General features: G+C 39.3%; 1 protein-coding gene across 7 annotated transcripts; it reads right to left on the bottom strand.

Moving 5' to 3' along the window:
• Positions 1 to 13,615: 13,615 nt before the first annotated feature.
• PXYLP1 (2-phosphoxylose phosphatase 1) lies at positions 13,616 to 70,034 on the bottom strand. Of its 7 annotated transcripts, XM_090147211.1 has the most exons (8): positions 63,716 to 63,824; positions 58,030 to 58,193; positions 51,602 to 51,795; positions 49,248 to 49,379; positions 29,563 to 29,724; positions 28,849 to 28,975; positions 18,615 to 18,754; positions 13,618 to 17,786 (listed from the first exon to the last, which is right to left on the bottom strand). In XM_090147211.1, the coding sequence occupies exons 4-8, from the start codon at positions 49,324 to 49,326 to the stop codon at positions 16,855 to 16,857; spliced, it is 1,440 nt and encodes a 479-aa protein (XP_090003337.1). In that variant the 5' UTR covers positions 49,327 to 49,379; positions 51,602 to 51,795; positions 58,030 to 58,193; positions 63,716 to 63,824; the 3' UTR covers positions 13,618 to 16,854. The 7 variants fall into 7 exon arrangements, with proteins under 7 accessions (XP_031452258.1, XP_090003342.1, XP_090003337.1 ...); XM_090147213.1 differs by lacking the exons at positions 51,602 to 51,795; positions 63,716 to 63,824 and adding an exon at positions 69,931 to 70,034; XM_031596399.2 differs by lacking the exon at positions 51,602 to 51,795.
• Positions 70,035 to 72,089: the final 2,055 nt, after the last annotated feature.

Raw genomic sequence — 72,089 nt, 5'->3', positions numbered from 1 at the left:
CCAAAGAGTACAGCCATAGCTGGGGGGGCCTTGATGAGTAGGCAGGCACTAATGAACCCCTGGAAGAGACAGCATTATGATTCTCATTACAAGTCGGCTGATGATCCTTCAGTTCCACCAATCAAAAACATTAAAATGAGTCCAAGTACAGAAGCTGTGATCCACATCCAAAGAGTCAAGCAAGGCAGAGGGAATGTAGAATTTTCTTAAGATGTAACATTATAATTGATGGACCTGTTTTTAGCTGTGAACGAAAATCTGAATCACTGTAATAACACATAGCATTTCAAAGTTAAAGTTGTTCTCAGCAAACTGGTACTAAACCTCATTAGGAAACTTCAGTGAGCATAAGCCAAACATTTGTTTCCTTGATGTCATCTTTTCCATTGGGCATGCACAACCGTACGGATGGGTTCAGTACCACAGTGAAGCAAACCATTTGGTCAGGCATTTTATCATGTAGTAAACTCCAAATGTAATGACTCCATTTATTTCCATGGAAACTACAACAGATACAAATTGCACGACAACGTTGTATGATAGATCAAATTCTCAGCTACAAAACACTATTTTGCAACACAGACACCATCATTAGCTATGAATTTTTGCCAGCAATGAAGAAGAGTCTGCATGTCACACTTGTAACAGTCTGCACCAGCAGAGATGACCCACTGTCATCACTGCTAAGATGCACCACCCACCACCTTACTGTGCTCACATCCACTGTTTGGTTTCCAGAAACATTCATAATGTCAGTGGGTACCATTTTTTCCATATGGAGGAATTCAATAACACACCTTTGCTTCATACACACTTCTGTGTCAGATGCTGTTTTGTCAGACTGTCCCTCTGCTGCCATTTGTCACAGCAGAATGTAACAGTGTTGGTGGGAAGGTCCAACCTCTGCTGCCATCCCACCAGCATCAGCCTCTGCTGCTAAGAAAAAATCCACAAGGGGCTACATTCAAGCTCACATATGACTTAAGGTGTTTTGGCTATTCCAGGAGAAAGGGAGAGCAAAGATCAGCTCTAGCAAATGGAACTAGAATTAGCTGGAGAAAAACTCCAATGCTACATACAACACTTGGAGATACAACTGAAAAAAATTGCCAAGTACACTAATGCAGAAATAGTACATGATACACATATGGTGCCATCAGCTACCCCTTCAAATCAAGAGGTTTGGGACTGGGTTTGATGGCAGCTAAAATTCACGACCAAGTCAAGGTTAGTGCTTTGATTCACATCTAATAATACCAACTTCAGTTACTTCCATGACATTCCAGCACAAAAGAACAGAATTACTGAGATTATCTGTTCTTTTGAAGTGACTCAATCCAGCACAGAATACTTCTTTGACTTTGAACTAGTGTGGATTCTTCTAAAATTAACACTTACTACCATAAAAAATAATTTTAAATTCATTTCTGACATAAATTGATTACATTAAGGCTTCTATGACTCAAACAGTGTTCATACAAAAAATATATATACATTCTATATACGGATGAAAAAAATCAGAAGAAATCAGATTATGGTTTCCACTCTTTGCTGCATTTGCAATTCGTGCCAAATATGTTCACTGTCAAACTGTCATTTTGTATTAGAATTTAATTTCCCTGGTATTGATTCTCTCTCTGGCTTTTCTTTTTCTCTATCTCCAGCCAGCAGGATTAGGAATAGCAATAACAACAAACTATAACAAAGGAATTGAGGACCCACGTAAATTTTGCACATATTTGTTCAACTGTCATCAGTTAGACTGACTTCTACAACCTCATGCAAATTGTCATTAGAGCTGCCATGCATTTGAATAATGAATCACTGTTTAAAAAGAAGAGTAGATAAAATTAAATAAAGGTACTTTGTGACACATGCCTATGCAACATATTAGTTGCCATGAAGATCACACTTTGCTTACGAAAGTAAAAATAGAAAAGGACAGAAATAGAAAAGCTCACAAATCAGGTGTTTTATTTGAGAAATGAATTAATAAATGTATCAGATGGGACTGTTTGTTACGTAAGTGCAGTGCATTAAAGCTAGATCCTGTTTTCATTAACAGGCCTTGTAAGCATAGATAGTCTCAAAAGGTAAGGGAAGGAGTTATACTTGTAGCATTTTCACCAACCTTTTCAAACTCATCCTTTCACTACAATTTGTTGCCTTTGCATTTCTCAAAGCTGTTTTCTGCTTAGTGGTAGCATAAGGAAAAGCAGCCTAAAGTATGTGCTAGTCCTGAGAGCATAAGATCTTTCTGGCTAGCAGTGATGGGACACCCTCTCCTGGAGAAACAGACACATTTTCCCTGCTCCTCCAGTTTGAGAACAGGAAATCATTGATATTCCTGGGATCTGGAGCCAGACAGCTGCAACAAATCTTGTTACAATGAAAATAACAAATAACTCAGCATTTTCCCCCTTGCTACACACCATTCTTCCCACCATCCAGCAAAGACAAAGTTAGAACCAGCAGCCTTCAGAAATAATATTCAAACGCATTAAAAAAAAAAAAAAAAAAAAAAAAAAAAAGTATAAAAGAATAATATCTAAGATGCGACCAATCAAAAAATGAATTGACTCGAATTCAGATTTTTCCTGGTTGACCTCACTGGTTGATCAAGTCCCTGCATTTTACACTATGTCACTTTGAACCTTACAGCATCACTTTTCAGCTGGTTAGCTTCTAAAGCTATAATTATCAAATAATTATCAAAGAAATAATAATCAAAATAGCTCAGACTGAAAGACAGGGTCACTTTATTTAGCTAGAACTCTTCTCATTTCTTTAAGATTACATAGGCACACATCTTTATGAATTATGATAATTCTTATTTATACATTCATATTTCCTTGGAATGTTATATGCAAAATTTACAAAAGTTAAAGTTGCAAAATTTCTCAAGGGAAGGGCTTGAAAATAATAATCAACATGCAACTCCCTTGTGGGTGAATCACCTTTTAAGAGAAGGCACAGAGAGCAGGGATTTCTAGTGCCAGTAAGCAGGACTGTGTGCCACAATGTAAGTGCCTCAGTGATTGTAGCATTCAAAAATGTAAGAAATCAACAGGGCTGGGAAGGGAAGAAAAAAGAAAAGTCACAGCTCAGTGTGGTCATCAGTGTGAATTTCTTTTGAAACTGGCAATACAGCCCCCTCATTTGGACAGCTTCTAACCAGTCTTTCTGTGCTATCACATGTTTATAATAAAACACAAATGATTTAACTCCAAATACTTCCATTTGCAGCCCAGTTTAGAAACAGCAGAGGCACAGAGCTGTAGCACACTGCTCAGACTACTTCTGATCAAAGAGAGATGATTCCTCTTGGCTTAAGCAGTCACTGTTTACCTGAAGGCAGGAAGGAATAGCAAGAGCATGGTACTGCAGCTCCCAGAGAGTTCTTGAAGCCTGTATGAAGTCTGTAGAGAAAACTTCTAACTTGCATTAAGTGCAGAGGTTCTCACTGTCCAAGGCAAACCAGAAAATATTCCCTCCCTCAAGTTACTTGAATAGAAAATAGCCACATGCAGGTTGAACCTGTCTTTTTGAACTGCTCAGCATCTTGCAGCATAACTCTACTTAAACCATTTTAAACTAAACTCTCCACCACCACTGCACACACAGAGGGTTCTTGCCCCCCTTTCTTACAGAGGGTTAATAGGAAGGAGAGAAAGTTATTTGAATATATAGCATGTATTAAATGTCTGATTAAATACAGCAGTTGCCTTCCAGTCAGTTAGAACACTTCTATATTCAGTTATAGTTTGGTGTTTATAAAAAAACTCCCAGCGTTTCCTTGTATGAGTGTTAAGCTAAGTATATGTGGTTTGGCGTATAAACAGTAAGAATGGAGCTTAACAGTCAGATTCTGCTGGTGCAGAAACCACAGAGGCAAAAAGCAAGCTAAATACAACCACCTCAAAGACAATCCTGTACTGTAGAGCTGACAGCCTCAGATGGGCGCTAGGGAAGTAAGACTTTTTTTCTGTGACTGACCACTTAAAGCATTTTGACTGCCTACTTCTGGTGACAGGCTCATTCTCACGGAGCACATGCACTGACATGATGCCTGTAGAACTAAGCTCACTTGGCCGCCTCATGACCAAAACCACAGATACTTACTTTGAAAGATGACAATGTGTAGAGTACCCAAATTATCATTCAGATTGTCACGTGAGCTGAATTAATAAAGAAGAATCAACAGAATAAACCACTATCAGTCTAGAACAATGGCAAAATTTTTAAGTTAGACACAGAAGTTATTGTAACATTATCTATTCAGTATAAAGCCCCAAACCAGGCTAGAGATACCAGAAACCCTGTGCACTGCTGTAGTATTCAATTTATAAATCATTATCCACAAAACAGTGAAAACTTATTTTAAAAGAAAATAATCCAAAGTAAACTGAACTCAGAAATTGCTCCTAAATAAGTAGAAATGAGATTTAAAGTTCACTAAATATGTGGTTGAATCATTGTTGATCTTTGTAAGAATAACTGACCTAAGTTTCAGGATGCTGCATATGCATTCAGCATTTATGTTCTAAGCTTAACCAAAACGTACAAGTAACCACAAAAATCAATCAGGCTGATAAAAAGTAACCTTTCAAATAGGATCTCATTTCTGTTGATTATTTCTCCTGATTATTTTATGCTGAACAATCCTGAAAAGGCTTTGAAAAATGTAACAAACCACTGTGTAAAACTGGATACATCATTTAATCATTTAACTCTCAGATGAACTCCAGCACCTGTTTGAAGCTGAGCAGCATAACCACGTTGCAGTTCACAGCCCAAAGCAGCAGAGCTTTTATACTGAAACTGCAAGTGGACCTCAGAGCCAATGTAATTACAGAGCCTGGAATTTCAGCAGAACACGAGGGTTAAAATTCCTTTCACTATTTCTTGTAAACATCTGTAGAACATGAATTAATAAAGAACTTTCCCTTTAGTCACTCTTACCTTGAGTTGACATTTCTTCACTCATCTGGCAATGCCTTTGATCAGCAAGATCACAGAGAAATTCCATTCCCAGTTCGAGCTTTCCAACAGACACTGCACCTTGGAATGTGTTCAGGGTTTGAACAGAGGTGCAGGTGAACCTTTTCAGAGCTTGGATCACAGCAGTGAAGGGGCCATGCTCCTTCACCTACATTGTTAGCTTCCACCATGCAGATAGCACGTTGCACTTTTTAATGCAAGTACTGTGCTAGTGCTTCCATGAATCTTTCTGGAAGCTGCTTCTTTATTTGATGCCAGCGAAGGACAGTCTCATGTCAAAAAGTCACTTGGAATTTACCCACCTGCTCTTCCTACAGCCACCCTTCAGAGAAGGTCAGCCAGCTGACACTATGGGCACAAATTGTTAAGAGCTCAGCTGCACTACCCTTAGGGGAAAATATCTACTGATGGAGATCAAGAAACAAGTAGCTGTAAGATTTTAGAAGCCTGATATCTGTGCATTTTTATCCCATCTCTGACCAATTGCAGTGCCCCTCAAAGCACACTCTAACATTCCCTGCAGAGGAGGCAATTGGAGGTTCTCCTTACACCTTGGTCACATATTTTCAGAAAATTTCTGAAACTTAGAGACTTTATTTTCTGCCAAACGTTGCTGAAATCAGTCCAGGTTCCAACGCTACCACAGGCAGACCTCTCCCCAAACCATTGCAGAGCGTGATTCCAAAAACCTCACTTAACATATTAAAATATTACCAACAGACTAGACTCAGCCAATAACCAGAGGAAAGTAAAAAAAAAAAAAAAATGTTTTTTTTCTTGCACGCATCCAATAAAGAGGCAGTGTGCAGAGCTGGCCTGCCAGGGTAAGAACAGCACGTCGGCAATGCATCAGACTGAGAAAAACCCTCCCAATAGCAAAGAGAGCTGTTAAAGTGTTTGATAAAAGACACCCAACTCAACTTTGCAAAAGTCATTCTCTGTTCCCAGCATCTCAAGAAGGCAAAGAGCATTATCTTCGTCTAGCTTTGTGCAGATAAACAACAAGCTTTCCGGTGATTTTGATGGCAACTGAACTAATGAATGCTGGAACAGTTTGAAATTTTAGATCAACATTTAACAGGGCAGACTCATCTCTGGTAGGCAAGTGTTTTCATTACAAAACTGGTTTTCCTACAGGTTACACAGGGGAAAAAAATGCATCCAGAAATCTTTGGAATTCACAGACAGGAGGGCTTGAGCAAAGAGGACAGTGCCATTCAAACATGAATCTACTTTAACAGATTTGAGAACCAGACGTACTGTTATACTCCACTATATAAGAAACCCTTGCAAAAAGCTCTATTTATATTCAGAAACATAGAAGTGTGCACAAACTCACAGGTAGCCTTTGGATTCTGGGAAAGCCACATTTGCAACCAATTTAAATAAGAAATTTAAAATATAAATACCAATGTCTGAAAATGGCAGAGCAGATATGCAGCAAGCCCTACTAAATTCTGTGTCAGTAAAAGAAGGCCCCATACACAGGCAAGCATATTGATGTTGCCTGAGCTGTTGCTGATTTAACTGAAAAAATATTTCAATTTCTTTAGAAAGAGAGAAAATAAGGAGGGGGGGGGGGGGGGGGGGGAGGGAAGTAATGAAAGGTAGCAGGTTGAGACAGTATAGATTTTTTCCCCAAGGAGGCTTCTGGCAGAAACCCAGGAAAGAAATCTATATTTGCACACTCCTGAGGGAACAGAGAAAACCCCAGCCCTGCCAAATCCTGTGGCTTCTTTCTGATGGATGAGAAGTCATCATATAGCCAGCTGTACATGACTTGAAAACTCTGAAGGAGCATACAACTTCCGAATTCCCAAGTAGTTTGTCAGGCAAATATCACTAATATATTCCAGCAGTATTTTATGCAATGCATATTAGGAACATATTTTCATAGAATCAAGGAAAAATAAAAGGATGGAGTAAAAAGGATGAAAGTGATTCAAATCACCTATTTATCTCCTAGTTGTCAAACAAGATCACAGACCCTGTACCACCAGCCCATTCCACCATGTTCCTTCCTCCTGCCTTTTTTTTAACTAAATCCTACACCCCTACACCAGTTTTCTGTTCAGGAGTCTATTTTGCTCCAGGTTGCTCAATCACATTTCTGAGCATTCCCATTGCCCAATGGAACATGCAACTTGAGGCAATATCTCAGCAATGCTGGGAGAAGTGAAAGGATTGCTCCACGCATTTTACAGGCCATAACAACTCTTCAGTGTGCCACCTTTATCTCCCTCTGGCTCCCTCCTGCAGCCCACAGACAGTAACACCACTGCAGTTCTATTTCCCTTTGTTTTTTCTCCCTCCTTTGCTCTTACCCACCTCTACCAGGAGTCAGCCAATCATCCTAACCCAACAATTTGGAAAGCCAGCATCAGAAGTTACCCTGTGCTATCACACCCTAAAAAGGAATGCTTTTCAGCCAGAAAATCTCAAGAGGAGAGATAGAAGAGAGTTTCTAGAGTTGCCCATATTTACTGAATTCACAAAAGACCACTGATCTACGTTGTTTATTTAAAACTGTATCTTGGGGTCACATTCTGTTTCACCTACTTTATTTCATCAGACAGTCTGAAAACATTTCCCTTGGCATAGGAAGTGGAATAATCACATAGAAATGTGTTTATTCGTTGGCTGCTTATTTAATCCTTAGTAGAGTTACTGGGGACTGTTTGTTAGTTAATATCATCCACATAGCACTCTGAGTCATCCTTAAAGTCATTTCTAATAAATACAGATAGGAGAGAAATCTTCAAAGATTACATCAGTTATTTTGATTTCCTCATTTAACACCATTTCATATTGATAAACATGTTTAAAATGTTTAAAAGTGCTCAAGAGCTGTAAAAGTGAAATTTTCACTGTTTCCATGGCAAATAGAAAGCAAAAGAGTAAAATTATGGCCACGTCTCATCATAAGTACATTCATTATTTAAAAGCGCAGAGGACTGAAAAAATATGACGTGGATTCTGCACTGGTAAAACAGATTGTAACTTTGAAAAGAAATTAAAGAAACACCACGTCTCCCATTCCAGAGTAACATGTAAATTACTCATATTATAGAGCTACAAGTATTCATAATGAACCAGTTATTCATAAAGCCCATTTTTCCATCCACAAATTAACCACAAAATGAACTTCAGCTTTAAAATTTTTAAGTGCAACATCCAAAAGTATTGAAACGGATTTCGTGACACACTTCAGTTTTGAGCTTTCATGCAAACTGTTCCCCAACCCTGCTATTTCCAGCTCTCAATATTTGACATTTTGTAGCTGTCTCATCTCATTCACATGCTATCGGTAATATTTTAGTTCCCTGATCAGACAGTTTTCAAAGGCCTCCATACATCTACCGAAGTACCTTTATGATAGCCAAAACCAGAAGAAATATATATATTTATTTATAATGAAATACACATTTGTACAATAGCTGATGTCTTCCTGTCACAGTGTGCCAGTGCTGCTTTACTCACTATACAGGCACAGAACTAAAACTCTCCTCTACTCTGCCCTTGTGAGTCCCCATCTGGAGTACAGCATCCAGGCCTGGGACTCCCAGCACAAGGAAGATGTGGGGCTTTTGGAGCAGGTGCAAAAGAGGGCCACGAGGATGATCAAAAGGCCAGAGCTCCTCTGCTAGGAAGACAGTTGTGAGAATCCTTCTTTGGTTGTTTTTCTTTGGCTCAAAGCTTCCTTCCTGAGGTGTTTCTTGTGATAAGACTGACTTGTCTAGGAGATGAGTGATGGGTGTTGCCGTGTAGCAATCAACATCACTGTGTGCACAATTTTAGCTGTTTGCCTTTGGGAGAGAGTGCTCAGGACTGGCAGAAGACTTAGCCTGTGACCAAATAACTCCAGCTTGCTATGGGAGATCGGGGGATGACACCTTTGTATCCTGTGAAGGCAAGATACAAGTGGACGCCTCCCTGCTCCCTCGTATCTGCTGACAAGGCCCGGAAGATGGGAACAAAAGGAGTTCCTGCAGAGATCCAAAAGCCGGTAGCTGTCGTTCCAAAAGAGCTGACTCAGCCACTCTGGATTTATTTATAAGTTCGCGCTACCATTGGAAAGTAGTCGCCATCATCGCCGTGGTCACCGTAGTCCTCAATGGAACAACACCTGATGACCCACCGCTACTGAAGATCACTGACTGAACTACAAACCACGCTGGATCCATGGTGGTGACCATCTCCCTCTTGCTTCCCACAAAGACTCCTTGCATCTTCTTTCCTATCTGTTCTATCACCCTCCTTCTCTTCCCCATTACCCTAATTCATAATAGTGTCCATCCTCCCCTTCCCCATCTCCCTTGTTAACATTTGTAATAAACTGGTCAATAAACTGGTCAGACCAACATTTGAACCGTTGTTTCTTAATCTCACGCCGGGTATGCAGGTATCAAAGAACCTCCTCTCCCTCCTATTAATTGGAGCAAAACAGCAGTTTGAGGGAGCTGGGCATGTTCAGCCTGGAGAAAAGAAGGCTAAGGAGAGACCTGATAGTGCACTTCTAACACAGATAAACAGGAGGAAAATGAACTTTTAAAACTGTTGGATAGCGATAGAATGAGAGGGAACAGTTTTAAAATAAAGAGGGGAGATTTGAAAGGAGATTTAGGTTAGACATTACGATGAAACTTTTCACTGACAGGGTGATGAAGTACCAGCAAATACAGCCCAGAGAGACTGTGGATGCCCCATTCCTGGAGGTGTTCCCGACCAGTTTGGATGGGGAGTTGGGCAACCTGATTTTTGCTGCCTGATTCAGCAGTTGGCAACCCTGCCCACAACAGAATTGTGGGAACTAGATGGTCTTTGGGACCCCTTCCAACCCAAGCCAATCTATGGTTTTACCATAGTGCTTGACTCTCCACCCAAGTCATGTTAAAAGTCAGTCACCACTGAGAGAGGAACAAGTAAGGTTAGGAGAAGGGAAAGTAAGCACTGTCCCCTTACTTCTCAGTGAGTAATACTTAGAATAGCGTTGATTTCATACCCTGTACCAGAGCTATTCCAGCTGGTGCATTTATCAACAGCAACCCAAAATCTGTTACACCTGATACTTCAAACAATCATTTAATGTTCAAGATTTGTGAAACAGCCCCTGTGAAAGCCTGTGGATGGACTCTGGCAAACAAACAGCAAAACATCATCCACAGCCTCTCCTGGCAGTGGGAGCTGAACGGGCGCGGCCGGACACCGAGTTCGCCGGACGGCTGAGAGAGGTCTGAGAGCAGCAGTGCGGCTCCGGGGACCGCGCGCGGCACCGCGTGCCAGGCCCCGCGAACAGCAGCCAAGCTCTTGGGAGGACAGAAGCATCTCTGCTACGAGAGAGAGCTGGGACTGCTCCTCACACACCGGTGCTGATACAGGGGCAGGATCACTTCCCTAGTCCTGCTCACCACGCCGTTCCCGATACAAGCCAGGATGCCGTTGGCCTTCTTGGCCTCCTGGGCACACTGCTGGCTCGTGTTCAGCCAACGGTTCATCAATACACCAAGATCCCTTACTATCAGGCAGAAATTAAAAAAACAAAAACAAAAAAAACCCTGGCCATATTTGATTGCATTCTGAGTATCTCTTTACTCTTTCTTCTCCTTTTGGATTTTGAAAGAAGGAGGCTGGCTACAGTCTAGAATAAATATCTTTCCCTAGCTTTTTCTCCATTGCTATGAACCTATTGAAAATCTTACTGAAGTTAAGAGCTTCCTATTCACCAACAAGACAAGAGTCTTGTTCATGTCAACATGAACAGAATTTCATGGACTGATTTCTGGCAGGGTAACAGTTGTCAGTGACAGGTATCAACTCAGGCAAGCTGCAAGTAATCCCAGTGACTGCTGAGTGGCTCACGGGTTGGCCACCCCGCCCTCAGTACAGGGATGGGAGGTTGACATCTCCTTTGCACACAGGCAGTGCGTGATGCTGCCTGCGATGCAATCCACAATCACTGCTGCTCAGATGCTGCTCACACCAGCAGTGAGTGAGCAGAAGCACACAGGACTGAAGTGCTGACAGGATCGCACATCTTACTGCACCCCTCACAAATTCTCAGCTTCAGCATCGTGAAATTATCAAATGTATGACCAGTTTGAAAAGAAGACTGAAATTAGAAACCAGGGGACCAGCATCAGCTCATCAGAAACCAGGCTTGGCTTCCTCTCTGTTGCTCATCACTTTTGAGGCAGTCAGGTTTCCTCAAGGAAGAAATAACTTTATATATATAATTGTCAGTGCCAACTTTCCCAGCTTTTCAATCTGCAGATCCCCTTCTCACACCACTCTGATTACAAAAGTGTGTGGAGTTGCCAAGTCCAGCAGCCCTGTAGAAGTGGGACAAATCCGGCAGCTGGCCTGGAACCTTTAACGTTTCAGTGACCTCCCACCCATGCATGCAGACGTGCACCCACACATATGCATCATGTTACCTCCTTAACAGGCCTTGGATGTTGTCTGTCCCATAGCTGGTCCTGGATCCTTGGGCTGTGACTATACCAACCTGGATTTATGATACACACTGCCATATATACGTACAGGATACATCCCTCCAACCGATGACATCTGAGGCATGCAGGCCCCTGTGACTCTGGATCATAGGGAGCTCCACATACGCACACAGAACAATCCCATCCATCCAGGAAAATGGTTAGAAATGCAGTTTAATATGTTTACAGGACAGACTGTGGTGATCAGGCACAGAGGACAACCAAATAAGTGTAACGCTTAGCAACCTCTTCTCAGGCAGCTAACCCTTTTTTTCCATTAACACCCCATTTTCTTATGCTTGTTCTTCCTCAAACAACCTTGATTCCTCCTTTTTGGTGCATCCCACAAGCCTTGTACAATCCAAAGGCGCTCCTCCCCTGCACCCTATAATGAATCCCATAACTCAAGTAGACAATAACACCCCTTAGGGAGCAAGGTAACCCAGAGAGCCTCTTCCATTGACTTACAGTTTCCCACCTGGACAACTGGGCTGGTCCTTCTCCTGTGTCACTCCTTATGAGTAACTGGAGCTCTGCTTCTCCAAGATGGGGTTCCTCATCCATCATTGTTGCTCTGTGATCTTTTGTGTTCATGGAAATGAGCCCTTTATTACATAACCTAACAAAGATCCTGACTACAGTGAGAAAGGGGTTGCATTCAGAGACCTTGGCACAACATGCAACTGGAATCTGTAACTTGAATCACACCTGCTGTCTTCTCTTTCACATTCCTTCCCTTTCTCTTTTCACTGGCAGACCCTGCTTCTTTGCCAACACAGATGTGAACACTACAGAATGAAGGCAATATCTACATAGCCTTGTACCAAGACAAGGTTTTGGTATACTTAAAGCAGCCTCCTGTTCTACCTGCTGCAGGGCAGATTCATGAGAGAATAAGCAAAAGAGATGGAGGACATATTTTCTATATCAACTATTCCTTTTTTTGTCCTGTTTGTCCCATTTTGCAAGGGACTTCCACAGCAACACCTTCAGCACTTCAACTCCCTCCCCATCCCCCTCACCCCACAGGTTCCCCAGCGACCACTTTTGAATGCCATCTTACAGACTGAAACATATACATATTATTTTTTCCCTCTACAAAAATAACTGTCTTCAAATGAAGTGGAATGCTTTACATTTCAAATGACGTGACTTTTTTTCCCCCTTTTTTTCTGAATTTTAGTAAAATTTTCAGTGCTTTTAACAATGATTTTTTGTCAGGGCAATCCAAATGTATAGCTTAAAAGTAGAGCAAAGTCACTTTTGAATATGGCTGTCCAGGATTTTGGAAACAAAGGCCTCACCCATTTCTGTTTTCAGTTTGAAGGAACAACAGCATAAGCAAACCTCAGTTCCTGTGCTGTGAGTGGAGCTCTGGGTAAACCAGCAGCCCTTGCAAGGGGCTGTGCCAGCCTTCAAGGGAGAAAAATCACAGTAGCACACACAGCCATTAATTGGCCATATGCAGAACAGACTGCATTTCAGTTGTATGATGTCTTCAAGCTTATCAGAGAAACACAGACTACTTCATTTTGATTTGTTCTCATTCATTATTAAACATTAATAAACTTTAATGTGTTTACAGGACAGACTGTGGTGATCAGGCACAGAGGACAACCAAGTAAGTGTAATGCTTAACTTATCATTATAATGTTCGCTGTGATGGTGAGAAATGAGAGGGGAAATTGAGGTATTTGCATGCTTGCTTCTTGAACTACACGGAAGGAATTGAAAAGTTCTGTCACTCAGTAAAGTCATTAAGCAGTTTATCACCTTGGAAATTTAAAAGAATGCAAAATTAATTTACCTGGGATATTTTCTGATTTGCTGCATCCCATCACATGTTTACAAGATGTTAGCTGCTGTTGCTTGCTGTTGTTGTTGTTGCCTTTTAACAGAAATTGCCACAGTAATTTCTAGTGTTCAGCAGCAATACTCGTTACTGAGCCTAAATCCACAATACTGTTTCATTCAAGAAGATCAGAGAAAATCTAACTGCTCTTTGCAAGGTTTTTCTTTTTTTTCTTTTTTTTAAATGGTTTTAAATTTTAGTTCTCTACAGGAAGAGTCCAAATACTGTCAAGATCAGTTGTGCTTCCAAGGCAATAGCTGAACTGATATTGACTGTGCGATTCAAAGCCTGTCACATCTCAGCTACTTGAAAAACTGACAGTATACACACATAGCATGGCTCCTTTCATGTGGAAAAGGGGAAGAAATCAAACCACAAGGCCAGCAAACCCCTAGAGACAGAGCCAGCAAACTGTCAATTCTGCTTTATAATTCCATATACTATCAGCTTTATTAACTTCAAAACTTGCTCTGCTGAAAAGAGTAGGGCTGAACTTGATACATAGGACAGCAAAGCTGCAGTGACCTGGAGAATACACTTATGCTCAGCAACATGAACTCCTTCAAAACAGGTTTCACAGTTATCATTATCCCCACTTCACCTCACAAGATTTTGAGCACCTGTTATAAATTAACAGTAATTCACTTACACTGTGGAAAATGAGGTCTCCTTTTCAGTCTGCAGGATGGAAGTTATTAACGGGATACTTGTTAACATTGCTTTTCCACAATGCTGCAATTCCAAAGCAAAGGCATGATTTTTTTTCCCCAGTTAATTCACACTAAATCATTTGTGTGTCACCACGAGAGGGCACCGATTTCTTTATCTTTCCTAGCTGTCATAATGCGTTTTTCAAAGAGAATCTTCTTTCTGTGCTATTTTACATGCAAATGTTTTGCATTTAACTGCCTTCTTGGGCACTCCTAAATACAAACATAAAATAAACAGCTCAAACAAAACTATATGACATTCCCAATGTTCAAAGAGCATTTGAAACTAAGGCTGTTATACCTACCAGAACTGAAACAAGTAGAGGGCAAAAAACGAGACTTCACTTCAGCACTCACTGAGATATATGTAAGCTGAATTTTATAAGGAAAAACATGACACATTTCAACCCAGCCACAAGTACTCAACATGTTTAAACACTAGTTTCTAAATACTGCACACAATGCACAAAATGTCCCAGTCCTACACCAATTTTAAGGCAACAACAGGATCTCGAACAGCACTCCTTGAAGCAACGGCATTTATTTCTGTTCTGTTTGATAAAACCCTGCAATTGCTCAGATCAAGGTTTCCTGTTTAAAAGGTCTAATTCATCCATCCATCCCAGAAGTGTATTCATGAGACCTAGGATATGCCTTTCTCCATTGCCCAGGTAGATCTAAGACTCAAATTCAAATTCACTCTCAGGTACCAATTTAATCATAAACTAAGTCAAATTTTAAAACCTTGCCATTGAGTTTGATAATGCAGTTGGCTCACCATTCTGTTTCCATAACTAACTCAGGAAGTTGCATACAGGACCTCAGCCTCGCAGCTCTTTCTCTTAGATCTTCCAGTAGCATTAGAGCTGTACCAAGTGTTTCAGAAGAGCTTATAGTCAGAAACTGTGCAGATACAGAAGACTAATTAGCTTGCTTTCCTTTTTCTTCCCACACACATGAATAAAAAAACCAGACAGATATAAAACACCAATAATAGGCACACAGTAATGTTTTCTGCACTTCTGCATGATTCCTGTAAATGGTCACCAAAGATCATTAAAACTCCAACAGATATCACTCTGCAGAGCAAACTATTGAAGAACTGCTTGGACTATTTGGCACTTATTTTAGAGAAATGGTCCAGTTCACATAATTTATAAAATTGAGCTCAGCTTTCACATTTTGTCTTCCTGATTGCCCTCCAGCAGGCAAACGCATATGATGACTAATAGAGTGCATCCATTTGGGCTTAGGAAAGAAAACTTTTTCAGCAGTTACACACTCTAATCTGATATTGATGAAGTGTTTACCTGCCCCCTCTCAGATCTGGAACAGGAACACATGAAGTGAGCCAATGCAGAAGTTATTAAAGCAACAAGCAGCTTAACAAAATACACTTAGGCTTGTTACTGCTAACAACTAAGGAAGTAAAAATAAATGTAACACACAAATTCACAAAGAGTCCCTACATTTTTATTTAAAGAAATACATTCAAATGCAGCACTGAAAACAGAGTGAAATATCATCAGTTAGAGACCTATGCTTAATTATGTGGTGGTTTTTTTTTTTAATAAACTAGCACCAAGTCACGAGTCACAGACTACGTAATTTCTAGATGTGTAAAAAACCCACCCTCCAGAATTATAAAATTTCTACAGCTTCTATTAAAAACTATTTCTCAATTTACTATTCCTAAAGAGATGAAAACAGTTTGGATACAAGTTCTCATACCTACACATTGCTCAAGTTACCAATAAAAGACAGTTTATTCTTAAGTCTGTACATCCTGATCAAGGGAAAAAATGTCCGAAAGTCAGCCTTTCACAACTCTTTACAAACTGAAGTATGAAAGATCTACTGTGTCAGAAATTTACACAGTGCAGTAGGTACACAAGTCTGATCATACAAAATAAGAGCTTCCTAGCCCATAAAAATACTAAAATCAGCTACAAAATTCTTAGTGTTTAGTCAAGCTGTCTCAAGCAGCCACTATATCAAATTCCAAAAACACTGACTTGTTTATAGCATGGCAGCTTGAGCATGTTCACAATGGGAAAAAGCCCACACCTCACTGTAAAACTGATTTATAATCCTAATTTCCCATTCAGATTTAGTGGTAATATTAGTGTTTGTTACCTATTTTTATATAACAAGACCATTACATTTTTGTAGATTGTGTTTGTATTGTTCAAAGTGCTAAAAGTGCAGTCAGAGAACAGAGTTTTACACACATTTTCCAGTACACCCTTCTCTGGCACAGGCAACATAAGTAAGTATCTGTAGGTCTGTGAGGTCAGAAAGGCACACACTCATTTGTACATGCTCAGGTATAATGAAGCACTTCGCTTTAAAGTCCTGTTCCTAAACATTAAAATGCTTTCTGAGTAGGGAACACCCAGAATATCCTACAAACAGACGTCCGACCTTTTATAAATATCCTGATACAGCTGCTTACGTGATTACAAGATGATGGTGAAAAAAGAATGCTTTGTTTTTAAACTCGTGGTGTGCAAGTATTGCTCTGGAATATAGGGAAATGAAATCTGTGCTCTCTCACTCTATCAAGCAAAGTCCAGCATTACAGTAGCTCATGTGGTTTATCAATTCATGATAGTTAACACAGACAAAACACTTTCTCAGATCTGTTCTTCTACTGGACACCATCTACAGTTTGAATGAAAATGAAACTGAAGAATGTTCCAAGCAATATCATTTGTCAAGAAACAACAGAACTGAAATGTGCCTCAACCAGAATACAGACTTTCACCTACACAGAAGTTAACAGTTTCACTTTCCTTCCCTACAGTGGTCTTCTACGACATGCATCATAATAACTAGTGCTGTTAAAAACTAAGAACATATCCCTCTTAACAAAGCTAACAAATTTTTCTAGCGGGCACATTGGCTTGCTGGAACGTTTATAGTAATCCTTGCAGAATGAGGTCTGGAATGTGACATCAGCACCATTATACAGGATGCGGATAAAGTGTTCTTTGGGTCTCTTCCCATCCTGCCACAGCTCAAAAACTAATCTGGCAGCAAATCGTGGAAATCTGGCCTCTGTAATGCCCAAGGCACTAAGAACAGGTGACAGTGTGACATCATGTGCAGAGTGAAGAACGAATATTTCTTCTTTCTTGCCTTCTGCAATTCGCTGAAGCCGATTAACAGTCTGGTTGAGGAGAGGGTGAGTAGCCAACAGGGCATACAGGAAATAAAGTTTCTTTTCCTGTCTTTCTCTCTCATCCTCCAACTGATGTCTTTTGATTACTTTGAAGTGTTCCATACCGATGCAGCCAGTTTTGGTACAGGGGAAACTGACATTGTGGCAAAAATAGCACAAGAGAGAATCTATTGGGTTAGAGGCTCTCAACTGCCTGGTAGGAATGCCAACAATCTTTGCCATATCCACATATATTTTCTCCAAATCACCGTTCTTCACCCGTAAGCTGTACTGCCTGCGCTGTTCCTCTTCCAGGTAGTGGTTCCGCATAGGACAGTCGCAGCTTCCAGAACAAAAAATGGTGCTCCACTGATGCCTCATGTTAATTTTTTTCCAGTCAAAATCTGGCAAAAAGGTGTAAAGCAGCGCCAGTGCACTCTGCAGGGTTCGGCTTTTTCCTGTTGTCTCCAAGTAGAGCTGCTTTGCCGTCCAGTCATTCAGAAGCAGTTTATGTTTGTTTATATAAATTTCTCGCAATAGTTGTCCATTTCGCAAGTGCTGTACAACACCTGAAAGAGATTTTTTGCTTTTTAGTTTTTTAAGAAGGTACAACACATGATTATAATCTTCTTAGTTTTGAAGGAAAAAAAATACAGCTAGCAGTTTAAAGCTCTGTTAAAAACTATGAACAGCAAAATTGAGCCTCACCTATTCTTGAAGACGAGAATCACAGAATGGCCTGGGCTGAAAAGGACCACAATGATCACCTAGTTTCAACTCCCCTGCTTTCTGCAGGGTCAGCAACCACCAGACCAGGCTGCCCAGAGCCACAACCAGGGGACAAAGAAAAACTTTAAAAAACATCAGATATTTCAAAGATGTTCTATTTTGATAATACAAACAAATTTGTTACATCTGAATCTTCTTGAAGTAGACTCAGCAGTTCCTTCACAGGTGAAAACTGGCAACTGATTGCTCTTCAGTTCCAGGACCTTTCTGAATCACAAACTAACCAATTAGAGAGTACCAAACCTTCCTCTGAAAGACTGTAATTTTCCACCATGTCATTTTTCATAAGGGTGACAAAGCAATTTTGTGGTTTGGAACAACATCAAAGTTGTTCTAAATTCTTAAAAATAAAGTTGAAAGAGATGCCAAGGGTGACTGACCTCTAACAGAACGCAAGCAGGCTATAGAAAAATGCTCAGTTTCTTGGATGGATACCACTTTTGTGGCAGAGAGTTCAATACTTGACTCCTATCCTAGCAAAACCAACCTATGACCAATATTATGATTTTCCCAAAGAAAAGCACTTATTAAGAAAAATAGAGCATATGTTTTCAAGCAGATTGCGTTAAGAGAGTAGAAGAAAATGTAAAGCTGCCATGGAAACTTACCAGTCTGTGTAAGCTCTCCCATTTCACAAAGAGAATGACTAGGGTAACGAGGCAGGCTGCTTAGGGTACCATCCATTTGGGCTGCAGACCCTTTGGACATGTGTTTAATGAAAGCTTCCAGCTGAGGATGAGAAGGTTTCCTAGAGAGGCAAAACAAAATGTGAAAGCTTCCCAAGAAAATCAAATAATCTGTCAGCTCAAAATTTCATGGTGACGTTACTTCCCACTGACATCTGTTCTCATTCAAGATTTCTGCAGGCACGCAAAAGAAATCCTACTTATTTAATACCAGAAAGCTAGAGGAGACTGATGTCTAGGCGTGATAAAATTATGATATCTTTCATAAAATAATTTCCAAGGTTTTTTTTGTTTGTTTGCTTGCTTTGTTTTTGTTTGTTTTTGTTTTTTAATGCTGGTACTGGTGCGATTTTTTTTTTTAAATTAAATCCTTTCAAAAAAGAACAAATCTCTCTAACTTCTGCAGTCCTACTGCACTTAAACAACACTGTCAAAGGCACTAAGAATCTAAAAGAGATCAGCTAACCGCTATGTTAGATACCATGCTGTCTACAGTCTTGGACTTAACTTTAAATTTCTTCAGGCTGCAAATCAAATAACACAGGTAGCTGATGGCATCTGCAAGGCAGTACTCAATGATCCCACTGAAATCAGAGCCCATTGTTTTGGATATTGTACAATTACTCAGGTAAAAAGAGTCCAATGCTGCCAGACACCTTACCTGGATAAAACTAAGCAAACTGCATTGTGTCCTACTTAAGGAAAAAAATATTTAAACAATACTTAACATATCTAATTCTTGCAGGCTCTACAGCTGAGAAAACATTGGAAAAAAAGAGATTATACACAGAAATTAATCTGAGGAACTATCAATACAAAATTGTCCATTTTATTCCACCTTGCTGAATGTATACTTGTACCAAAAGCAATAACTAAAACGGCCCGCATGATCAGACTGCATTATACAGATGTAAGTCCTGAGTTACAGATGTGAATATCATTACACGAATGGCGATACATTTTAAAATCAAAATACACTGCAAATTATTGTACAAGCACTGTTACATCTAGCTCCTTTCTTCTGCTGTCAAAGTTGTCTGTGAGCAAAGCACAGCTTAGGCAGAACCACCGCTCCGCACAGACTTCTCACACGGCACAAGTAATCTCTGCATTGTCCCACAAATACAGTATTTGCTAGAAGAACGTTAGGAGAAAAACAAATATTTGCCTCTTTGAAAATGCTTCCTTCACACTATACAAGATGCATACCTCTAATTCTAGAATCTCTGGGGTCTTCGCTAATTTGACACTTCAGCAATGACCCGAGGAACCTGGGAACACAAAGAGCCCAGAAACCTCTGTGCCTTTGCAAGTGCCCCAGAGGAGCACGGCATGTAATCACAACACTTCTGGCAGTGCATTACAGCAATGTGACCACTTTGCCTTTTTCGTGCACATACAGAGACTCAAGACAAAAAGCTGGCCAGCCCAACTCAAGTTAATAGAGATTTGGAGGAATGGACTATTGCAGAGTTTCATAGTCATCCCCTGAGAAGACTGGATTTTTTTCCTCCCTATTTGAGTTTACTGATTTTAATGTGTAAGTAATAACAACTGACTGTAAAAATCCCCACGATGCAAGGAAAGAATATAAATGGAAAAAAAATATAAGCAAAAAAGTTGAAGTTAACTTAGTGAAACAGAATTCAAGTCAATGAACGTTTAGACTCAGTTCACTGTTGTATGGATGTGCTGAAAAGAACATATACTAAAAAAGACCCAAAACAATGCAACTGAAAGACATTTAAATTTTTAAAACAAACAGCAACAAAAAACTGACCAAATTTTCGCAACAGAACTTTACATAAGTACTATTTCCCTTCTTAAACATCAACACTTAATGTGATAAATAATTTGAAAACCCATGGCTTAAGTTCCCAGGCAGCATTACATAAACTGCACTTCAAGGCTACCTTTTAAACATCATTTTATTTTTCACCTCCATAAAATGTTTGTGCAATTATCAACGTACAAGCAATGATTCACAGTCACCTCTTTATTTTTGTGCAGAACTAAATCAGAAACTGTTCAGCAACCCATTTCTGCCCCAGATGGTTGTTATTCTAATGGGACTTCCAGCCTAAGCAGCCTATTTTGTGGATGTTCCTCACACAATAAAACTATTTAAAAATAAAACTGAAAAAGATACATTTCATCAGAGAACTCTTACAATAAATATTAAGCTCAGACTTCTGTAAGTGTTCAAACTTTGCCAGATGAATATATTGTTTTGATTGAAAACCCTCAGGATCTAGAAAAACTTCCTTAATTACAGGCAGAAACCACAAGAGGGAGCAACAGAACTGCTAAAGTATCAATAAGTGCCTGGAATCAAAATTTACCAGGACAAACATTTTCATGCTTACAAGGAAAAGGCAGAAGAGAAACTCTCTTAAATGAGAAAGCACTTACTGCAGAGCTATGCTCACAGCATGTATGCACAGGATGTCTCGTATGAAACAGCCCTTCATCCAATATAAAAGTAGGTCTTGGAAATTACATTGCCAAATCACTTTATAAAACAGCACAAGTATTTGATTTAACTTCAGAGTAAAGAAAAAGGAAAAAAAAAAGATGACAAATGAATGTGCAAACTTCTTGGGAAGAAAACATTATATAAATTACAGTACAACTGCCAATCAGAAAAGCATTAAACAAGCAAAATGAGAGAAAAAAAAAAGTTTTTTTTTTTCATTTTTAACTTCAAATGAAAAGAAAAAGCAGTCAACTTATATTTTAAACCCACAACTACTTCTGTATATTATAATTTTAGTATCTCAACAATTAACATTTGAGCAAAAGCAGAGGAACATAAAAGGTTTTCTTCCTTAGTAAATCAGTTGAGATTTTCTGTTGCACCATTACACACTATGGAGCTTAATCCAGCTCCAGATGTGAGTTCCAAAACAACTTCTTGCACATTTTGCTATTTTCACAACCCAGTAGCACTAAATGGAAAAACTGAGAAAATTAAATGAAGGTCATTAGGCAATAGCTTTTTAAGCTTATTACAGACGTAGCAGGCAAATTCTACACTTTGCATTCAAAAAGCTCTAGACATGAAGAAACCATCAGCCACAATTTTCCTTAAATCTTTTTTACTTAATTAGTAAGTCCTGCAAACACATGTATCAGAAAGCTAAAGAAAAAAAAACCAAAAACTTGCACAACCCTTCTGTTTCTTTTGCTGCATTCTATTGGAACCAAACCAGAGAAGGAGTCAACAATCACTCGACAAGGTGCATTTTTCAGTGTATTCATTTATCTTTTCATCTATGTATGTAAATGTAAGTTTCTTAACTTCAGATTTATTTATTTTCAAGTAAGCACAAGTTAAGCATCTCCTCGAAGAAGCACACAATGAAACATGACTGCAGACGTATTTTGAACATAAAATACGAGCTTGCTACTTGTTAAATGTATCTCAAGGGGAGGGGATCAGACAACAGAAAAGCCATTCTGCCTGAAGGGGACAGACATGTCGGGATATAACACACTTCTGTACCTAATGTAGTCCTCACACATATAACACAATTGTGAAAATACCAGCAGTTCTCCCAATTAATCCCACACAAATGAGAAAACAAATTTTGCTGTTAAGTAAAGTAAGTTTTTGGTTTTTATATGCTTGTTTGCTTTACAGCACTACTCCAGCTACTAGCTAACAAATGATTCCCTTCCCCACCCCAAGATTTCTCTTATTTAGAATATGAATCCTCCTGTAGAATTGGCCAATTTACAGATGCCGCAGGAGATGGAGTATCTAGGCAACACAGCTAAGACTGCTGGGACTGCTGGAGCTGGAAGCAAAGAAAATTACACATTTGTATAGTTGAGAAGACCAAAATATCCTTAAAATTGCATTTCCATTGAAGCCAGCAGAAAATAAAAGTGGAATAAAAAGACATCTACTGTAATTTGCTGGACATAATGACAGTGACGTATATCGTATTTAGGAATGTATTAACATAATAAATATTTCCAAATTGTTAGAAGGGGAAAATATTATTTAACATCACTAGCAATAGCCATACCTTTCTCTAATTTTGAACATTTCTTTCCTATGTTTCAAAACTATTAAATTAGCTTCTAATTATTTTATTGTTGCAAAATACTTTTTATTTTTTTTTACCTAACAAAAATGCGATGCTTCTTTTTGCTTGAATAATACACTCAACATACCTTTTTGTTATTTTCAAATAAGCACTGGGATAATAGATCTCAGAATTAATAGTGTAGTTTTTATCCATTAATATGGACCAACATTTAGATTGCTTGTTCAATATTTAAATATTTTACAAAGGTCTTAACAAGCTTTAAAGAGATATATTCCAGCATTACTGCTACACTGTTATTAGTGTACAATGAAAGAAAACCATACCTCACAGCAACTTGAAGCATACGTTTATTTCTGCCAGCAACAGAGCTGACATCTCTCAATAAGAAACTTCCTTTCAAGGTTTAGATACCAAAGCAGAAATAATTTCTTTTTCTGCTGAGAAGCAAACATTAATTTGTTGGCTGTTCTGAATTAGCACAGCAAAGTCAGAGATAGAGTACCACAGTGAGCATGTGCATGTAACACCTTAGAAAGTCTGCTAAGGGATTACGGGTGACTGCCATTATGGCACAACATTGTCTTAGAAACATAGATGTAATATATCTACTTTCACGTGTTATATATACGCAGAGGTATGAAAACTGAACTCAAGCAGCTCAACATTAGGTTCCCAGTCAGTACACAGCAAAGCCTAATTTCTTGTATAGCAGCAGAGAAACTTTGTTACAAGATATTTTTGCCAACCTATCCCCATTCAAGACTTCAGTGTTATGGAAGATGGTGAGAATTTCCACTCCTAGATAAAGAGGAGCTCAGACTGAGTGCACGGAAGCCTCTTTTAGTAGAAAATTAGCTCTCTGAGCTCAGTACCTTTGCTTAATAAATAAATATTTTAAAATATAAGTCACAGCATGAAGACAAATGTCTAATATTCCATCATCCCTGCCAGACTGGACAGTTATTCACCAAGTAAGAAGAAAACAGTCCATGTTTCTCAGGGCTATTTGTCTCGGGACCACTAAGAAAAATAGTGCTGTTCATTTGTATTATCTATTTGTGAAAGATTTTCTTTTCCTGTGATTAGTTTAACATTCTTTCCTACCAAAGCTATTAGAGCACTAAACCAATTGTAGTCTTATTTCTACTACGTATACTGTAAAATGAAGTACCTTTTTTTGTTTTTGTTTTTTAAGAGTGATGTTCAACAAACCACAGCATTCAATCTGTCCTTACTCAAGAAACTGAACATGCTGTTAAATCAGCTACAAATTTGAGACAACAGATTTGTGAAAATTACAAGGTTAATCTCATTAAAATGAAGTATATTTAAGAAACAGATGTGGAAAGGCACTACACTGACAGGACTATCTGCAGCTACTGTTTATTTATTTTTAATAATTTCCAGACTCATAAGAATTCAAGAGAAGCATAAATAACATAGCTTCACCACCACGAGATGCTACAGAGAGACAAAATACATTGGTCAAGGATTATGATTACAAGAGAAATTGAAAAGAAAAAAAAACTAAGTATTGAGACCAATTAATAAGCATCCATTTATTTAAAAGTTAAAACTTGATTGTTAACGGAAAACAACTAATTGGCAGGTACTGATGCTTAGCAGAACTGAGGAGAGGTGAACTTCTCATTCTTCTCACCTCTGTTATGCACTGTGCTGCCCTCTCACAGCAGTGCACTTTGAAGTCTGCAGGAGACCTATATGCCTCAGCAAAGAACCCGTAGAAGAATACGACTGAGATGGATTCCCCCCCAACCACATTTAACTATGCAAATGTAACTTCTGTTAGCAATAGAGAATTTGCAGGAGCCAAGAAGACCTTCTGACAAGGAGCTCCAGAAACCCGTGTGTCACTGGCTAAGCAAATGCAGCCATGCCAGGCACGTGCCGAGCATCAGATAAATGAACATCTTGCAATCCTATCACATCAGATACTGTCTCCTAACCACACTAAAGGCAAATTATTTATTGTTCCCAACACAATTTTTCTGCAAAGTTCAAGTCGCCAAAATAAGTGTTAGGTGAAAGGCCTATACTGTTTCCTTTTCAGAATGCAAGCAAACAGAAGAGCCGCAAAAACAACAATGGATTACAGTAGTCTTACAAAAGAGATCCTTGAGACAGTATTAGTACTTCTAGAGTGTATTTGTTCATAGAAGTCTTGCAGTCTGTACATTCTTAAACTCTACACTGACCCAGTCAGCTTCTCTTCTGAGTCTTCAGTGAAATCAGAAGAGACTCAGATCTTTCTTCACCTAATTGTGGTCTGGCTTATGCTGTAACCTCACTACAAGGAAAATCCACACCCCTCCTTTAGCTCACAATATAGTACTTGCCTCTACCCCACTTTTTCATTTTTCTGGCAACCAAACCTAAAATTCTTCATATCAAACCTAAAATTCAGGCACTCGTTGCAAAGCTTTTTATAATTAACACCAACAGCTCTCAGAGTGCCTTGAAACATATGGCAATTAACCAAGAGTGCTATTAACTTATAACAGTCTTCTGAAATCATTTTAAGGATTTTCTAAAAAAGCGTTTCTTCTCCCTCTCAGATAAAAATGCAAAGACGACACATTGCATACGTGTTGCTTTTGACACCTGACATATAAGGCACAAAGGGAAGAGAAGTGGGTGGTTAATTTATTCTCCCCAAAATCAAACACTACAACAAACAGATTTTTACTAGCACCATACAGTTAATTTTCTCGGGGACAAAAGTATACGTATTATTCAGTTCCCCTTGGAATTTTGCATCCAGAACAATGAAAATAATAATAATATTAATTTAAGGCTTGGATGAAAGAAATCTCCAAAGCATTTAATCCATTTGCTTACATTCATTCCACGCTTAGATGTCACAATCCATAATTCCTAAAACCCAAGTGCAACTTCGAGGCTATTCTGCATATCCATTAGAAGTCCAAGGGGCTGCAGCATAATCTGCTTAATTAATGAATTCCATCAGCTGAATGCCAAGTCGAATAAAGAACAGATTGAGTATGAGCAGCATACTTATCTAAAACTAATGTCCAGAAAGCTTAAACAAGCCAGACTTTTAATCAGACATCTCAACTTAATTACACAGCATAAAGAAACCTTCAGTTCAAAGGTAGCAATTATATACCTTGTAATACTCTCTAAATAGGTACATTTGCAATCAAGTAGAAAATTTACATCATAAAGGAGTATAAGCCTGAAAGCCAAACACAGCAAATAGATTCCTGATGTTAAAATAATAAATATTCCATTTGAAACAATGATAGAAACATTAACAATTCTAGCTTTATCCAGAAATGTCAGCTGTAACATATTGGGTCACAACAGTACGGAGCCAACTCCTTTAATCTGCTGCCCTTCTGAAGTCAGCCAGAAGATCCATAAGCTTTGTACTCAAGAAACCAATTGTTGTTACTCTTCATTCATGCGGTGATGAATGGTGGTGGATATATCACTTGTAAACTGATGTTCTAATGCTTCATAAATTGGTAACAGCCAGGGGTATCTAAACTATTGGCCTCACATCCTGAATTTATGCCCTCTTAACTACATGACTTGGTCACTCTGTTGGCAGTGTCAGAAGATGCACTGCTTCCTTGCTTTTTATGGGTAGTTATCCCGATTTCACAGCCTTCGCATTGTATTCTTTGCCTGAAACTGTAGAAATAGATACAAAAGCTTTTCTAACAAATACAGAATTAAGGTATCACGCGGCACTGTAATACTGAGAAATACAGCAACTCATCCAATATTGTCACTTGCACTTAACATCTTTGCAACAGAGATTTCTCACGTTCTAACGTGATATATTGAGTAAGCTCAGAGTATCAGATCTGGAAGGACTCCAGCAGGAATCTGTATCACATTCCTTTACTTGGTATATTATTCTGAATATAATCTCACCTCTTCAAGGGTGGTTAAAAATGTTATCACAGTTATCAGCAAAATGTTCCTCTTTCCATCTTGTTAAAGAAATTAAATGGCTACACTAAGGCAGAGATATCTCAAGTTCGGTGTCTTGTCTTCAGTCTATTTTGCATACCAAATATAAGACAAATAGTTAGCTTGCAGCGGGTGCAGAACACTGTTAGGATTGGATACCTCTCAAATAATTGAAACTTCTCTTGAGAAATGTTAGAGAACACCAGGGAATGCCATTACATAACAGAACACCTTTGTGGAAACTGCAGTATGAATACAGAAGAAATCAACATGAAAGCAGATGAAAGGCTTTTTTCAAAAAAAAAATTGCACTGTGTAAAATGTCCCATGCCAGTGGAACATTTATAAGTTTTTCAATAGAGTTCAAGAAGTTTGGGCCCTGGGCAGCCTGGTCTAGTATTAAACGGGGAGGTTGGAGGCCCTGCATGTGGCAGGGGGGTTGGAGATTCAGGATCCTTGAGGTCCCTTCCAAACCTGGCCATTCTGTGTGTGTGTGATTGTGTGTGTGAAGATATTTAGGTTTGCGTTCACTATAGGCACTGCAAAATAAATGCAGTACCCTTTCAAATATTGAGTATTTGGTTTTTCTCAATTTTTTATTTTGATACATGCATCTAGCAGCTAAGAAAAGGATACATACATACAATCTAAGCATAGTGAAATTAGAAACTACTTGTCTTCTAAATTCCAGTGCCACGTTCCCTACAAAAAAAGCAGGTTCATCTATTTTTCCATCTCATTCTACTCTTTTAAATAAAAGTATCCTTATGCATATATATATATATGCAAATATATATATGGAATATTGTATATGATTAAAAATGAACAAAGCCTATTAACATTTTTTTTTTCTTAAAACAAGCCCAGATCTTCAAAAGACTTAAATTATTATACTTTCATGTATGTGCACAGATGGGCTAAAACTGCTCATGCTTTCAAACTTTTGTAGGGTCACCCACTGTAATAACTACAGTTTGGACAAAGATACAGTTATTTTGCAATTACTTGTGCCAGCATAACATTAGCACACAGGCTGCAATTGAAGACAACACTGCAAGTCTTGCAAATTTCAGGACATTGATCACAAGGGCAATTTTTTTTTTTTTATCTTTACCTTTATAAAGATAAAAATCATAAATACTCCTGATCACAGCAAGCTACTAAAATTCTAAGGAACTTGGCTCATGAATCTATCAAAATAAGAAACATACATTTGGTGTATTTGATACTCAGAAATGCATTTTCAGCATGCCATTATATTTCCAGTATGACAAATAGAGCCACTCCTGAATAATCCTACACCAGAAAAGCAAGAATGTTATTTCTTTATGGAAACACATTGCAGACTATTCTGGAAAAAAGGTATTTCGGTATATCAGCACCACTTTGTAGACTGGTGGATCAAGAAGCCTGTTAAGCCTTTTCCCTTTGTAAAGCATACACGTACACAAAGCAGATGCAACTCCCAGGTCACTGAAATCACCCACATTTAAATGACAGACAAATATCTGACAGTTTGCAACAGTGAGTGGTAACTACAGTACATGTTGTTTTCAAATAGCAAATAGCATTCTTTCTTTAGCTTGTATTTTAATAATTTAATGTATAACACTCCTCCACCACCCCGAGAAGTTTGAGGCAGATCATTAATTTCAGGGAAATCTCTGATAAATTGTATCATTTCACTTTTCAGAAAACACAATCATCAGTTTTCCTGCGGTAGTGACAGAGACTTATTTGTGCTCACACAAAGAAAACATGGCTAACTGAAAGAGAATTGATTCTCAAACATTGCACCTACATTTTGAACTTACCAAGAAGTTTACCTAAAGAAACATAACTGAGTAATTAAATAGCTTTTGCTTTTCTTTCTTTCTTTCTTTCTTTTTTTTTTAATAGAAACATACAGAATTTATTCTGGTCTGAATACATAACAGTTAACAGCTCCTGTTTCACAGGATATGCTGTACACCATTCAAATAGCTTTTTTTCTCCCATCTCCTTCAATCATCATAATTCAACAACATCAGGAGCTACACCATACTTTAAGCTGCATAAATTGTTTCCTGAAGAGGAACAAAATAATTAGAAAGCAAAACATGCATGTAGTAACAGCAAAAGCAGAAAAATTTTACCTGTTAGGCAGCAACGTACAGTCAATATCAGGTCTTTTTGTTTTGGGAATGGCATATAGTGGATATCTGTCTCCATGCCGAATCAACACCTGAACTGACACTAGCTTAAAATAATGGGGTGCATAGCCTATAATGAAAAAAAGAAAACATAAAAAGTGAATGTTAAGAAAAAAGTGCAATGGAAAAAGTACATCCAAAGTTCAACAGCCATATACGACATTGTTCAAGCACTGGTCTCTGCCAACACAGAAACATAACTCCACCTACATCATGCCTCTTCCAGACCCCTATTTTAACAAGCATCATGCAGCATGCTTAATTCAGAGTTTATTGATATATTAGCTTGTGATTTTACATTTGTTAATGGGATACGTACATCGGAGAGTTAATTCAAACTAACTGCTGCAGCTGCTACAAGGTACACGTGTCTTCCAGTTCACTTGTAATAAACAGCATAAAATATTAATTATCTCTAAAGACTCCCACTCTTTTAATTAAGGAATTCCAATTGAGCACTGAGTGATATCAGAACCACTTCCAAAAGTGAAGAAATCAAAGAAAATACAAAAGAGAGAAGAACAGTGCATTTTGAACAGTTTAACAGAATTCAGCAACCAGTTGACATTTGCTGTACCTTGCTCCAAGCAATAAAGAACCAGCAATGCACAAAGTCATTATTTCCACTAAATCACCATTTGCAAGCATCAAGGTTACCTTCCATGCTGCGTTCAGCAATGGTAGGAATATTGCAGTAAACCTGAGCTTCGTAAACAGGATCTATTGCAGGAGGTTCTGTCAGCAAATCAGGCATTATTCTCTTTCGGCTCTTAGGATTCAACCCATCTTCCTTGATAGGGTTCACTGGGATTAAATGCACTGAAAGACACAAAACATGCACAGTATACCTTTAGGAGAATTTAATGACATACCTAACTAAGCCTTAAAAAATATATAAAGAGAAAGCTGATTTTCGTTGTAAATTTTTCACATTTTTCCAGAGTCAAGAAGACAAGTCCAGAATTTAGCGACTTCAGTGGTTGGCTAAGACCACAGAAATCCATCTCAATGAAGAACAACTTTGCTTTTTGCACTCTTGAAGCTGGCTTATTTTGTCAGTCTTCCAAGAAGCACTACGAGCATGAACTGGAAAGAAAAGATCCATTACAGGTCCAGCCGTCCCTCATCACTCTGACATAAAAACTTATGCTGAAGGACATCAGGCAAAAGACAGCGCATTTCTGATGATATGACAAACCATTTGGTAAACAGAGAAATGGAGATTCTATGACTGAGACTGAAGAAACTGGACTGTTCATCATTTTCCTCACAATTTCTTCCCCCCTACCTGGCTACATTGCCAGTCTTAAATAATCTGATTTACTTAAAGAAAATATATACAAAATACATTTAGTAAAATGCAACTGTGATAGTTATGACAAAAAAAAGAATTAGAAAGAAATGCAGATTATGCACTTCAGACATGTAGAAGCACGCCTCTATAAGGTTTGAATTTCAGGCCAGAGTTTCACTGACAAAGCCTTTTTGGGTTGTTCTGATGTGAAAGCACTAGAGAATTTACAAGCTTTTCAAGACTACACTTGTAATAACAAATGTTCTTCCCCTCCACTCCCTCCCACCAGCTTTTTCTAGTATTTGAAGAGGATCAGATTTGGAGGTGAAAACCAGGAAGAAAACTGCTAGTATTTTTGCTACAATTTATCTTTGTGGGAAAGGGGAAAATGGGAAGGGAGAAGTAGAAGAAAACATAAGAAACAATTCAGAGCACCTTGACTGCCAGACCTAATTTTACAGGTGAATTTATTCTACAATATAGAGTTGTTTACATAAAAAAAACATTGAAACACACACAAATTCTAAGAACACACAGCTGTTAATGTAGCACAGACTCCTCATTCTTACGCTACGTGCTACTTTAGACGTTTTATTGTAATCTCTCCTTGCACATCAAAACCAGAATTCAAGCATTTTCCACGGCCTAGCTAGTGTTGTTGACAAAGCTAATATCCACAAGGCACAGTGACGTCAATCCTTTCCTTCAGCTGTTTCACATTCTGCATAATTGCCCACAGGACTGGTCTTGGTGAGAACATTAAACTATAATTTTGACTTTGGCCCTTTAAGCTGCAGGGCTCAGCTGCAATTCCAACATTCATTTTTTAATTTATCTTCGGAAAAAAAAAAAAAAATTAGCTCTTTCTATGCTAGGACTGTTGTATGTTAATGGAAGACATTGCAAACCACTGATGAAATAAACTATTAGTAACTCAGAGCCTTGGTGGTATTTGTTAGAGGTTGATGACTGTGTTTTAAAGGGTACTTGCAGCAAATTTGTGTTTGGAATATAAATCCCAAACATATGAAAGCATTACAGGAGCTGCTGCCCTCTGCAAATAAACAGCATTACAATAGATGGCCTAAAGAGTATAAATGGGAAATTACAGTAGTTATGTTATATTGATCAAGTTTTCTATGTAGAAAACATTAGGAGCAAGAGCTTTCTGCTTTGTGTTAACAATTTTCTCTATAGCAACCCACAACACTGCTACTGCTTGTTTAACATCATGAAAATGTAGAGCTGGCTTTAGTATTCATGGATTTATTACAGCTGAGCATCAGTGTTTTGGATGACAGGAAAAAAACATACACCAATAGCAAGAGCTCAGAACTCTTATGTTAAAATTTGGTTAGGAGATTCAAAAGCAAAATAAGGAGCCTAATTTTTGATCCAACGCAAACACAACAGATCACATCTTTGCATTGATGTTACTAGCTATGACACAGACGTCCATATTTTCTCCTTGAGATCAACTGCCCAGTGTTCATGAGATTAAACATTTAATTTACAGACAGCAAAGTCTCATTTCTCATCTACCTAGTCAAAGTACTTTCACACTACCAAAAAATTTAAGAACAGGAAGCACTTAATCTTGCAGAAAAGAAACTACTAAAAATATTACAAGTTAAATTACAAGTAAAAATTGCACATCCAGGAATATGACAATATGTTCAGTTTACAAAACCCACTGACAACACACTGTAAAAGGACTCTATTAAGTCACCGCAGCAGTTATGGGTGCAAAATAATACTTGTGGACCAGAAACTGAATCACAGATTAGGAAGAATAATACTTAACATAGTTCAAAAAGTTGATAAAAACTGCCCTAAATTTCTAAATGCTGCTGCTAACAATAATTATTGATTACTTCATAATAGCTGGTAAGTATTACCCTCATAGTTTAGTGAATAAGCTTGGATTATACCAGGGAGAAAGAAAGGAAAGAAATTCTAACCGAAACTGCGACCAGCTTGTCCTCTTCCAAGCACATCAGAGAGGGCTGGAGTTCAAGCTTCTAAATTTGAATTTAACTGTGGCACAACCATATTATCTTCATTTCTGAAGGTATTCGTCTTAAATGACTCAAATTGTTTACAGGTTTCATCATCAAGAAGATCAAAAAGTTCTAGACACCTAAACTGCATACAGTATTTACTTTCAACACAGGGGGAATAATGCATATCAGAAGAAATTAACAAAACCATCTATAGATATCTGGGTCTTCTATTTAACTATGTTAAACCGCAACAATATATATATTGTTATATATATATATTCTTATATATGTATATCTTATATATATATATATATATATATATATATATCTTTTATATATATATATATATATATATATATATATATATATATATATAAGATCTGGATACCAGTTCATCCAGTCCACTGGAAATCTCAAAAGAAAAAAATATATATATATATAATTATTTCAGAAGGCAGGAAAAACTAGACTATAGACAGATGAATTCCAGCCGGAAAGACGCTTTGTATCTGCTCAGCTTCAACACTGTGATTCAAGGAGCCCACCCAGTAAGACTTGTTCCTCCTGTTGCACTGGAAGCTCAGTTTGTGCTTTCATTCTGGTAGCACTTGCATCACATAGAGCAGCTACTCAAAGGTCTCTGAAGATCAGATGGTCTCCCTGTACTTTTCTGCTGCATCAATCTCACCTCTGTCTCCCAACAGGGGTTTTTGGTCCATATGTAACAACACGTCTACGCATCCATAAGTAATATTGGACTGACACAGCTCAGAGTAGAAAAAAATACCACTCGTATGGAATTGAATATTATCTTGTTCCAAGCTCTGTTCTTCCAGCTGTGAATCATTATAAGATCAGAATTCGATTATGCCTTTTTCATATGGCTTTGTATAGCTTAGTGCTATTTTATGTGACTTGTTCTATTGGTTCAATATGTACTTCCTCAAAGCAGAAGTCTGACAACGCAAATATAATCATACTTAAGTCTTCGATTAAAACAGCTTTTGAACAAGATCTCTACACTGCTGTACCTTTCAAAAGTCATGCTTTACAACAGGAATATAACAATGTAAAACAGACTAAACACATGCGGTTTGATCTACATGCTTCTCCCACACCTCCAGCAGTTCCTGAAATAGATTTGAAAGACATTTAATTATCTATCTGGAAACTTCACCAACACTGAAGCTATAAAGAATATGTACATATTATGGAGATAGTTTGACCAAAAAAAGGGGGAAAAAAACAAGAAGAAAAAAAGGAAAACATAGTTTATTTCCCTACCTTTATGATCTTATTTTTAACAAAACCTAAAGACTCTACATAAAAAAGAGTTGGAAATATTCATTTTGAAAAAGCTATATCTAAGAGAGAAATTAAAAGGCTTGCAGAAACAATAAAATGGAAGCAACCTCAATGCAACTCTGGTGTGCCAAATTAAAATTGTTTAAAGCATGAAATAAACTGAACACACAGACTGGTATCAGACAGAAGTAAGCCTTGATAGGACAAAATGCAGTCCTGTGAGAGACAGACACGCACTACTCGTGTGGTAGGACAGCCAGCTACTGCTGTACACTCACTCCTTCAGGAATTTTTACAACCCCAAATTCAAACAGCATTTCCTTTTTCAAAGTCAAAAACAAGAGGAAATAAACACAAAGTCAGTGGTGCTATCAAGCTTTTATATAAATTGCTCTTTTCCACTCTATTAATCAATTAAAAATGGGCAGTTGAATTAAAGAGAATATGTTGAGTTATTTATTTCAAAACAAACAACTTACCCCATAGAACGTGAAAACACAATTTTAAAGATAAATGCTTGACTAAGAAATGTCTTTGTGAACCAAGCCAGTGGTGTCTCAACTATTACAACATAGAAACTGTAAGCACAACTTCTTTAAAGAGTAAGCAGCTCATTAGTCTGATAACCACCCAATTCCTGCACACTAGAAAATACACCAAAATAAGATCAATATTAGAAAAGTTGTTTCTAAGTAAGAAGGAGAATCACTCAAAGGTAATTTCAGTGTAATGATCGTAACTCCTACATAGCAATCAGTCCTTCTGAAAAACGTCAAGTTTATCAAATCAACTATTGTATTCACACTTCCAAGCAGGAAGCCAGTCTGACACAAATTAGACTAGCAAGCTGACATCAATTTAACAGAATTTAGTACAGCAGAAAACTAAACACAAAGAGCAGTTCATGTAGAAGAAACACTAAATTAAATTCATTACCAATTTCTCTCCCTCCTGCAGTACTAGTTAAACCATGGAAGAAACAAGGTATCACCACTGTTTATCCAAAAGAAACTTATCCATGAGAAGGAAAAAAACTCTAACATTTACCAAAATACAGCAAGATAGGCAATAAAATCATTCTCCGCTTCTGTTCCCCTTTGTAACTCCAGCCTGTCTGAGAAGCAGCACAAGTAGCCATGTTAGCTTCAAGTAAGCAACTAACCAGGAACCTGAGGTTTTCATCTGTCGTAAGACAGAAGGTTCTTTCAGGTCCATGCAAGCAGGCTATTTAAAACAGTCACATGAAAATGAAGCCACACAGCAGAAATGCAAAAACAACCCACTGTAGTAAACCTTATGCTAAGGGATAAGGAAAAGTAAACACGCATGTCAGAGAACACAAAAAGTTACTTATTCATCTTATAACTTTTTTTCTTCCCCTTCTTTTGGCTCCTAAAAGGGCACTAAGAAGGCTGCAAGGCAGAGAGGAGAACACCAGCTTCTGGAACTCTGATGATGAATGCAAAGTTGGCCCTCCACCCCATCCTCCCCCCCCAGAAATAAAAAGAAGATATGAAAAGATTGTTGTAAAGATCAGTCAGGAATTCTTCAGAACAAATTAGGCGGAGAAAAGAAGAAAATACGTACAGCAATACAAACAAGCTGGAAAAACAGATGAGACACACACGGGCTGAATGAAGTAAGACAAGACTGAAGGCATACAGCCATCGGTTTAGAAATGCCTGGGAACAGCACTGCAGGAGCTCTGACATTCTGCCACCCCAGGGCTGACTCCTGCCATCCAGCTCACACCTGAGGATGCACCCCTAGGGTCACTTTTACAGCCTGTGACTACAAACATGTCTGAACATCAGTGAAGTTTGAACACACTTGTGTGACACAATCCCCAATTGTATTAAGTATTTAACTGTACAGAAGAATAAAAAGAGATTTGCACCTCTGATGTAACACTGTACTAACAATCAGTGTCATTTTATTCACAATATACAAAGGCACAAACACAAATATATCATACTTAAATGCTGAGTGAATGCACCAAGGCATATTACCTTCACAGCAGATGAAGACATCATTAAGAATCAGATATCATTAAGATATCAGATATCATTAAGAAAAACAGACAAAGATCTTCAAAAAGCTTCCTAATCTTGTGAACACACAGCTGAGAAGCAGAAAACAATATATATGCCTACACTGAACCTCTGAAGAGGTGACAGTCCCATCATTGTCTGTCCCTTAACCGCCCACATCTCAACCTACTTCTTTCTTCATGTGTCTGGTTCCTTTAGCAATAATCCTTCTATTTTCTCCATTTCTGCAGTCTTCTGCCTGTTCAGGAACAAGTGGAGCAAAAGGCCCCAGAAGCACAGATGTTTCTCTGCAGAAAGCCCTCTATGCAATTGCTGCCCTTTCTACTACAGTGTGGGCACTGAGCTTCAAGGCTTTCTTCCCACAGTGCTGCTAACGGCTCTGTGTGCTACTGAAAGGACAAAAATGAAGGAAGCTATGGGGGAGGTGGGCAGCAGAAAGAAGAACAGCAGGGAGGTGGAGAGTCTAAAATTCTAACCCAGGAATAACAAAAAGCTCTTCTGTAGCAAACCCTTGAAGATTCCTTGGAGTGTATTTTCTTCACAGTAATTCCACCTAGTAACAGTATGGATCTCACTGTCCCATATGCACAACTTTCAGATTGCAACGGCAGCTGGGCAACAGAGGTAAGCACTTCTCTTTTAACATGCTTAAAAAGACTACGAAAATCTGAAACCAGAGAACCCAAAGTACAAACTCATCAACCTCATCACAGATGCAGGCAGTAATTCCTAACCTCGTGGTATACGCAGAAGAATCAGATGGGAGCAAACAGATGACAGATTTGTCTCTCCAAGATCCCAAAAATTTGCAAGCATTCAGTGCTAGTGGTGCTGAGTTAATTTTGGACTGGGATGTGCACATACACACACACCTACTTAATGTACAGTCAGCTTCTGACTTTCTGCTGTTCTTCCTTCTATACGAGAGATCACAGTAATTCTGGCAATTTTCATGGAGTCTGCTGATCTACAGCACAATCTTATTTGCAGTCAACAACCTACATTTCATCTTCAAAGGAAGACGGTGCCAAAAATATTCAGGACAAATATTTGAAAGTGTAGCAACCAATCAGTAGGAATCTAGGTTTTACTGAACATTCTTATCAAGTCGTTGCTTCCAATCAGAAGTGCTGAAAAAAAACATTTGGTGCAGCAATTTTGAATACACGCAGTTCATACTGCAGAAACACGGACTTCTGCAATGGCCCTTCCTCTACCATATGCTAATACCAGAAGTTAAAACCTACAGTGACGTAAACACATGCATATCCCTTCCTAGAGCAAAAATACCCTTTTCAGCTTTTGAAGGCAATGAGGAATGCTAGAGCAAACTTGCGGAACAGAAAATCATATTCTGAATTCTTACATATAGAAATTCGTCTCAAGCTTCCCCATTTCAACGGGCTGATCCTTGTAGGGTAAATTCCTACATTATATGAGAGAATATTAGAAATACATTCCTTTCCTCGTGTTCCTCAAACTGCATCTTTTGTTTCAATGTAACAACAGAGGTTTCCTTTGTTCTTCCAAAATTACTTCCTGTGATTTAATGAAGATGAGGTGGGTGCCCCTTACTTTCACTCTTGCAGGACCAGCCACCAGAGCTGAAAATCCCAGTTCCCCCCAGTTCTCGCCCCTGGAGAGCTTAGACTTCAACTCAATACACAGTGGGGATGGGAGCAGAGAGGTATGCACGAGTGAGTCATTCTCTTTCAACTGGAAAAAAATATTAATGGAAAATTAGAATTAATATATAGGATAAGCAGATTAATTTTTTGCATTTTTTTTTTCTCCATAGCCAGTGAGAAAAGTTCAGCACTGCTTCAACTGATCTTTAGCAAACAAAGCACTGAGCAGTGCCTGACAGAGATCAGCCACTGACACACACTGCACAACACAGCTTTAACAGCTGTCACATATTGGTACACCAAGCACTTATCTGAGAAAGGAGCAGTGACATTCAAATTAAGGTGCTTGACTGTTTCCCACAGCTTCAACTGAATTCAATTACCCAGAAGACAAGAAGCTGCCAAGCAGCACCCCTTGGGTAGAGACCCACAGAAATCACAAAGTACACACCCCAAGAACAGCAAAAACCCTGATGGCAGCTTGCACAGCTCTGTGCTGCCCATCAGAGCTACCACACCACTGCACTTCCATTACTCAGTTTCAACATTAAATTATCATCAAGTTGACTGCTAGAAAGCATGAACTAAAGACACATTTGCTGGCAATAAATACTAAAAAGTAAAGATGTTTCAGCTATCTTTTAAAGAAGGTCAAAGAAATCAGAAGAAAAATTACAAAAAAAACAACGTACGCAATGAAGAGGTATAGCAACTATTTTTCAGCTCACAGTAAAAGTAAAACAAATGTATTTGGGTTTCTCTGATGCATTTTCTCTGACATTCTACGCAACTTCAAAACTATCACCTGCCAAAGGCTGAGATGAACACATCTACTGCAAAGATGAGATTTAACAAAAAGCTACTTCAAGTTTTACTTGTTTTTCTTCGTTATTTTTAAGAAGTAGGATAGTTCCTTAATCTTTGGTTATTTTTATTTTGTTCTGCAGTAACTTGTCTGTACCACACAGCAATTTTCTCCCTAGAAGCCGGAACCACTTGTCATTGTGCAAGTAAGTAAAAACACTGCTTTCTCTTAAAGTTAGGAGGAAAAATCAGTTTTCAGAAGCACCCTGTATGTCACATGCTTACTGACAGGAAATGGAAACTTAACGGTGTTAGACGGCTGCAGGGGCACCCTGGCTAGCCTGGTGGAAGTCAGAACTGATTGAAGGGGGAAAAAAACGTGAGATGTTAAGTGGTTTGGTTGGTTTGTTTTAATGCATTCATTTTTAAGGGGAGAAAAAAAAAGAACCAGAAGAGTTCACAATGATCTCCCACCTTACACAAGCTCAAATACAAGACAAGGTAAACTTCAGTTGAACAAAATGGACATCTACACATAGGCACATATGTATGAGCTTTACAACACAGTTCTTTCTCTCTCCCTTGTAACAGCAATAATATTGTTGTAGCTACAACTTTTAAGTGCATCTCAACTTTACTAATCAATATTGATTAGTATGTATGCCATGTAACTGTATGTTTATTCATCAGATGAGTTGTCAGCCTGTTTGGTTGTCAGATCCCTGAAGTTTTCCACTGAGACGCAAAATCTCCCTATGGACAATACAAACTACTGTAAATTGGCTGCTTTTCTTTGATGCTTTTCACAGACCTGCTCAGCACAGCAACCACCCAAACTGATCCTGGATCAAAATTTAGAAGTTTCCTTAAAGCTTTTTTCCTCTCTTAGGAAAATTGCCAAAATCAGGTTCCTGCCCAGGGAGCGAGGCAGGTACTGACTCAGGTTCTTGTCCCTTTTAGACCCAGTGCAAAAGCCCAGCTTGCCTTGTCCACGTATTCCAGTTCAAAGCTACACAACTATGCACAGCCACCATGTATAACAGCTCTGCCAGCTCTAAAGAACTCACTCCAGTATTCTTGAGGAAAAGTTTCTTATTTCCAGCTGCATTAGATTGCATGTTTTGCTGGCTTTTTGTGTGTGTGTGTGGTTTTTTTGTGTGTTTTTTGTTTGTTTGTTTTCTACAGAGTCCCTATCTGACCTACACAAGGAAAATAAATATGCTAAGAAACTCGTTCTTGCTTTGAAACACAGCCCGGTTGTGTTTCAACAATGGTAGGCCTACCATTATGTTTTTTGAGAGCAAATTCAAACAGACATTAAATTATACAATGGCTGCTTGCATTTATTCAATCCAGATGTGGTTCTGAAAAGAGCTTTAGAGTTTTGGGTCTCCCACCTCCCATTTGTTTTTCCACTGACAATTCAGGAGGGCATATGGCATTACTTAAATAGCATCCAGGATTTTCAGCTTGACAGCAATAAAACAGCAGTGCTGACTGCAAGCTCTAGCCTTTTCAAATTCAAGAGACGACAGTCATTTTCCATTTCTCCTACCAAAGTAAAAAACTCCTCCGAACATTTTATTTTCCTACTATACTGAACTGCTGAAGTTTTTAACATGGAAAAGATCTACATCAGCATCAATTATATATTTAAGAAAGGAGTGCAGATATATGTGTGTATATATACACACAGATCATAAAGCTTCTCACTAATTACCTCACTGCTTGCCTGCCCAGTCCAGTCCAAGGGCTGGGAGGAGGTTCCTACCAGACATCTAGACAAGCTAGACACATTTCCTGCCCTTTAAGCACATTACACTGGCCAGATATTTCCCATGCTCCAGGTTACTTAGTAGCAAGATTAAAAAAAAGCCCCACTGCTGCTTACAATTAAAGACTTCTGTGAGTCCCTAACCCACCACAGGCTCATTTAGGATTCACACATGGGAAGTGTTACATAAACACAGTGCTGCAAATGAAGTCGTTGCCACAACACATCTGCACAGTTGCCATGCCTCATCAGCCTGAGAGATGTCTCTATGAAATCAGTGTTCTGAAGACTACTGATTTAAGTAAACAGAGGCTAAGGAGGTTTAATGACCTGAAAGCGTGATTTTATAAATACAGCTGATCCAGCCATTGTTACTTATCTAAAAAGATTCGTGAGCACAATAGGATTTTAAAGCTCTGCCCTGCTTCTGTCTACAGAATTCAGGAACTGGTACACAAACTAATCTAGTTGAATTATCCTGGAACGGATTTTCAGAACAGCTTTTATCAGCTGTATTCAGATTCAGAGAATGTTGTCAGCTGTTCCCATTTTTGTATTATTGTCTCAGAATAAAGGTCAGCACGAAAAGGTAGCTCCAGGGCATAAAACACTGAACATGGTTACCATAATTTGCCTGTGGGTGGTGACCTTTGTTTTAAGTGAAAGACACTTCTTTTTGTCCTGTACATCTTACGGATCTCAAAAATACTACAGTGGGAAGCTGTGCAGTACTGACTACCTCAGACTGAATAGAAGATGCTTAGCAGACTTTGCATGTAAACTGAACAGAGAGGCTAATCACAAAGTACTAAGGGTAGCGGAATAAAGTACGTATTGTCCTCAAGAACATAAATTGAAAATCAGTCTTAAGCATTCTTTTCAATCACAGCAGCTGAATGCAATATAAAAATATGGCACATGCAGAAGAGTTCAGGACACTTCAGTGGCTGCTCCTGTTCTGATACCTGGCATTAATAACACTGGTAATGCTTCAGCACTGTGACAGTGTCCCTCTGCTATTCGTACACACTTACACCTCTGTTTATTCCTTAAGGGACTCACTAACTCTTGCTACTAAGCTTTTACTTTTGTAACGGGTATGAAGAGAAAGTGTGCAGTATTGCTTTCTATCACCCCAGATAAAATGTCATTTCCTCCCTTTGGAAGACCTGAAACAATAGGAGCACAGTCATCCAGAGCTCTGAGTGCACCCGGGCTGCCACTTCTCTTTAGTGCCTTCCTTAAACGACATCCCAAAATACCCAGAATGGCTTCTGAAACTTGAAATAACATTTATTAAAGTATATTTATTAAAGCAATATCCAGATATTAAAACAGAAAACAAAAACCACACAGATTAAAAAGAACAACGAAATGAAAGGACATGTCTTTGCCCTGCACTCTACATCTCTGCACACATTGCTTTCTTGGTTTCATAGCAGCAAGTCAGCGAGTCCTTTACACCAGCTTACAAGTAAATGAATCTTTGTCACCTCTCAACAAAGCTGCTCACTGCAGTTCTCAGCATTATTTATATCCTTTACTTCACACCTTGGTCAGGATACAACAGAAAGCCTATAGAGTTCAGCCATTAGCCATTGCAGAGGATGCAAACTGTTTAATACATTAGTGTCAAACACAATCCACAGACATCTGGCACTTCCCTACATCAGTGTCCTTCAAAGACACAAACCCTTAGAAATGCAAATCAATATTTTAACTACTGCACTAAATTAGCACCTTTCTGTTTCACATCTAATCTCAACTGTTTTCTGTCCACAACCTGATCTGATCAAGAAACTGATCTCAACACCATATGCCACTGCATATCCACACCAGCTCACTTGTTTGTCCTTGTAAAGGCCAACATAGCAGCCACAGATCTGCCAGCAGCAAGCACAGAAATGCACAATTAACACAGTAGTGCTTTATAGATGTTTGTGCTGGTGACGTTTGTACCAGAAGATATAGTTATAGTGTCAAGAACTCCAAACTTCTCTGGAATAGCATTATAGATGCCTTGCAAACTATGAGGGCTGCTCCAAAAATAACGCCTCCTATTTTCTTACATTGGCTCACAGTGTCAGAGACTGATGCTGCAGTAGAGGTTAAACCTTCCCACCAATATTCCATTATATTTTGTTGCTCTGTGACAGATGGCAGCAGAGGGGTGGTCTGACAAAACGGCATCTAACATGGAAGTGCATATGAAGCAAAGATGTGGAATTAACTTTCTCCATGCAGAAAAAATGCATTAATGAATGCTTGTTGAACATTTCTGGAGACCAAACCGCAGATGTGGTGAGCACAGAGTGGCAGTGACTGGTGCGTTTCAGCCATGGCAAGGCAGACCTTGAGACACCTCCACTGGCAAAGATTATTATGAACCCTCTCTATCAAACAGTGTTACTGTGCTCTCCATATCTGTTGTAGTTTCCATGGAAATAAATAGAAGGCATTACTTTCCAAGCAACTTACAGAACTTAGAGGAAGCTAATGAATCATATTTCTTGTCTTCATCCAGTACTAATGTGCATAGTTGGTAAGCCCAAATAACACCATGGACCAAGGGCTTCCATCTTTTTTAATCCAGCCAGCTCTCAAAAATCATAAAGGGAGATCACTTACATTTTCCAGGAGTTAATATTTCACTGCAGGAAGTCCACAAAAGCCTCTGCCTTTTAAATATCCCACCTCATTAACAACCAACCACAATGCCATTTAGTATGCGTAAGCACTGCTTTCCCCTCAGTGAGTAAGCTTTAAAACGTTGCATAGGAAGTAACTTCAGGACAGAGATTACATGGTTTTCTAAAATCTTCATAGTCAAATGATGAGATGCTTTTGATCGAGTAAGCCATTACATCATTTCAAAAATGAAAGCCTAGCAAAAGCACAAATGAGCAAAAACAGCTGAAGGATAAGTTGCAAGAGAAAAATTAAGATGAGTAAGAAGAAAAACAAACTATCTAAAAACATTATGTTTATCTGAAACAGATACATTCAGTGAAAACTAGCATATTCATAAAATACAACTAAAAATAGTTTTTAATTCTGTTTGCAGAAGCATAGTGGGAATTAACGCAGGCTCCAAGCACTGCTCAGTAAAATAGACCTGTTGTCAATTCTGCAGTTTAAAAAGTTGCTCATGCTTTCCTAAAAGTGGGAAGGCTGAATGTAAGAGACTGCATTATTGCCAATGACATTAAGTTTTGCCAATTGAGGCTCCATGTCTGCACTCTAAACAAAGAAGGAAGGGCCATTTGGGTCAGAATATTCCTCTAATAAAGATGCAAAAGGCAAATCTCCAACAAAGGGCAGTGAGCAATTACTGCATGAGAAATCCATCTGCAATTAATAGGCACTGCTGTATTAAAAGCTCTGATGAAAGTAAGTAGGAGGGATAATGCTAATGCACTCTGAATTGATTGTGAATTCTCAGAAAACTGCTCTCACATCACAGTGGTCAGCAAAAATTAGCAAAGGGCTTGTATACTAAAACAAAGTGGCATGACAAAGCTGTCATTACCTTCTTAGCTTAAGACATTCAGGTTTTGTTTTGATCATATTATTCCTGCAAAACACTGAGGAGAGAAGTACAAAGGAAGGCAGCATATAGCAAGGGAATGAACTGCACCTGCAAAAGAAAATGCCTTCAGGGATGAGAATCACTTACCATTGCCCAGCCAGCAAGAACAAAAAAGCTCACCAGGGAGAGAAGCAGAGAGCAGCAGAATCAAGCACGACAATCTCTGTATTTCCCAGTATGCCCAGAGGTGAGCAAAGACCAAAAATGTGTACAAAGCACTTCTCCCAGACAGTGTGGAACAGGCAGCAGCTGTGGGAACTGCATCCACACTGTGTCCCCTACAATACTGACATATCTAACTGTGAAAATCCCAAGCCCTTGAATCCAAACCCTGCACAGAGGGGACTATGCTCTTAGGAGATGCGAGGGGTTATTTAAAACAGACTTAAACTTACTTGAACTAAACCTGAATCACCAAACCAAACTTAAAGAATCTAACAGCTGCAAATGGAAACAAAATTATCCCTCCTTACTATTTCTGCCAACAAAATAAGGTGATTTTCAGAATTAAAAAAAAAAAAAACAAACTTGTCACAGCTGTTAAAACATAGCTTAGCTCAATATACAAGTAATACATAGGAATATTATCTTTGGCTCTAACACAGGCAGACATCCTGATCCAAAGCGCATCTGCAGTTACCAGCACAGCACCCAACTCAGAATCCAAGAGGTATAATAAAGGAAGAACAGACAATTGGACTGACAAGCTTTTCTTGAGTTGATTAGGGTGACACTCCTAGAACTACAAACAACAAAAAAGAAGAATACATGGGGAAAAAAAAACCAACTTTAATAAATTAACCTCTATAAACGAAGAATTTGCTTTAATGGACCTCTGGAAAGTCAACTGGCCTACTCAAAGCAGCACTAAGTCAAATCAGGTTATTCTGAGCACTGTCCAGATGAGCTCAGCTATAAATGGCTCAAAAGTTACACAAGTAGGCTAAAGCCTTCTGTCACTGAGAACAATGGCAGGCAGTTGTCCATACAACTTGCTTATGACTAAGTAACGATGATGTAAGATGCAAGTCCAACATTCCTTGCTGTCTCATGTCTTATCTGAAATCGGTCCTCATCAAATTGAAATTAATATACAAATTTAAATAGAAGTTGCCCTCTTCTGAAAAATGATACAGTTCACTTACAAAGGCAAGTATTGGTTTATAGAAGAAAGAGACATTTTAGAAGTAGTTTAAGAGCAAAAAATACATTCTGTATATAGAAAAAATAAAAAACAGAAAGAATAGGTCTTTAAGCCACAGAATAAATAGCTCAGATTTTCTCTGTTCACTATCTCTCAAATTGTCTGCAAGTGCAACAATGCCATTAGAGTCCCATGCAATCTGTTTCCAAAAACCCTACCATATTCATAACAGACTACACTAATCAAGCTTACAGAACTATGTACAGAACTATATCATTATTACAGAATAATGATATCAAAAGAGTTTGGAAAAAAAAGTTTGTGAATCAACACAAGAAAATTCCATGCAATCATCCTGTCCCTGCTTTCCCAAAAGACTAGCACACCTCCATGTGAAAGTGTACACAGAAATGAGCTATGGACACGGTTGCTTTAGAATATGCCATAGGAGTTCAAAGGCAATACAGCTTACAGCATTTACATTGGCACAACACTGATGTGGAAAAAAATGAGTAGTCCAATTCACTAAAGAATAAATGCACACCTCAGGGACTTTCCTGGACTAGAGATAATTCCACATTTTGTGCCTGAAAAATAGCAACAGACTGCAGAAGGGCTATTGTCTAAAGAGTGCTTCAGGAAAAACGAAGGTCTAATTCACACTTTCATGGAATAAAACTATAGATTTGTTTCACACAGCCACAGTGAATAAAAATTTATAACCTTCCTCACATCATATTTTAAACCCATTTAGTTTTAAAGCCACAATCTGGTGATAAATCCAAGTATCTCTAGATAGCAGGGCTCCATTGGATGCAGAAAGATAAAGTTATCACCCATGCCCTTGGAAGAGGTACAAGTCAAGTTTGTTTAAATAACATACGAGTAGAGATAACAGAAATCATTTGCTAGTGGTACCTATTTGTGTTTTATTTGCAATTAGTCCAAGAGTCCAATTTGATAGAAATGATTCGATGAAAGCACAGTACTTCAACAAAAATGGCTTAACAACTAGCAGCACTCCCATGTCAAATATACAGACAGGGAAATAAGACCAATACATTAATCAATGTAAAGACTAATAATAATAATTACCACAAGTAATTCAGAACATTTTTATCCTATTCTAATGTCCATTTTCCCTTGCTCTTTTACCATTCAAACAAAATTCAAATAATTAAATAAAAGAACATAACTATGAGACAGTCCTTAAGAAGCTGGTTACCTTCTGGGTTAATTAAAAAAAAAAAAAACAAACACCAAAAACTGCATATTATAGTAATATAATTATTAAAAGATGTAATTCCGCATTTTGAATTCTTCGAAACTTTCCTGTGGGTATAAGAAGAATTATCTGAGTTGGGTTTCAAGAGAAATGATGATGATTTTCTATCTTCATCTCCTTCCCTCTATATTTAACCCATGACTGTAGTTAGGACTTGCTAATGCCTAACTAATGACCTGCAGTTCATTTTTGAGAGGTATTAGGCTTTATTTACAAAAGCCTCCAACTGTATGCTTTCAAAGCTCACATTAAACTGTTTAAATACAGCTCAACTTACCATGATGGATGGAGCCAAAACATGTATTTAAAGAAGATTTATGAAGTTCTGTAGCCTGCCAAGTAACTTCTACTGGTCAGATCCTGTCTGAAGCAACTTAACCCCATCTATTTTTAAAGCAGATATTTTAAAACGATTGCTCCATTTTTGTGGGAGAAAGTAAAACTATCCCATAATATCATTCTGAAGTATTCACCATATCTCCTCTGTCTTCAAGTGAGAATTTCTATATAAAGTAAACATGCATTCTGCTTTCAGGATGGTACATTATATCACCACTTTTAAAAATCACACAAAAAAAACCCACATCTTATTAAAATCTCCTATTAAAAAATAAAAGCCATTTCTGACCAAAAAAATCTTTAATTTACAATTAGCTTTCTTCATTCACCGCTTGAAGTACACAGCCTTCAATATAATATTTGTGGATTTGTTCTTTCCCTTAAATATAGGTTAAGTTAGTACATCGGAGGAAAAAAAAAGGAAACAAAGAGACTTCTTATTAGTGGAAAACCTACCATGCTTATGATCTTGAAAGCAGAACTCAGGAGGGAAGACACTGCTCTCCTTTTAATTTAGCATGACGTGTCAAAAGCAAGTTGTCAGCATCAAGAAAAGATTGCAAAGTTGGAGCTTTTTAGATCAATGTAAGAAAGAGTACGACAAGCTACATTCTTAAAATATGCAACATCGTTAATTACTGTTGGTAAGGAAGTGTTAAGGAAAGGAAAGAGATTGTAATGAATTCACTTCTGGATATGTATTCCATCTAGAAACTGACAGAGGCTTCTTGGTCAACACCTTGAGTGTAAGGGACCCTCTCCATTCTTTTCTTCAAAACTTACATGTTGGAAAAACCCAAGTCACACATTTAGTCACAACCTTTGCACACCCCAGCTCTTCCCAGTGTCCCATTCTCTGGCTGATGGGCATTCTCTCAGCATTCTATGGCTGATGGGCTATTGGTGCAGCTCACATCCCCATTCCAGCTATGTTTAATTTGAAAGCAGCTCACCAACCTCTTGTAGACTCTAAAACAACTTTGCTGGTTGTTCTAGGGTGCAAGTGAAAATGTAATTCCGGCCTAAAGACCCCAGTTTGGTTTTTAAGCTCTCCAAGCTCCAGGTGGTGTCCATAATAGTTCCATATGGTGATAGAAGAGTTTTGCCTTTGCTTTGGAGATGGCATTTGTTCCAAGTTTAGATTAATCTCTCTACAAGCTGAAGCTGGTAGAAGTTAAAATATCAGACTATTTACTTACAGCTTATCCTAAGCTACTTGGTCCCTGCTGGCTTGTATAGCAGTTCTCATTTTGTAAAAGTACCTATATGCATTTAGGTATTGACACTAACCTTCCTGATGGCTGCTTTTTGTCAGGTGCTTTTTAAAGTACTCCTCAAACTTATTAATCTCCTGGATTCCCTCTTGCACAAGTGTTCTCTCTTAATTAAGTGGAAAATTAACTTGCTCTTTTGATGAAGACTCATCCTTCCATATACCTACCTCCTCTCCCTTTTCTAAATGAAACTCATTTTCGTGAACAATTCGGTTTCATACTCACAGGAAGCTGAAAAAGGAATTTGGAGCCACAGATTTGTCTACTACATGCAAATGAGTTTAAAGATCATACCACAGAATCAAATACTTTGAGTTTGTTTTTTTGGTTTTTTTTTTTTTTGCTGATGTTTTTTTTAACAGTGCAAAAGAAGGAAACTCTTCAATATGCAGAAGACATGAAATACAAAGCAATCCTCTAATATTATTTTTTTTTAGCCACAAGGCAGGAAATTACTCACTCTATGCAAAGTTATACCTATATATAAATGTACATACCAGCAGAAGAATAATAGAGCTTTAAACCAGTTTTACATTACAATCATATCATTGAATGGTTTGAGTTGGAATGGATTTTTAGGATCATCTAGTTCCAATCTCCATGTCATAGGTAAGAACACCATGCAGTAGACCACGTTGCCTAAAGTCTCATCCAGCCTGGCCTTGAACACCTCCAGGGATAGGCACCACAACTTCTCTGGGCAATCTGTTCCAACGTCTCACCATTCTCTGAATAAAAACTTTCCTCCTAACATCTACTTTAAATTTCTCCTCTTTTCATTTAAAGCCATCCCCTCTTGTCCTGTCACTATCTGCCCATGTAAAAAGTCATCTCATTCCTGTTTATAATCTCCCTTTAATACTGGAAGTTTATGACAGGTCTCCTTGCCGCCTTCTCTTCTTGAGGCTGAACAACCCCAGCTCTCTTAATCTGACTTCACATTAAAAGTGCTCCAGACCTCTGTTCAGACTCATGAATTTCTTGCACTGGGGGCCCTAGAACTGAATGCAGCACTGCAGGTGGAGTCTCAGAGAGGGGAACAGAGGGGGAGACTTGCCTCTTTTGACCTACTAGCTATGCTTCATTTGATGCAGCCCATGACTCAAGACAGCAAGAACAACAATAAAGAACATTTACCCTACACTACAGGTATGTCTTCTTCCTTGCCTACCTTCTGTCAGCAAATAATTACATTGGCATGTATTCTATGCATGTAACACAACTTTATCTTGCAAGTGATACCATTTATAAATTGGGTGATAAGCAGTCATTTGGCACAATGCTCATCTGTCAACATAAACAAGCATGCATTCAGGACCATTTTCCTACTAGTCAGCAGAAAACGACCACCCTCTGGATTGACTGAGAATTAATTGATCTGAAGCACAATATTATTTATTTTTCTTAAACAAATCAACCACTTATGATGAGCTAATTCAGCAGTTACATTTTCCTAATGGAAGGGTATAAGTAAGTTCCAACACTCAATACTTTCACAGCAGCTTTCTCAATCCTGTCTGGTCTGATGCAATGTAAAATACAGATTGCAGCAGTTCTTACTCATATGCATTTGATTTAAATTCATGGGAGGACTAAATCATATTCAATTACTTAATTACATTGCAAAACTAAGGACTTTTTCTGAAATAATCTTATTTGAAATGATTCTAAATTGTATGGATTCCTATATAACACACTAAACTGTTTTTATTCTTATACTTAGTTCCCTATTATTGAAAAAAATTACAAATATTTAAATACAAAAAGAATGCTTAAGCAACACGTAAGCACGGGCATTCTTAGAACATCTAGGGATCACCTTTCTCAGAAAACACAAGGAAGATGCACTTACAGAACTGTAGACTGAGGCTCAAAAAGGCAAGTAAGGCTGCCAAAGCCAGCAAGAACAGAAACCGGTTTCGGAAAAGCATTATTATTCGTTCTGCTTTCTCTTCATGGTTTCATCTTCACGCATCAATGGTTTCTGCAAACAACAAAACATTGGTAAGTGTATTTCAGAGGTGGAAGTATCAGCTATACCTAAGAAAATTCAAAGAGCCTTTAGACAGTGTCAACTTGCTGCAAAAGTTAAAAGACAACATTGAAAAAAACAAAACAAAACCAACAGTCTCCTGAAAATGCCCAAATAAGTAAAGTGCATAGAAATTGCTGAACTGAGGCTCTGTTTTGACAGATGCCCAAATAAGGAACAGTATGGGGGAGGCTGGGGTTCTCCCCTTCCTTCTTTTCTTAAGGGAAAAGAAAAAAAAAGAAAAAAAAAAGAAGCTGCTTTCATGTGTAAGAGATGAATTTTCCCAGCACTAACTGTGCATTGCAGGGAATCTTCTAAGATTCTCTGATTCTTCGAATCAAGTTCTGTTTACAACAGTGCATCCAAATATGTTGACAGAAAAAACAGCAGTGTTTCTTAATGCTCTGGCATTTATTTGCTCATGGAAAGAGACTTCCCTTGCTTCTTTCCTGCCTTTGAGAATGAAATTACTTACATATAAAGCATGTAATTAATACATTAATACTGTATAATGTAATTAATACTCTTTTATCTACCTTTTCATGAAGCAAGATGGATTAGTTACAAAATCACAGAGTTCCTATTAGCTGTTCTGCACTCAAAAAACGAATCATCTTACCAAGACCTTGATGCCAGGCTCTGAGCACTAATAAGTCAACTAGAATCCAATTCTGAATTCCTCATACTTTTTCCCTTATCAAATTTCTTATTAACATTTGAAAATGTCTTATGAATCACTGAATTTCTTTTCTTGTTTTATCTTGTTGTGATTGGTCTTAAGGAGTGGTGATCATTGAACTGGACCAATGTGATTTATTTAGGATCAAGCAAAGGGATCAAGAGCATCAGGAGTGATGCTTCAAAAACAAAATCACTGAGACTTGCAATGAAATGTATTATGCATTCATATTTTGCTTGACTGATGCCTCTCTCATTTTACTTGGAGGGCTACTGTCACAGCTTTTAGAAACTGTGGCAAATGGAAAAAAAAAAAAAAAAAATGTAGATTCTGAGAAGCAGGAAACCAGATCTGTTACAATATTTTTCCAAATACCAGGAGCACCACAAATGACACATGCAAGCAGTAATAAAAAGTTAAAAAAAAAAAAAAGAAAAAAAAAAAAGAGAGAGAGAGAGAGAGAGAGAAAGAAGGAACAATTTTAGCAGTTCCAGTTTCACAAAATCATAGCTCATCCTGGAACATCTCAGTGAAAGGTATGCTGAAACCAAAATGAACTTAAGCCAAAGAAACTATACAAAGTTGTGATGGGAAGAAGGTAAAAGGATTAGTGAGTACAGAATACCAGGAGAGAATGAAGCAGTTAAACCAAGCAGATGGAAGAACAGAAGGGGAGTCACAGGAAAAAGCAAAATTAGATTCAGACAGGAGAAGGTAAAGCACGTTAAAAAGTCTCAGGAGCAAAAGCTCTTGTGCACAGTGTACACTTATTAATACAATCACTGCACATATAAAAGCTGCCACAAGAAAGGAAAGATGACAAGACAGGAGAAAAGGGGGGTAACATCTCACACTTCCGAAATAGTTTAGAGCAGAAGTTTAACTAGCTTTAAATCTTAGTTGCAAGACCAGAAATTTTAAAGCAGTTCATTTTAAATGCTCTAGTTAAGATATGATAAACAAAGCAGAACAATTTTTCATTTAAATATATTTGTACTGCTAAGTCTCTGTGTTACAACTGATCAGGAATGGGAAAAGTTGTTGTTGAATGACTTAACTAAGAGCCCATCAATACAACCCATCGTCAACTGCCACGTGGTATCACAGAGCCAGGAATCAGATGTGTTACCTAACACTGAACCCAGAGTCTCCATCCAGCAGTACTGGCATGTGAGGTACTGCCAGAGAAAAGCAGCACCTAGCAAACACAAAGTGAAGACAGTGCAATAAGCATTGTGAGCATTCACGGACAGGAGCATTTGGAAGCACATCATAAGACAGGAGCTAAAAACTTAACATAAGAGCCTCAGGAAGGAGGAAAAATGAAACAACCTTACCTCCCCATGAAACGTATTTTCCTATGCAGACAAAACAAGCCACAGAGCAGAGCAGAACACATTCTGGTCTTCAGAATATACTAACACATAACCAAACACAACAAGAGGCTGCAGCAGACCTGCTGCTAACGTGACATTTAGAGAATATTGATCTTTACCTATTTGCTCTGCACACAGGGCAGAGTGCAGGTCATGCCCCAGTCTCACCACGTCCACTCCGAAGCTCTTAGTACTCAAAGGTCACCAACTGGCAATGCTGCATTGCTGCTCACCAGGCATGGGCCTTGGCTCTTTTCCTCAGAGACAGGTAAGCAGTAATTGCTTTCAAAGGTGACTATGCACCTTTGTACTGCTGCGAACAAACAGAGTTCATCATTTTAAATACTAAGCACTCTGGCAGTTGCTTCTGAGGTGTGCCAGGAAAGCATTGATTCATGTTCACTTTCAGCCAAGAGAGAACACAAAACTGGATTAAGACGACCTACACAGCCCAAAACTTATTTAGACAATGCTAATTACAAGCATGATACGCATAAGCAGTTTAGATATTCTGAAGGATAGCTAATAAAGCATTCTATATCTAAATAAAGATAATTAAAAGGCTACTTCAGAGCCACCCTATGTGGTATAAGTACCTACTCGCAGAATTTTTTTTTTCTTTAAAATTTATTCCACATCTAAACTTATCACCAGAGCAACTTACAGCATTTAGAGCCCCTCCAATTCTCACCTACTTTCACAAGACTACGCCAAACCTGTGCTAATGTAGGACACTGCACGCTCACACAAGGGTAAAAACAGTCTTGCAATTAAAGACCAGGCCAGGGAGTCAGAATATTACCCACACCTCAGCTAGGCTCATCGCATTATCTGTTTTAGGCCACTTCAACTGAAAAAGTTAATGATTCCCTAGAAATGCTGGGAGGGCAGCATGTCTGTGAGCACGCACAGGAGGCTGCCAGGAGCCCGGGCTAAGCATGCAGCTCCCAGCAGAGCAGCTGCTGTAACTAACCTACTTTTTGTTCAGCACTGCCTGAGTGTTGCTATGTAGCACTCCACGAGCAGCCTCCTGCCCTTGCACCCTTCTCCTTATGTGCAAAGCACAGAGATGCTGAGTTGAATAGTTGAGCTATTTCTTCGGAACATTTTAAGTCAGGCCTTGAAAATGTAATTGGATCAATGCTTTTAAAGATTATATGAAGTCTTACGTGACACTAAACCACAACTAAACTTCTATACCAATCTACTGAAACTGTTACATCCTCTAAATTATCTGTAACCACACAGAATGCAAACCTACTAGCTAGCATGAAGCATAAGCACATTATTACACTGAATCACCATGACAGCTTAAATGAATTTACTTGATTAAAATAGCATGTCTCCATAAATAATCAATAGTACTCATCAAAGCCTGCTTCAGTAGAGTCACTCTATTATCTGATGTGGCACACCAAAATGACACAGACTGCTGAAATACAAGCTAAAGTAGTCACAATGAGATAGCAAAAAAAAAAAAAAAAGCAGCTTCAAAACAGAAAGACAGCATTAAGCCTGAAATTACCTGTATGCCAGACAACTTTATTTTCTTGCAAACTTATACTGCTTACAAGGGAGAACAGAAAGCCTGTAGACATTATGAAATTCATTTGGAATAACATTTGTAGATAGTTTCAGAAAAAACATCATGAAAGAACACAGGGATATACTAATAAAGTGATGTTTCTTCCATGCAGAATAAGCGACTTGATAATTTCTTATTGTACTTGCTTTTTCATGCAACTTTTATCTTTCCTCTACATCTGCAGGTTTATTTTCCAACAGAAGCTCTGTTTTGAATGTGCCTGAAACGAAGGTGACAGCTCCTAATACGACTGTAATGAAGAATTCTGCCTTTACTTTCAAAACACTAAGGAATGATGCTCCATCAGCTATTCCCCAGTCATTTGGCAGCAGACTACCTGGCAGTATATTTTCCCCCTAGTAACACCCAGAAGTCCAGCATCCAGGCATTTTCACACAGCTGAAGAACTTCATACTCCTAAACCAGAAGCTGCAGAAAGTATCTCTGTAAGCAAGTAGCACAAGCCAAACCTTTTCTTTGATATTTCAAAGGACGTGGCAGTGAGTTTCTTTCTTTATTTTGAGTTTGTTGTACCCCTCCAATAGGAGTGAAAAACAGTGGCTAGTATATTGTGGTTATGACCAAACCCACCACTGCTACAAGCATTTAAGGAAAGAATTAAAGAAGAGAGGAAACAGGATCACTCAGGATCACTCAGACAATGCTGAGGTCAGCACAACCTGCTGCTTAATTTTTCACGCTTGTAATTTTCACATGGAGGAAACCCTCACAGAATTCCTACAGTTGACTATAATTTCAGGAACTTAAGCTGAGCATGCTTTTCCTGCACCACTGATGTTGTATTTTGCACAATGTCGAAAAGCAACAAAGATAGCACCTGCAAAATTGCTAATCAGAATTCTTTATTTTCCTGTCAGGAAGAAAACATATTCAATTTTTAAAAGCATTAATGACAAATACATCTTATAATGGATAAAATTAAACAAAACCTACACAGTAACACTACGTACATTAGTCCACCCTCCATGAGTTAAGCTGGAAGTTAGCTACCATGGAAAACACAGAAATTGACAGAAAGCACACACAGGTCAGCAGCTTGTTGAGCCTTAACAGAAAAGAAGAGATAAGCAAAGACATGATTAAAAAAAACCTTAGTATGTATCACGCCACAACAGCAAGAAGTTAATATCTACTAGAGCAGAATTACATATTAACATATGTAAAACATAACAGCTAGCTATAAAATGTTCTAAAAAATTTATTTTCAAGTTACATAACATTTCAGTAGCAAGCATCTGATAAAAAAAAACACAAACAGCCATTTCAGTCATTCAAGTTTAACCTACTTTGGTATTTAGAACATTTAAATATCTACATCTAAATTTCCCTTTTCTCCAATTCCAAGTATCTTCCTTATCTTCTCAGTTCTAAACCCTCAGGTTGGCACAGCTGGTCTTCTTGAGACATTCAAAAGCTATTGAAAATGGCACAGCAGCACTGTCCAGCCTGTCTAAGCCGCCAACACAAGCTCTTACTTCCTTAAAGCTAAGAGATCAAATAGATCTCTTACTCAAACAAGTCTGGTCCTTCTATACAGCACTCATTATTTTCAGTGTGCAGTACATTTACATAAGTTTCAAAGACTCCTCGTTGCTACGGAGAGCCCAGACACAGGTGGTCCACTGACAAACTCCATCAGTGCAAGCATCTTAAAACTCAGCTGGAAGAGATTTAGAAAGGACAGAGTGCAGTAGCAAACATCTTAAACTGAGAAGTGGGCAGGAGATCTCCAAATCTCCCCAAGGAATGGAGATTTTAAATTTCCAAAATCCTAGGTGTGATAAACCACTTCCACTGCTCAGATTCAAAGGTTGAAAGATAGAAGAAGGCTGAGACTGCCACAACTACACTTAATGAGCCTGAAAATACTGTTTTGAAGGCCTCTTTCTCAGTACTGACTATTGAAGGAAAAGCTCAAGGGGTGGGGAGAGAGATAGGAATGACATTCTTTTAAGGGGGAAAAAGTATTCTGTTTGAAAACAGACATAGCAATCTTCATGCACAGAATTGTTTAGAAAAACAATTACTTGGCTACAACCTGGTTGGTTTTTTTTTAACCATTAAAAAGTGAGGAAGGTGAGAAGGGAGGATGTAAGATTAAGTAATTTAAAAACAATCAATCTATCATCACCAAGCTGACCCAAGTCAAAAAAAGAAACTGTAGACTAAAGAAGCAATATTTTAAGATGGGATTACTGTGCTCCACATGGCCGGTCCTACACGAGTTTAATGTTTGTCAGTCTACAATCACACCAAAGCATTTCCTCACAAGCTCCTCCCTCAGAGTTTTCTGTGTCAGGGTAAACCCAGTTGTACAGCTGGGGCTCAGAGCAAGTTATTTACCATAATGGATAAATTCTCTGTTCCTTTCAGTTAGGGCTGGAAGATGGAAGCAGCAGACTGGGGAGTGGGATGTAGAGAACAAGACAGGGAAGAAAAAAAAGACAATTATTTTTTTAAGAAAATACACCAGAACAGTTCTGAAGAGCTGCAATTCAAATACCACTTCTAAATCCAGCACATTCAGCTCTTAAAAAAATAATAATAATCAATTTTAAGTAAGTTAGTCTCTTGCCTTGCGCCCCTCTTCACCCCCTCTGCCCTGAGTGCTTTCCCTTTTAACAGTTCAACAGGAGGCAGCTTGCTGCCTTCATGCCCAGTCTGTAGCAGCACACTGATGGCAGGAACTTTTCCTCCTATCAGCTTTGCTATGTTATTTATAAAGAACATCAATTGTTCCCATCACCCATGACAAACAGATGACATGCCCCTGCTGGGACGAATGCACAGGAGTCCAAATTAGCGCTGACAGTAAACAAAGGAAAAAAACAGGATTGCACACAAACAATTATGGAATGTTTGATGTAACCAGCCCGTGTCCTAGTTTGTGCCAGAAGTCTCACACTTCCTAGCAGGTTTTAGATGATCTTAAGTCTGTCAGTATATGTATATTCAAAAACAAATACCCACCATAGTTCATAAATACCGTGTGTCCCTAAACCAAAGATATATATAACATACTTCTTACAGCATTTCTCTTCCCCTGGTTATTCAACAAAAAAAAAGTTATAGATGCAAAGCTGGAAACAGATCTTACAAGATTAGAGATGACTTAATAAATATTTTGCTAGCCATAAGAGTTTAAGTTACTATTTTTGGTGTTCTCTGCAAGCACCAGATATGATTCAGGCTACTGTTGGTTACATCTATCATAGGATCCTTAGGTTTGCATTCACAGAATGAATCCAAAATAAAGGAGCAGTGACAGATACTACAGTGACACACGACTCATGCAGGTTATCTTGCTGGGCTTGCTGCTAAACCATTACACTACCAAGGAAGACTTCAAGACAAAGTGACAAAAAGACACTGGAGATTTCTACCAGGTGTTTCCTGCTTCACAGTTTACAAGGCCAAGTGCCAAAGCCAAATAATATTCTCATCACAGCCCTTCTCACAATTCAGTTATATTACCAGTTTTGTGTTGTGATTTTTGTTTGGTTAGTTGGTTTTGTTTGTTTTCTTTTTTTTTAATGACTGCACCATCAATTCCTATTAACGTGCAAGCAAAACCTTCACACAGCCTTGAGTTTTAGAAACTATGCACATCAATAGAAATACAAATCTAAACTAAATAAATCATATTGTTTAGGTTGTTTTTGTTTTTGTTTTAATTATGAACACAAAGATTTGTTATACTCCTGTTAAGTAAAAGATGGTAAAAAGCCCACCAAATAACATCACTGAAAGCTCACTAATGGTGTATCCTGCCATAGCAAATCAAAAACACTCTGGAAAACAAATGGTTTTCTATCCAGCTTTATAGAAAAACTGCACACAAGTACAAAACTTCACATTCTCCAAGTCACACTGGTCTTCCCTGGACCACTGTTTTGCGGACAGGTTTTACACACAAACTTATTTGCAGCAGATAGATTCTCTGCTATAGATATAACATTTTTTTAATATAACACACTCCTTGCATTAAATCATAAGGAAAAAGAATTCTACTACTAACAGCATTAAAGCAAACACATGCTGATGCTGCCACGTGTATTTCCGTAACACTTCAAATAACAAGAATTTCTCTCACCATTCCGTTCCTAAACTCTCTCTCTCATCACCAGCTTATCAGGACCATGCATTTTTATGCCATGCCAGCTATTAATCTGTCCATTTGTATTAAAAATAATAATTTTTTTAAAGCTCTCATTTCCAAGGAGTCTACACATTTTAGATTACTATAATGATGACAGAGAGATTACCTCATTCAACAGGAAAAAACACTTATCTACCACGTCTCAGAGAACAGCATCTGATATGAAAACGGATGCGATTTCAAATTTAAGATGCGAATTTGGAACTACATTTTGAATAGAAAATGATGTAGCATAGTCTGCTTTTTTTCAAACACCAGAGAAGCTTCACTGTTATGTTAAAAAAAAGCTATCAAAATAATCACATGAAATTTGTCAAATTACAAAGCTTTAAGCAGTATTTAAATAACTTAAGAACATAAACCGTTCCTCCTTCAAAAAAAAAAAAATACAGATGTTTGGTTTGGGTGTGCTATAAGTGTTGAAAAGATGACAGTGATTCCTCTGCTAGCTTAATATCACTTCTCTCACTTTCTCATTCCTTTCAGGAATTGTTAAAAGCTTCTTTGGTTTGGTTTTCAATTAGATTTCACTTGACTTACGTATTTCAATAGCAAGCATATGAAAGCAGGAAGTATTTCAAGGAGGACTTATCCTTCACTTCCATTTCTTCTGATCCATTTAAATTTAGGCAGATCCTTCCATCCAGGCAAAATTCTCTTTCAGTGCTTTGCTCTTTCTGGTGCTCATATAGCCAGCACTATACAGCTTAACAGCTGCATATGTTACTCTGCAGAACTTTGAAACTAAATAAATAAGCAAATAAAAGTCAAAGAGAACTTACCTGGTCAGTACTGTCACTGTGAGGGCTCTGCAGAAACAAAAATTTAATAGCTAAGAAAATCTTTCATAAGCCCAAGTCTTCTTCTTCATCCACTTCATAAATATCACCATATTCCCAATCCTTTCCTTATCCAAAGGCAGGACACACACTTCCACTTTGCTGAGCTGCAGAGAAAGTAAAAACAAAAACAAAGGAAGTGCTTGTGCTTCCTAAAAGGAAACTGAGCAATTCTATTTCAACGTTATTATAAAACTTGAAAGAAACCTTATGATTTGTGATGGCTCAGAGCCAGAACTGAATCCTAATTGGCAGCAAAACCATTCCAGAACATACTCAATTAAATAACTCTTTAAAAAGCACCAGAATTTACTTATTTTAAGCTTACAATTTTAAAATTGCATACCATATGTTCGTAATTGTGCAAGCAGAGATCTTAATCACACACAGATCGTGGTCAAAGACTGATCAGATAACATCACAGCTCCAAAAAGCATGCAAAGGCAAAGCTGTTACACTTTTTTTTTTTTTTTTTTTAAGTTAAGATTTTCTAGTTAACAGCTTTAACTGTCTGAACAGATCTCCTGCCTGCTGCAAGGTTCTCTTCTGCAGGCACTTGCAATATTAGCCTTTGAACACATTTCTGGACACAAATCCACCTCCCTCTGCTTCACTGTTAGAGGCCGTACGATGCTGAAAAACACTTTTCTCAGCCTTAACTTTTCAAGTAAATGTTGTGGGGATTCACTTAAAACTAATTGAAATCAGTCAGCGAGGTCAAGTTGAACAAACAGACCACGTCAGAGGTTTAGGCTGGAAATCTCACAAGTGGAAGAAACAGATTTTCCCACACCAGGTCCAATTTATCCTCTCCAGCATTTGAGGATGTTAGAACAAAGGAAATCATTTTCCATACATACCTGCCCTTCCACTCAAGTTAGGTGGATCTGAGAATAGGATCTGAGCTCCCAAGGCTATCCTTATTCTTTTAATTCCAGATGATCTTACACTGGGCTGTTTGCGACCTGGGTCTGTTTCATGTTTCAGCTCATACTGAGGGAGGCAACTTTGTCAATTTTCCAGCAGTCTAACTCCAGAAAGGCATTAGACAAATCCATTAGTGGACAGTCAGTATTTTCTGCTCCCCTTTGTTTCCCACAGCACTTCATACAACCGTCAGTTTGTCTGGCTGCTGAACAGATGAATGAGGAATAACACAGGGAGCATACTAGAAGTGCTGCTATGCCCCTTTGCAAAAGCAACACCTGTTTTTTAACCCTGACCATCATGGCAGCAGCACAAACTAACCTCCAGAAAGGTGTTATCATCAAATTAGAGACTATGCAAGCACAAAGTTGCAGGCAGGCTGACTATTTCTTTAAAAGGAAACAGGTTTAGGTCAAAGGTGCTGGCCTTAAACATGACGCCTCATCCAAAAGGCTTACTGCATACATTTTTGTTGCTTAGTTTCAGGAAGGTTTTTTTTTCCAGAAGATATTGGCCCTTCTGAAGCTCCCCATGACGGTAACCAGAAGAATCAACAGAGAGAAATGCAAGCCTTGTGTTCAGACTTCTAACTCATGAGCAATTAGTTAGCCAACACAATAGCCAGAGATGTGAAGAAGGTGAACAAAGCGTAACAAATACAGAAAAATGCAAAATATGGTGTCAGCATTAATTTGTCCTTTTAGAACAACCTTTAGCAACACAATATATGAGGATATTCACAGGGTCTCTTTTTTAATCATCTGAGAATATCACCTGAAGAGAACACAGTATAGTTCCTCTCATTGGATAAACAATTGAGGAACTTATCACAGTGGATGTGGAGACAAAGTCATGGTGTTTTGTTCTCTTCTCCACAATGGAAGACATTCATCATGTGACAACTTTCTGGGGGAAATCGACTTTTTTAAGGGTGCCATAAAAACTGTAGATGAAACACCTGGCATACAGTTATTGAATACCACATCTGAACAGTATTTCTAATTGATATCTTTATTGGGCAGCATGAACAAATAAGCCTAATTATTTCAGCTTCCAAAAACTTGTTATGTTCATGAAACATCAGCTCTCCAGTTTTTCAGTGCCCATCTTACATCCTTTTAAACAATATGAAGCAGCCTGTCAATCTTGCTCTAAATCATCAGAACCATTCAGTGATAATCACACATTTATCATCCACCACTGCAGCTTTCCTAAAAAACGCTCCTATTTCATTACAGCTCCACACACTGCAACAATGCTCTTTTTTTTTTTTTTTTGGCTACTTAGGATTAATCATTACATTAATGACTCAGGCCCTGCCTGGGCACAATAAAATGATGTCATCTCATTTAAAAATAAAATAAAATCAGAGACCCAGTGGTTATAACAATACCCCATCCCACTCTATTTCTTCTCTGAGTAAGAGAAAATCTCTCACCCAGCTGCCATCAGTGCCCACCCAATACTTCTCAGAAAAACATGAGCATTCCTTTTCAATTCTGAAATAAAACCAAAGCCACAAAGCAAGCTACATGGTCAAAGCCCACACGCTCCTGCACAGACACAACAGCCACCCACCTTCCACCAGGAAGCGTTACCACCTAGAATTTTAATTTATATTTATACCTGTGTGATTTATACCATATATTGGCCTGCATTTATCACAGAAGACATTCTGAAAAGCATTTCCAAAAAAAAGTGTATTTTACAGTACAGCACAGCCTGTGTATCTGTACTATAATATTTTAATACAATTCCAGTATAATGACTTTGAATCTAAAAACCAGACAAGTAGACATCTTGCATGGAACTTACACTCAAAGTCTTCTCCCAGGCACTTAAGCATTTCTCCTCATTTTTCTACGCAGTTTAAGATTTTATATCCAAATGCAGTTTCCCACCCAAGCTAGAGTACTTTTAAATACAGCTGACATGAATCAACACATCACTTACTTACTGACTCCTCTTCTTCTCACAGCAAGTCAAGACTAAAGGCTATGTTCAAACACTGTTCGAATCCCACCTTCTGCCTGAGCAGTTTAGGACCGACCTACACTGTTTGTTCAACATCTGAACTGCTGACATTCTCATTTGTTTAAAACAAATCCTTCCTCACCACTGAGGCTGTTGTCTGCCAGCATGTCTGGTACCACTCAAGTGCATGTCTGCGCAGTTCAGCTTTTACGTTGCTCCCCACCTCCCTGAACAAACTAAGGTACCACCACCTCCTCTGTAGCACCCGTCATAAACCAGAAATCTAACCGTATCTAAATCACGAAGTGTATGTTAGTAGGTGGTTAATAACATGTCATTCCTGTGCCTGCTTGATGTACATTTATTTGCAATGTGCATCTCACAGTGGTGGTTCTTTGTGTACCAATTGCCAGTAGCTTTTGTATTGTTAGAATAAAAACCTTGGAGACAGAAGACATGCAACCATACTGAACATCAATCCAGTTAAAAGCCAGTCTTAGGATTGCATGAATTTGCCATCCATCTTCTGAGCAATAACATGCAGGTAAGATATGAACCTCTCATAAATTTAGCAAAGCCTTTTATTAAGTTCAAAAAAAAACAAAAAAAAAAAACAAACAAAAAAAACAACCAAAAACCCTGCAACTTCAGCAGGAAAAGCGCCCAGAAACATTCAAACAAAATCTGGTTTCAAAGGTCTCATATGAGATTATAAAAAGGAGGAAAGACCTACATAAGAAATCTCATAGGATGCTCAAAGTTTCTTTTGTCTAAGAAGATCATGAGGGAGGAGTAGGTAAGAATATAAAACCACTGGAGAACGCAAACTGCACAGAGGTCAGTCATTCTGTACATCCTGAAACACTGAGTTTTGTGTGTGCTTATTCCAAGATGCCAATTTTTGAACTAAAAAAGCACAAAAGACAGAAGAACGCGTTTCTGAAAAGCAAGTTCACAATTACAACACTGAAACAATGTAACCAAGTGCCAGAAGACTGAACAGATTGTGACTGCTGCACAAACACACAGTGACTTGTTTTGGCCCTTGTCAGATCTTCACACAAGAGCCGGCTATATATTATTTGTAGGACAGGGAGCTGCTTCAGTACATACTGACCTTATAAAAATTAATGTTTCAGTACTGCTGAGTTTATATTAAAAATTTAAGAGACTACAATTAAAAGGCATTAGTAAGAAAAGCAAGCGTATCTTAGCCATGTGCACTACTTTTAGTTACCTTTTTGAGAAGATTAAAATTAAGCAGCTTTTGCTTTCATCCCACTCACACCCTCCCACTACAAAGTCTGTCTGAGATAATCCTCCTTCTACAGACGTCAAAACAGGGCATACGTATTACAAGGATCACTGCCAAAATATGTTGGCTTAATATCCCATTATTATCGTAATACGGGTACAATAACTTATTATATATGACAGCTTATGCTGTTACTCAAATACAGATCCACTTACTCTGTCGTTTTTTCACCCACCTAAAAGTATATTCATAACATTTATAAAGGAGAAAATTAAAGGTCTGAACGAGATGCGCATCTCAGACGAATGCCAGACAAAACAGAAGGCTCATAAGGTCACACACTTCCTGTCCTGTCATTTCTATTGTCCCAGCCTTTATGCGCAGTGATCGAACCAGAAATTCAGGTCACAGAATTTACAAACACGCTGTTTAACTGTTTCTACCCTTTTAAGCTACACTTTCACTGATTTTTATTTATTTGAGTGCAGCATTCTGCTTGAAGGCCAAGAAGATCTCCAGCTCAGAACACAATTGGGATATTAAGCCCATTTGTGTCAATATGCTCAGGATTACTCTTCAGGATTTGCAGTGCAGAAATACACTAGGAATTTTTTCAAGGCTATAATAATATTTAGGTTTAAGTACATAAGAGGGAAGGGACTGCTGTCAAGTACGTTAAAGACAACAGGCAAGGAAAGAAAAGATAAACCCATGCTAGTTACCCCACGCCAGCCACAGACGACTACGTTACCAGTGCACTGAAGAAGCACAGCAGATCTGTAACAACGCATTCTATCTAGCAGAGCGCTAAGTACGAAGGCTGTTATCACACGTATTCCGATGAACTCTCGAGTGCATCTCACGGGCTTGCCTGTACGTATACCTCTGCGCACAGCGTAAAGTCACTAAACCGGACGGATTCACCTCCGTCTCGTTAAGCGCCCAGGTTAAGCCTACGCCGCTCCGGCCGCGCGCAGAGCCCCGTGCGCCTCCTGCGGAGCGCGGCTCGGAAGTAAAGTTCAGCGGCCGTGGCCCATCGTAGGCGGCCCGACCGCCCCGGGGCAGCGCGCTGCCGGCAGAGCCCCCGCCCGGGGAGCGCAGCCCGTGCCGGGCTCACCGCCCGCGTGCGGCAGCGGCTCCGGCGGGACGGACGGACGGACTCTTCCCGGCCCTCACCCCGGGAACAGCCCGGCCGAGCGCGGGGCAGCCGCGCCACCGGCAGCGGCTCCGGTGACGCCCCATCCCTCCCCCGCTCCCGCCCTCCGCGGCCGCCGATTATCCCGGGCGGGGGGCGCGGGCCAGCGGCGGCGCAGCCACAGCCGGGTCGTGTCGGGGAGCAGCCCGAGCGCTCCCGGGCGGCGCTCCGTTGCGCCGTCTCACCTGCGCGGCCGGGACGGCAAGACACGGACCGCACCTCGGCGGCGGCGGCAGGACGGAGCCACCCAGGACACCCCGCCCGCGGTACCTCCATACCTGCCCGGCGCTCTCGCGTCTTCCCGTGCTCGGAGCCACAGCCGCTCCCGCCGCCGCTCCGGCTGGCAGCCCGCCCAGCGCCCCGACTCGGGCGAGCGCCGCCCCCACCCCGCCCGCCTGCGCCCCCTGCCGCCCGCCACGGGAAGGCCTCGCCCCGCCCTCGCCGCGACTCCCCCGACGGGGCGGGGCTGCCCGCGCCACGAGGCCTGCCGGCTTGGTCTCGCGCCGCCTCCGCGGACCGTCGGCGCGACGGAGCCGGCACGGAGTCGGAAGGGGCGGCCGGGCAGCGAGCTGCGCAGCTGGGCGCGAGACGGTGCGAGCGGCGGTGACCGTTCCAGCCGTCACGTCCCGCCCGCCCCGTCACCGCGCAGTGCGGGACACGGATGTGGCGCCCGCGACCGCCGGCGGCTGTTCCCTTCCCCCTCCCCGCGCTGTGCGGTTCCCCGACTTCCCGCCCCACGCACGATCCGAGCGGGTGGCATGGAGCGCCCTGCTGCTGCTGCACGGAGCCGGGCCGAGCGGTTGCTGTTAGGGTCCGTGCAGACAGTTCGTCTCTCAGCTAGCGCAGCTAGAAGCTGTATGTCACTCACGAGCACCCTTCAAAACTATCACAGAATCACCAAGACCTCTAAAACCATCCCGTCCAAACGTGAAGTGCCAGCTCCAAGCTCTCGTCAGAGGGGAATTCCATGAATTTCAATACATCCCCCGGGTCTGTTAATTCAAGTGAAGCCATTTCATAACTCCCCAGAAGTCTGCCAGGATTCATTGCTAACAAAGACAGCTCCCGCCTTATTGCTTCTTCCCCTCACAGAAGCCAACTCCAGGGGGGCTGGTTTCATCCTACATAAAGGCTCTGCTTCAAACAGCGATTTTTCATCTATCCCTGAAAAAGATTCTGTAACTACTACTACAGACTGGAGGAGCACCAAAATGGCCCCGGCTGGACACATTTATGCTGAACCCACACAAGCAGAGCCAGCAGCAGGCAGCTCGCAGCAGTGCCAGCACCCTGTCACCACTGTGCTGGCCACGGGCAGGTCACACAGCTGCCTGGTGCCACGCAGGGTCACAGCGACCGGCAGTCACTGCCCTGCACGTGGAGGCAGGAAGCCAGTTGTGCTCTGGCACTGCACAACCACACGGTCACCGCACCTAGCTAAGAGTCCGAGCGTGCTGTACAGCCGGCCGGGCTGATAGGATTTCAGCTGGATGTGCCCCGAGATTCTTTTGTCTTTCACCTTCTAGGAAAAGCAGTGCATATTTGAGTACTTTTGACTGACAGACTGTGCAGCAGTGTGGAAGCTGCCCTATGGCTGAGCAGCCAACGAGCCCGGTGCCTTTCCCTACTGCTGCTGTCTAAAAACTACATCTAGAGCTGCTGAGCAGCACAGCGGAACCTCTGCCAGCCAACAGCTGCACAGCACACACAGAAGCTGCTGTTCCTCCCAGCTAGCAGCAGCACATCCGATTAGAGCTCATCTATCATCATGACTTTTTTTTTTCTTTTTAGAAAACTAATGCCAACCATCTAAAAAAAAATAAAAAAAACAAGAAAGAATGCTTTATGGAAGAAGAGAAATTCTGGGGCTCTAGATGCAGAGCTGTGACACTTCTGACTGCTGTTCACTGGCCCACTTCAGGGCGTTGCAGGATTGCAAAATGCCCACAAACACACAAAGAATTTCAGCCTTTCTCAACACAGAAAGCAGAACACATGCTTTACTGAAAAACCATCTCCATATGGAAACAATGATTTATGATGGCAGCAAATGCTTGCCAGCACAATTACATTTCCACCTCAATCAGAACAAAGTACAGTTCACATTAGGATTTGGAATTTGGGAACTGCTGATCTGTTCTCCTTGCAACGAACAGATTTCACTTCTTTTACTAAATGCTTTCAATTTGCAGCCTAAAATAGAGTTGTCTGGATATACAAAAGAATATAACTCTGCTAGAGATGGTCATTTTTTATACCCATCACATATAAGACTACATGAACTTAAAAGTTGTTAACGTCTTAAGAATTTCTCTGCAGAACACCAGACACTTGGGTTCTACAAGGATGAAATCAGAGGAGAAACTGAATACACAAAGGACAGAGCAACTACAGCTGCTATCTTTGGAGCAAACTTGGAGTGATGTGCAGTGCTTCCACATCACTTCACTTGGTATTCTGGTCATCCAGACCTACTTTCTCCTGCATAAATCCATAAATCTCCAAATAGCATGCATATTATTTCATATCATCAGATATCATATCATCATATCTGGCAATATCTTTTTAAGGTACCCTTACGATTCAGTGAATTAACCATGAATTAACAAATATTTTGGTGCATTGGCCAAACTGCAGCTGGACTCACAGTGAGTTAGGTAACACCCAAGAGTTGATGTTGAGACAACTCCCAACTGCCTGTGGTCAGAACATGGCAGCAGTCCTCTGAGTGACCTCTATCCCAAGAGGTAAATTGACAGTCTGAATTCAAAGGACAACTGACTGTGAAATTCAGCCCCATCATCCAAGGGAGGTAGCACTAATTTTATGGTTTACTTAGGAGATCCTGATTCTTATTCTCCTAAAAATAAAGCAGAATCAAGTTTATTCCAACTGTTGTATTTGTCTATGGGTTGTATTCCCTTATTCTCTATTGCTCGAGCTCCTCTTTGTCCCAGTTACCACCAAAAATGAGGGCTAGAAACAGGCACAGAAAAACAGACCCCTTTTTCACAGATATCAATATAATTGTGAAGAAGGCATTGCTTATAAAGAATTAAACAACGCATACAAAAATTAAGAGGAAGACTGTTAGGGAGAAAAAGAAAACATTTTCCAGCCCCCCAAATTTATATTGATGTCAGGAGTTACTGGCCTCTTCCCAAGGTGAAACTCCTGTAGAAACAGCTTCTTGTTAACTCTGTTGAAAAATCTCTTTTGTGTTTTAGGGAGGGCTTCAAAAGGGGAGATAAGTAAGGATTCCTACACTGCTGGGCCTCCTGTTGCAATGCTAATTTTCAGTAGGGATCCAAAAGAACAGATGAAGAGAAAGCTAATGGCTGCACCACAGACAGCGATCTGGCCTCTACAAGCTTCATCTTAGCTCTCCTTAGGAACGGTGCCCCTGTAGAGAACATTTGAGCATATTAATACAGAGTAACTACAGTGTATTTGATTCTTAGCAGTATATAAATGAGTAACATTTTTAAACTGCAATGTTGAATTTCATGCTATTTAAAGAAGAAAGTGTCAACATAACTGGTATTCATTTCTGGATAATTTTACCATAACTGTGTTCTTTTTATACACTTCATATCCAAGATTAGGGTTTTAGCTTTCCTTGAATGATGCAAAGAACACTGCAAATTAAATAACAATGTTTAATGAGAAAAGACTTATTCATGACACTGATCCAACTAAAATCATGAACAAGAAGTTGGCTTGTTATTAGAAATCAGTCAAGTAATTGTACTCATCCCAAACTTTCAGTTTGTGTGCCACTCATTTTAAGTCTGCGTGTGCCTTTTCGTGACAATTAGCGAGAAATCTGAGATGGAGCTTGCAGATATCCAGTGCTTACTTCTAATACAGAAACCAGGTAAACTAACTAATAAAGGAATGAAATGGAGGAAAACTGTCTCTTTGACATGCTAACACTGTCTGTTCTACTAACAATAGTTGCAAAGCAAAATACTTGAAGTCTCATTGGACTAGGAGCTTTGCAATTTGTAGTTTCTAATCATTTATCATTTCTTCCCTGATTTAGTCCTTTGCATTTCTATTCTATCAACCATCAAGTTAATAGTCATTATTATCTGGGTATTATTTACACAGTTCACAGCAAAGCTAGCATTACCTCTTGGAACCAGATTCCTCCTCACTACAGATACCCCCATTCTCCCAGTCTAAATACTGTTGGTGTGATATGGTATTAGGAACCCAGCTTGTGTCCTCAGTGCTTCCTACCATAACGTTGCATCTTCTAGAGCTTTACTTACAAGTCTGGTATAACAAAATTCAGTGGGTAATATCTACCACATTAAGTGTGTTAAAACTTAAGTTTTAGTCTCATATCAGTGCAAGAAATCACAGAATGGCCAGGGTTGGAAGGGGCCCCAAGGATCATGAATCTCCAACCCCCCTGCCACACGCAGGGCCACCAACCTCCCCATTTAATGCTAGACCAGGCTGCCCAGGGCCCCATCCAATCTGGCCTTGAACACGTCCAGGGTCGGGGCATCCACAACCTCTCTGGGCAGCTGTTCCAGCACCTCACCTCTCTCTCCGTAAAGAATTCCCCCCTGACATCCAACCTAAATCTCCCCTCCCTCAACTTAAAACCACTTCCCCACATCCTGCAGTTATCAATCCTTTCAAAGAGTTGACTCCACTCCCCTCTGTAGGCTCCCTTTAGGTATTGAAATGCTGCAATGAGGTCACCCTGCAGCCTTCTTTTCTCCAGGCTGAACAAGCCCAGCTCCCTCAGCCTGTCTTCATAGGGGAGGTGCTCCAGTCCCCTGATCATCTTTGTGGCCCTCCTCTGGACCCTCTCCAACAGCTCCCTGTCTTTTTTGTACTGGGGCTCCAGACTTGGACACAGTACTCCAGATGGGGCCTCACAAGAGCAGAGTAGAGGGGAACAATCACCTCCCCATCCCTGCTGGCCACCCCTCTTCTGATGGAGCCCAGGATCCCATTTGCCTTCCGAGCCGCAAGGGCACACTGCTGGCTGACATTAAGGTTTTCATCTATCAAGACCCCCAGGTCCTTCTCCACAGGGCTGCTCTCAAGGACCTCTCCTTTCAGTCTGTATGGATGCCTGGGATTCCTCTGGCCCAAGTGCAAAACTCTGCACTTTGCACTTTGTGTTGAACCTCATCAGGTTCACCTGGGCCGACCTTTCTAGCCTCTCAAGGTCCCTCTGAATGGCATCCCTTCCTTCAACTGTGTCGACCACACCACTCAGCTTGGTGTCGTCAGCAAACTTGCTGAGGGTGCACTCGATTCCTCATCAATGTCATTGATAAAGATGTTACAGAGCACCGGTCCCAAGACAGACCCCTGGGGGACGCCGCTCATTACCGGCCTCCACCTGGACATGGAGCCATTGATGACCACCCTCTGTCTGCAGCCTTTCAACCAGTTTCTTATATATCAAGTGGTCCACCCATCAAATCCACATCCCTCCAGTTTGGAGATAAGGATGTGGGGGGGACCATGTCAAAGGCCTTGCTCAAGTCCAGGTAAATGACATTGGTTGCCTTTCCCTCATCCACCGATGCTGTCTGAAGCCAGAAATTGAAAAGAGAGAGGCATGCCGTGGTTCTATTGACAAGTTTCCTGTCAGCTTTGCCGATAAAGGAGGGCTTTTGGCACTTCTAAGCTATTGTACGTTTGATCTGCAGGAGAGTATTTTATCTGAAGTTATATTTGAATAGAAAATCCTAGTGCTACTTCTGCACTGCACTGGTTTGAGGTCTCATACTTACCAAAAAAAAAAAAAAAAAAGCAAAATAAAACCCTACAAAAAAGAACAAACACAAAAGTTTCAGCAGTCCAAACCCTGACTGTAGCTGTGTTTCTCAGCTACATTCCTGAATGCTTTACAGAGTCCTTGCTCTCCATCTAACAAAAGGTCACGTCTGACAGTACTCTGTTCATTAGCAATCATATTTTCAGCTTGCTAATTACAGACTGACATGCTTTGTGTCTCATTCCTACTACCTTTAAGTATATTAAGAAACTGGTGACAGTTCTGGAAGGAAAACATTTGAAAACAGTTATTTATGCCTGCTTTTTGCCACCGCATATCTGAAATCTGATGTCATTTCTTTCAGTTTGTCTGTGTGTGCTTCTGCCCCATTCCAAGTGTCACATGACATATCTATCCAAGGCCTGAACAAAGTTATCTTCGGTTTTACGGTTTGGAATGCCTTGATGACTCATGTGTATTTTAAATTAAATTCCTCAACCTCCTGGAATGCTATTTAGTGTTAAGCATTGCATTTCCCCAGCCTGAGTCTCATCATATCTTTAGGAATCTTTCAGTAACGTCAAAATCATTGGTCTGGGTACGGTGCAAAAGCAACTCACTGATATTTCTGTAACTGTCTGTAACAAACAGAAAGATCAGCATGATGGAATGGCGATACAGGAGATGCTACAACAAAGGGGCAAGCATAATACAAACATGTTACAAGGAAAAGGTGCTTACCTGTACCTGAAGATCGAAGCTCACAAGGGAAACTCCACAAGGAAATGATCTCCAAACAGAGATCCTTCCCCGCTGGCAGTCAGCCCTTAAGTGAGGTCTAAGAGAGGTGCAGCCAGGCTCCACCCCTTCTGGTCACACAGCTGAATTGACTTCACCTGTGCTCCCAGGGCTGACTGGGTCCTTTCCCAGTTGCTCAATCAGTGGTTCAGGCCACGACTCAGCAGTTACCATACACTGTTCTATTGCACTAGAGCAGCTTCTGTTTTCTTTTCTTTGTTAACATATTCTTCTACATATCTACAAATACAGTTTTACAACGTTTAGATTTTCTCTGCAGAGTCATTCAATTCAGCTCTCAAACATGCTGGTTGTAGTATGCTATGCTCATGTTAGACATTATGTTTTCATCTTTTCCTCTTGGGCTTAACTTCCTGATAATGCTATCACACTCAGCCTCATCAGTTTCAGCACTAATTAAGCAACCAGAAATTAAAGCATATACTAGGAAAATATCATGTATTTCATTATTTTTTCTTCTACTCATTACTAGTTGATTAAATCCCAAATAATAATTACAGATTCTACCCTGTTTTTCAGTGGTGTTAAGCAGACACAGCAGAAGATGCCTTATCTGGCTGTACTTGCAAATATTTTCCTTTCTTCCAGATAGCATAATAAAGAAAGCATTTGTTATTGTTCTTTTTTAGAACAAAATTCTGTTGTTCACACATGGATCTAATGTCCTGAAGTATGAACATATATGTAAGTGACTGACTGGACTTAGTCCAGCTGACTTAGTTGCAGAATTTTCAAAAATAGATTAGGACCTCTGGGCAAATACATCTTGAACAGTTGTTTGGCCCATTACTTCCTTTCTTTTCTAAGCCCCAGAGTCACACAGCTGGGCACATATCAATCATGAGATTAAAATATAGGCATCTCACCCCAGCAGGCCCATATCTTAACCCAGCAGGACCTCTGTGTGGACACAAGATGTTTGTCAGAGCATATCAGAATAACAGAGACCCACTAACTGAGGCTTTCAACAACAAGGGAGTCACCTACCTGAGATAGTTCTGAGTATTCGTGGGGATCTGCATCACAGAGGTGCAATATTGCACATGACACCCCAATTGCACTTTAAAAAAAAAAAATATGAAAACAAGGTGCCGTGTTTTGAAGAAAAAAATAGTTATTTCTTTATGGAAAAATTACTTCAAACAGCAAAACCACAAGTTCTACTTGTGGCTAAAGTTTTTAAAAGAGGAAGTCTGCATGGGACCACACTCCTGAAAGAATGTGAATACAAATAGACTAAGTACATTAAGAAAATACTCTTGTCATGCACTGTTACTGCTCCCCAAGAACCATCCACTTGTTTTCACTATGAAGAGGCTCAGCTATCATCTTTGTAGCCAAATTGTTTCAGTGTGGGCATGTAAGCACAAGACAAACAAGTGAACCATAGATCCCATTTTGTTCAGTGCCACTAAAAAAGATGCTGAACTGACTTTTTGGGTGGCAGGGTTTTTTTGCTTGTTTTGCATCATATCTTATGACACGTTATACATGAGTTCAGATCAAACAGCTCCTGTTCATAATGCATTTCAAAGTAATTTGAAATAAGGTCCTACATGCATTTGAGAGCAAAAACAAGTGAATCAAACTGTGGTTTTTGTTTTTGTTTTTTTTTTGTCAATACCTAAGATTTATAATAATAACATTTGATAAGTATTGATTACAATGATAAAGAGTTTTTCTTTTAATAGATTTCTACCTGGGTGTTATTCTGAACACCAACTTAAGTTTGAATAGCACATACAGTGAGACTTCATAACAACTTTGTGAAGAACAGCCTTACTCCAAAATTAAATATTAAGGAAATTTGTCTTTAAGTCATGCTGCACTGCTTTGCCAAACAGTAGCCAGCAGTCTAGAGCTATGAGATAGAAGCAGACTTGGAGGCAGTGCACACCTTTGCCGCTCTTCCCGTGCTATTTGGCTAGCTTATTATTTCACCCATTTAAAGCCCCATGTAGTAATTTTCCACCATGATTAGCTTCTGAAAAGAAAGCCTACAAAGGGTTTAGCAAAGTCCTCCAGAACACAGGTCTCTCGGATTGTCTGAAAATCTATCATTCTTTTATTTGCATTTCAAA

Source organism: Phasianus colchicus, chromosome 10 (genome assembly GCF_987193195.1).
Source record: "Phasianus colchicus chromosome 10, bPhaCol1.hap1.1, whole genome shotgun sequence".
NCBI classification, from domain to species: domain Eukaryota; kingdom Metazoa; phylum Chordata; class Aves; order Galliformes; family Phasianidae; genus Phasianus; species Phasianus colchicus.
This window is presented reverse-complemented; position numbering and strand designations above follow the sequence as displayed.

Excerpts from the sequence above, each read along its gene's own strand:
- PXYLP1 (XM_031596398.2), bottom strand. The coding sequence starts at position 34,645 with ATGGCTACTTGTGCTGCTTCTCAGACAGGCTGGAGTTACAAAGGGGAA. Across the intron at positions 29,725-34,554 it reads GCCTATCTTGCTGTATTTTG|TGCATTTAATCCCAGTGAAC; the intron begins GTAAATGTTAGA and ends TGTGTCTTTCAG. Across the intron at positions 28,976-29,562 it reads TGCTGAACGCAGCATGGAAG|GCTATGCACCCCATTATTTT; the intron begins GTAACCTTGATG and ends TTTTCATTATAG.